This window comes from Gossypium raimondii, chromosome 7 (genome assembly GCF_025698545.1).
Source record: "Gossypium raimondii isolate GPD5lz chromosome 7, ASM2569854v1, whole genome shotgun sequence".
Taxonomy (NCBI): Eukaryota; Viridiplantae; Streptophyta; class Magnoliopsida; order Malvales; family Malvaceae; genus Gossypium; species Gossypium raimondii.
This window is the reverse complement of record NC_068571.1, coordinates 12,164,718-12,236,806: the sequence shown is the minus strand read 5'-3', so window position 1 is coordinate 12,236,806 and position 72,089 is coordinate 12,164,718. Positions and strand designations below refer to the sequence as shown.

The 72,089-nt window shown below is 32.7% G+C and overlaps 4 protein-coding genes and 2 pseudogenes across 4 annotated transcripts; 4 read left to right on the top strand and 2 right to left on the bottom strand.

The window, feature by feature from the left end:
• Window positions 1-11,784: 11,784 nt before the first annotated feature.
• Window positions 11,785-14,575, bottom strand: LOC105801200 (probable inactive receptor kinase At1g48480). Its single transcript, XM_012632534.2, has 2 exons — window positions 13,032-14,575; window positions 11,785-12,747 (listed from the first exon to the last, which is right to left on the bottom strand). Exons 1-2 carry the CDS (start codon window positions 14,272-14,274, stop codon window positions 12,170-12,172), a joined length of 1,821 nt encoding a protein of 606 aa, XP_012487988.1. The 5' UTR covers window positions 14,275-14,575; the 3' UTR covers window positions 11,785-12,169.
• An 11,779-nt stretch (window positions 14,576-26,354) lies between these two features.
• On the top strand, window positions 26,355-27,340 carry LOC105771408 (probable glutathione S-transferase). The gene is made up of 2 exons (XM_012592870.2): window positions 26,355-26,722; window positions 26,815-27,340. Exons 1-2 carry the CDS (start codon window positions 26,405-26,407, stop codon window positions 27,157-27,159), a joined length of 663 nt encoding a protein of 220 aa, XP_012448324.2. The 5' UTR covers window positions 26,355-26,404; the 3' UTR covers window positions 27,160-27,340.
• A 14,876-nt stretch (window positions 27,341-42,216) lies between these two features.
• Window positions 42,217-43,094, bottom strand: LOC105763903 (pentatricopeptide repeat-containing protein At4g01400, mitochondrial-like; annotated as a pseudogene).
• Window positions 43,095-43,860: 766 nt separating this feature from the next.
• LOC105763911 (protein CANDIDATE G-PROTEIN COUPLED RECEPTOR 2-like) lies at window positions 43,861-46,717 on the top strand (annotated as a pseudogene).
• A 998-nt stretch (window positions 46,718-47,715) lies between these two features.
• Window positions 47,716-53,207, top strand: LOC105801204 (NADH dehydrogenase [ubiquinone] iron-sulfur protein 1, mitochondrial). Its single transcript, XM_012632539.2, has 5 exons — window positions 47,716-48,267; window positions 48,835-49,081; window positions 49,691-49,985; window positions 50,889-51,263; window positions 52,157-53,207. The coding sequence occupies exons 1-5, from the start codon at window positions 47,853-47,855 to the stop codon at window positions 53,054-53,056; spliced, it is 2,232 nt and encodes a 743-aa protein (XP_012487993.1). The 5' UTR covers window positions 47,716-47,852; the 3' UTR covers window positions 53,057-53,207.
• A 723-nt stretch (window positions 53,208-53,930) lies between these two features.
• Window positions 53,931-56,377, top strand: LOC105801212 (uncharacterized). The gene is made up of 3 exons (XM_012632547.2): window positions 53,931-54,360; window positions 54,442-54,614; window positions 56,061-56,377. Exons 1-3 carry the CDS (start codon window positions 54,178-54,180, stop codon window positions 56,134-56,136), a joined length of 432 nt encoding a protein of 143 aa, XP_012488001.1. The 5' UTR covers window positions 53,931-54,177; the 3' UTR covers window positions 56,137-56,377.
• Window positions 56,378-72,089: the final 15,712 nt, after the last annotated feature.

Here is a 72,089-nt window from a genome sequence, read left to right as displayed (position 1 = left end):
AATTAGTGGCCAATACCCTGCATAGGTATGGGGTGAATCATAAGATTGCTATGGCGTATTATCCCCAGAAAAATGGACAAGCTGAGATTTCTAATAGAGAAATTAAACAAATTTTGGAAGAAGTGATGAATCCATCTCGTAAGGATTGGTCTACCAGATTGGATAAAGCTTTGTGGGTCTATCGGGTTGCGTTTAAAACACCATTAGGGATGTCACCTCTTAAACTCATTTATGGGAAGCCATGTCACTTACTTGTTGAGCTTGAGTACAAAGCATTTCGGGCTATCAAGAAGCTGAACATGGACCGAGGTACTACTAGCAATAAAAGGTTGCTAGAGTTGAATGAAATGGAAGAGTTGAATGAAATGGAAGAGTTTCGGGCACAAGCATATGAGAATGCTAAACTATACAAGGAAAAGACCAAGCGATGGCATGATAACAGAATCATGCCAAGACAATTTGAACCAAGACAGTAGGTATATTTATTTAATTTCAGGCTCAAATTGTTCCCTAGTAAATTGAAATCTCGCTGGTCGGGTCTTTTTAAAGTAGTTCAAATATTCTCACACGGAGCTGTTGTTATCAAAGACATGAAAATAGGTGTTACATTCAAAGTTAATGGACAATGCTTGAAGCACTACTGGGGTGCTCATGTGGAGAGCAAAGCATCGACCTTTGAAATGCTTGAGTTAGTCATTTTTTATTTTATTTTATTTTATTTATTTGCTTTACTTTAGATTCATTTTTTTAGTTATTTATGTTCGTTGGTTATGTGATAAATTTTTATTTCATGTTGTTTCATTTTTCATTTTTATACATTAGTGCAGCTTTTCAAAGGTAGGATAAAAGAATCAAACTTATTCGTGTGTACTGGCAGGACGATTACCATAGCATTACAAAGGAGCATTATGTCGTGACAAATTAGGTGATGATATGTTAAATTATCATGGGTTGACCGGGTAGAAAAGTCCAAAAGAGAGATTCCTTGAGCAGATTAACCTAATAATTTTTTGGGAAGCCTTAGGAAGACAACCTATATTGTACGGCTATGTCATTTTATATTTTCTTCCTCAAAAAAATTTCTTTCTTTTCTTTTTGCCACATCACAAACTTCCGTAGCACATTTCACCTTCTCTAAAACTATCATCATTAACCATCTTTTTCCCCCTCCCCAATTGTTCATGTTTTACGGTTTCCTTATTTTCAACATCTACTCCATTTTCTTTTCACTACATCTCTCAAAAATTTATCTTTATTCTTTTTTAATGGATCGCGTTAAGAGTGCTTCTAAAACCATTGAATCATTACGCACTGACGCTTCCCAACCAAAGACATTCTTCAACTCTGCTACGGCCACAAGGTACGCAAATAATATTCTAAAGCATCCCTTTTGTTTTGAGTAGTGATTCTTGTTTAAAGATGAACCTTATATAGGATATGATGAGTCTGTATCATCGATAGTAGAGCAGCATGGGTGGGGCATTTTTTGTTTGCACCCAGAGGATGCAGAGTAGTTAGGGAGTTCTATGCCCATGTGAACTCTCCTGATTCTTCTTTCATCTATGTGTGGGGCACTTCTATATTGTTTAATGAAGACCATATAAATGCTCATTTGGCCTTAGAGAGGTACAAGATGAACATACTGAGTTTGCGGATAATGTCACAATCGAGGGTTTGACACAAGTTTTGAAGGATTTATGTGTCGAGGGCACACAATGGGTTGTCTCTACTTAGGAATGTTACACTGTTGAAAGGGCTTCATTGAAACCGATTGGAAAAGTGTGGTATCATTTCCTGAAAAGTTGACTTATGTCATCCACGCACAATATCACTATTTCTAAGGAAATGATGCTTTTATTGCACTCTATTATAAAAAGAAGAACAACTAATGTGGGAAAGATCATCTTTCAAGAAGTCTATCGTTGTGCTGAGAAGAATGCTGAAAGTTTAAATTTTCCTTCTCTCATTATTGCATTATGCAAGACTGCTAATGTTCCTCTTACTGACGCTGAGGATATTACCCCTAATAAGGGTGGACTCAGAAGGGTAATTTTTTCCAAGCTCTAAGGCAATGTCCTTGAGGCATTAACACTGTCTCGGTAACTCAAGAGAGCCAGGCTTCTACTTCCAGTTGCATTCTTACAACAGCACCTTCAATCACTCAGGGCTCAATCGACCAGTAATTATGGAATTCTCTGAAGCAGCTAGAGCAAAGGATGCCCCTGTTTGAAAGCCAATAATACCAACTAGCTGAAGAGTTTGTCCATGCTAAAGAGCAGTAGGCTCAGTATTGGTCATATGTGAGGGATAAGGATTTGGCAGTTAAGCGATCTCTGCAAAAGAATTTTTTGAAGCCAATGCCATAGTTTCCTATCTTCCCCATGACTTTGCTCCCATATGCTGAGGCTAAAGTAGAATCAGCTCCAACTACTGCCGGAGCTGACTTACTAAATAAAAAGACCAATGTTGACGTTGGACAAGCTATTGAAGAAATTGAGAAGTCAACATCCATTAAGCCTGGGAAGGATAAAGAAGAAGGAAAGGAAGGACAGAATGACCCTACTACTACTACAATTCCTGCCACCACAAAAGGCAAACCTCTTGTACCACCATCTCCACCAACCTCTATAACTGCACAAGATCGTGCAATTGATCAGTTGATCTATGACCTCACGGAGACCGATAAGGAAGGCGAAGATGTAAATCCCATGAAAAGGAAGATGAGGTGCAAGGTCAGTATCCGCAAGTCCACACGAAGAACTAAATAAAGTACCTACAATACAGTCCAAGCCAGATAAGTTTTTTTTTCTTTCTTTTGATGATCATGCATTTCATTTCATTTTTCCATACATTTGTCTATCCATAGCTATATTTTTATTACATGCACATGCATTGAGGACAATACATCCCTTAGGTTTGGGGGTGAATTGTGCATTTAGGTTGCATTTTATATAATATAGATGTTTTGCCATTGCATTGTAACCATCAAAGTACTATTTTGTCTATAAGAAGTACAGTTTATACTTATGACGTTCGATGACAAGTTTATATTTTTTGATATACCTAGAACATGTGACAGTGGATTGGGTGAATTTAGCTTAGGTTAAGATGCTTGAAAATTAATTCCTAAAAATAAGATGTCTCATACTCAATGTTTTTTTTTTATTTTTGGATATAGTAAATATCTTTTAATGAACTTAGGGAATTTTAAAGCCAATCATTAGTTATATTGCCACAACATTATGTAAATAAAGGACAGTAGACACTCTAATGTTTAGAATTGCCAAGTAGGTCGGTCAGCATCACTTTGTTTGCTCCATCGTGTTGTTGATTAGAAAGGTGAGTCTAAGCAAGAGTGTGTTTCATGGAAATAAAATTAGGGGCACTCCGCTGTAGCAAAAATGACTGAGTAGCTAAGGAGGTAGTTGTATGCTCCATCCATCTTTTTAGTAAAAAGTTTGAACTTCATATGTGACTTTTAGTTTAAATTGTGACATGATTGAGTACTCGGCAATTCGGTGTATGCTCCACTGTGATTGTTAAGTCAAAGAATTTTGTGACATGCTAAATCCCCTAATAATAATATCATTAAAAAAAGCATAAATATGATTTATATATTCTGAGTAGACTTAAAGCAAGTAACTTATGTTTAGGTAATAAATGAACTAAGTAAATTAAAAGATGGTTGCTATAGTCCAAAAAAGAGAATACATGAGTACTTAGGAGATTTTGTGTTTAGGGAGAAATTTTTGCACTACCTTTGTTAAGTAACCCTTTGACACTCGAGCAAGTTTTAGGAAAGAAAGGAGATTTCTGAGAGTTGATGTACTTATTTTTCTTCGAATAGCCTGACAGTATGAGTTGGTCCGGTGTGCTAGCAAAATGTTGGCATTTATGCATACATGCATATTTTTCTTGAGGAAAAGCAATAACTTAGGTTTGGGGGTGTGATAACTCTTGAAAAGAGTTATATTTCATGCCTGCGGACCTAGTACATCTAGTTGCATTTTAGAACATTTCATTAGTATTTTTAGAATTGCATTAGAACTTGGGTTGCGTTTAAATATTAGGTACTTTTAATTGCTCATGGAAGGGTTGTGTTTTGTGGTATTGGCAGGTACAGGATGAGGAAAAAAAATAAAGGAGTGAAGTTTTTTCAGGGCAAAAGGATGGTCAGATTGCCAACTAGTATGCCATGGCAATGCCAAGAAGGTGCCCAGACAGCATTTAGCGCATATCAGTTTCAGCCTAACTCTATTTGCACCAAATAAATCTACCTAGAAAAGAGGAGAAGATAAATATTGGGCTGTTAGAATTAACCTGAATAAGAAAAAAATAATTTAAAAAAGCCAAAGGAGGAAACCCTAGGGAGCAGACGAAGGGGGAAAAGATCCTTAGGCAAAATAGAAGGTAGTGACTGAATAGAGACAGGGAGAGGAAAAACAAAGGCAGTCCCTCTCAGCCACCTCAGGACATTGCGCAACTGGAGTGTGGATTGGACAAGCTAATGTTGTCTTCCCGATGTTCTTCCATTATTTCTAATTTGTTCATTCGTGAATTATAGTGATGAAAATGATGTTTGAGTTGAATTTTATTTACCACCCTATGAGCTAAATCTCATCTAAATCTCATAGGGTTGGGGTTACTTTGATGAAACTTTAATAGTCTTTAATGGTTGTAGTATAAATCTAAATTATATTACTACTTCATTCAATTGCTTTATTCTTTAAAATGTATGTAAGCAATCCCTAGACATAATTGATTGTGCTGCATACCCTTAAATTAATCTAAAGTCTGAAAAGGTTAGATAAGTTAGACCATGGTTGAATGATATGAGCAAGTACGCAACAGATACTTGTAGTAAACTCTAGACATAGAACAACGTTCATACATAAAGAAATAGTGCAAGGTACCAGATTAAAGGCCTATAGACACAGGAAAGGTAACTTGAGGTATCTGCTCTTGAAAGAGGCAGGCCACTTTAGAACTCTTCTGAGTAGTAGGTTAAGTATGATTTTGCTGAGGCATTGCTGACAGAAAAAGTAGATTCCTAGTAATCCCGACCTTCCCACTCAACATCCCGTAACTATTATCTTTTGCCATAGAATCTTTGCAATTGCATTCTTAGTTATTTATTTGTTCATTTACATAATATTCCCGTAGTAATTCTCATAATTTCCATTACATTTCTATTCTTATTGCCATAGCATTTCCAAGTATTAACTAATTCTACATATTGCATACATCACTATTCCTTTAATTGCCACTGCATACTTACCATAGCTTTACCACAACATTAATTGGATTTTATATTATAATAACTTGACCAGTTTTGTGCCTCAAATCGATCATCGTGGGAACGATACTCACTCATCACTTTGTTACTTGATTCGATATGTACACTTGCACATTCGCATATTATATTCACACGCGACACTTATTTTATCGATGTGGTGTGAAAGGCCATAGTTGTATACCTGTCGTATGCTTAAACATTAAGTTTGAATTGTACCCTTTTTGTGGATTGTGACACTAATTACTTAATTATTGGATTTCTTACTAGTAATAATTCTTCTCACCACTAGAACTGAAGATATAGAAATAAATAAGAGAACAAAAGAGTTCTTAATATAACCCTTTAAAGAAGAGAGACAATTTATAAAATGCCTTTGGTTATGTTCTATTGTACACCTAAAAGTTTTATTATTCAATTTATATTTCCTAAAGCAAAGGAAACATATTTCCATAGACAATACAATAGTATATACTATCTCTAGGGATAAGAAGCATTTTTCTTATTTGGTAATGAATGAACTAACCTTTGGTGATAAAAATAATTTAAGGCTCTAGAAGAGCTAATATATTGTTACCCAATGTTAAATGTGGTAATGAAACATGTTAATCTTTCATAGTATAAAATTAATTCAAGGCTTGAAGAGTTAATACATTATTATCTAAAGAAACAAAACGATAATTAATACACTATGTTTTAGTTAGTCTCAAAGAAATTATTTTTTTAAAAGGATATATGTTGTAACAAATATCATATTGAGATTATGGATGAAGAGCCGATAGATTTCTACATATTACATCTATTATAATAGGTAAGAATTTTGTATTGGAAAATTTATTGTCTTTCCTCTTGTTTGTACTATACATATATTAGTATGGTTAAATCATAGTAAACTACAAATTTAGTAGTTCAAATATACTAATTAGTTGGCATGATCAGTTAGACCATCCCAATCAATAATGATGTGGCAAGATAAGAATTTACATGAATATTTATTAAAGAACCTGTATATTCTCCATTTACCAGTTATTGCTTGTTCTTAAAGAATATTTATTAAACCTCACTAGCAAAAGTTGAAATTGAATCTCTTGCATTTTTTTAAAGAAATATGAGTCCATTTTATCCAGCAATTGGATGGTTTGATATGATTTTAGTAAATGCACCTACAAAGATAATCATTTATGAGTTATCAACGTGCAACCTGTAGTTTGTGGGATTACTTTTAGATTATGCAATTGAGACAATTCTTGTTATTGTTTGGAAGTTCATTTCTTAGGCTTTCACTGATCATTGTAGGTTAAATTGTCGATGCGAGTAAATATCATAAAGTTGATGCGATTTTCCGAACCTGAGTCGAACCTAAAAAATATGCCAACGAGACCTGAACTTAAAAGTTAGGAGAATTGCTCGAATAGGAAGGACCATCTTGAAAATTATCTAAATGGATGGAACCTCGACCTCGTAGTAGTTGCAGTATAAGGAACCATAGCTAGATTAAAACTCCAACCCGCTTAACTCACAAGCTTACTAAAACCTCAGTATAAGGAAGTTGCCACACTTCGTGATGGGAAACAAAACGATAAGACAAATGAACACTACAAACTTTAAAAAGTTTGATAAGTTCGGTTTAGTTCAATAAAGAACCAGAGAGAAATAATCTCACAAATAATTTTTATATTCAAAAGATGGTCTCCTTACAATTGAAAAGTTTCAAACTATTTATAGACTCTTAGAAAGCTAATAGCCATATTTGGCCATAATGTTGTTCACACATAGAATTAAAATTCATTCATGCATAATGTTGATTTAGTGGATACGTGAAGGGTTACATTCTTCCCCCTTTGGATGTTCATGGATGTTCATCCTCTTGTGATTACATGTATTTGGACATTTATACATGTCTTTAGATGTGAATAGGCAATTTGTCCCCCCTTTGAAGTGCATGAATGGGCAGATTCATTCTTTTGAGAAGATTCATGTATGAGCACAATGAATGCTACCATTTTAATGCGAAACTTCTCTCATTTCCATGCATGCATGTATAGATGAAATGTATGCTTCATTAATCTTGCAATTAAGGCATTTACATGTGAATGTTGAGTGAAGAGTCAAGTTCATTCCTCAAATTGGTGCATGCATAGTTGAGGTTTATTGTGTACATTTATGGAGCTTCACCTCCCTTGGACGCCAATGCATATGAGCCATGCATGAATGCACTCAAATAGTCATATTAAGCTCCCCTCCTTGCCACCATCCATGTATGTGAAGGATTCCTTGAATTTGGCCATTCATAAAATGCATGTATCCATGTATCTAGTCCACCCATACAAACAATCACATGAACCAAAAATAATGGCATGTATTTTGAAGTTCTGTGAACATAATTGTGCATGCATTTGGCTTTAATGAATATGCATAAAGAGTCTTTAAATGGCTAGTCGAACAATCCCTATGACACACATATAAATAGATGTTAGATCATTTCAAACAATCACACATGAATCAACACAAAGACTCTATTTAACATGACTCTTTAACAACATGACCAACTAGATTAAAACTGGACTTTCAACATGACTAAACGACATACTCAACTAATACAATAGTTAAACAAACCCAATTGTAAGCAACTTAAACACTCGAATAAAAGCATGGCATAACTTATCACATGATGAAAACATAAGATAAAACAAAATCTGTGAATTAAAATGCAATGCAAAACTAAGACACATTAAAGATGCCAAAATCTAAGACATGTTATAAAACACAATTAAAACGATGAAATAACAAGGACACAAATTAATTATCATGACAAGAATTGAACAAACTTAACTTTAAACAAGCTGTGGAAATAAAACAAGTTAAAAAGCATAAATGGGCTTTAAACGTCCATATGCAAGGTATTGCATGGACTTGAATGTTTTCATCTTGCATTTGGGCCCTTTGAACTTGGCGCAGTTTCGAGGCCTTCAAGACGAATCACATGATTTGACTGGAATCGCATTAAAAGTCTGATGTTTATGTGTATAAAATGGTTTAGCTGAATTAATAATTAAATGCCTCCAATAAGTAGCTAAACAGTATTTTTTTTAGAATAAAAGTTTTTCTATATATATAAGGATATGATATTTTATATGAATTAACACTTATACGCATCATGCCAATAAGTTTTGATAAACACTCTCTATTACAATTGTCTTTTGGTCCTGAGTCAAATACAATCCATTTTATAATTTTTGAATGTGTAGTAGATATTCAAGTTACTCCACCACAATGCACGAAATGGGTGTTCAAATAAAGTTGTGAATATATATTAATTACAAGTCTCCTTGTATTATTAGATGTTTTGATCCAATTGAAGATTCAACTATGATTGATTTCATTATTATTTTGATTTGACAATTTTCCTCCAACATTAAGGGAGAGAAATAATGGTTGGATATAAAGTACTTAGAATGAATTGTCATTATTTAGATCCTTATAGAAAGTAATTTGAAGCGAAGTTCAAGAAAATAATTTACTTTATTACAACTTAACTATCGATGCATTTCTTGACTTTATGAGAATAACCTAGTGTTATATACCAACTAATATTTTGATTTGAAACGAAGTCTTAGTAGGACAATATGTTAGAATAAATGAAAGTCATGCATGCTTGAAACATGGTAGATCAGTTGGTTTCAAAGGTAAAAATTAGCGTAAAAGAAAATAATAAATCAATATGGTCATATAGTGGCGATGAGTGCTCCTGAAGAGACCCAAGACATAACAAGTCATTAAAACTCGAGAAGAGATTCAGGTACTTGAAATTGAATGTGAAAATAATGAAAATAAAGATATATCGATAAGTTATGTCAATACGAGAAAATATAGAACCATGGAAATAAAAGTTGTCGACAAAAATTTTGCATACAATATTATTATTGAAATCATGAAAAGAATGAGGATTTTGAATAAATATGTTGAGAAATATAGACATGGAATAGATTGGACAAAAACAAAAAGACACAATTCAAGTAGAATTAAATTATGAAGTTTCTGAACCAGCAGACTAAACATTTAAAGGTATAAAGTCGGTGAGGTACAAATGAGTAGTTTTGCGAAAACAAAAAAGAAAAATGAAGTTTATATTAAAATCCTTAAAGTATTTAGAATGCTGGAAGCATATAGAAATTTTCAAGAAATTGTTCAAATATTTGAGTAAATATATATTAAATTGATTGAACATATGTATATTATAGAAGGATCATGATTAAAGTTTGTTATGGTTATTATTGGAAATCTTATAGAGATCAAAAAATATTTCTCCCAAAATTTTTCTTCACTTATGACTTAAATGCTTAGCAAATCCATTCAAGTAATCATTTGAAAAGCTAACATTCAAGATTGAATACGTAGAATTTGAGATATCATGTGATGTTGTCATGAAGGCAAGTAAATACGCTCTGTACTTATTTTCCCTTAACTGAGATTTTATCCCATTAGATTTTATTGTTAAGGTTTTTAATGGGGTAGCATGTTATGTGTATTATAGATATGTATACTATTTTTCCTTCAGTAGGATTTGTTTCCACAAGGTTTTATCTTAGTAAAGTTTTAACATGGCACATTATCTACCAATGAATATCTAAGCGAGAGTGTTATAAATATATTATTATTAAGTGGATGTCTATCAACTTCAAGATAAGATTGATGTACTTTAGGACTCTAATATTCAGTAGAAGTAGAGTTTTATTTCATTTATATTTCTTATATCTATAAATATAAATATAAATTTTGGAGAAGCATTATAATCATCCCTATTGATGAATTCTTTATTATTTATTTCATAATATATATAATTGTAATTCAAAAAATATATAAGGTATCAAATCAATCCTCGTATATTTTACTGCATATTAAATTAAAATTTTATATATGTCCAAAATAAAATAAAAGTATATTGACTTATTTGACCTTCCAACTTTAAAATATATATTTTAGTCCTTCATTTAATTTTTCTTTTCTTTTACCCTTAAATTAATGTTTTTTGTCAAAACATCTTGAAATAAATGAAAAATTAACATTTATTAACTTTATTTACATTATGAGTAATTAATTAAAATTTAAAAAATTCTATAATTTTTCCTCTCAACTACTTTAGAGTGCCACCCTTCCTGGAAAGCATGGGTATCTTCAATATTCTTTTGAAATTGAAAATGAGATATCATATGAAACAAATATTTTTATGATACCATTACCAGCTGTATCCCAAATTATTTATTTGTCTTCTTCAACATCATTATTCTAATCTTTCATAATATTAGATTATAGTAAAAGATTATGGCAAAAAAATCATGACACACATAGGTGAAAAAATTTATGTTATATATATATTTATAAAAGATATTTAAAGATGAAATAAAGTTTTAGTCAAAACTAGATTATGGCGCACTTACAATGTTTAGTATAACAACTAAATATGACTTTAATTGAAATGGTAAAGTTGAGTTATTAAAATCATTATGTTCGGGTTTGAATCATCATTTGCAAATTTTTTTAGATTTTATCTAAAAGATAAAATTGACCTCAAAATAATAGCTAAAGCTTTTGATAGATTCTACACTAAATTAAAATCCGGTTGAGCGGTGATACTAACTCAGTAAAAATCTTAAATATTAGTATTGATGGTAAAACTATTAAAAATTATGGTGTATTAAGTTGAATCCCATCAAACACATTTAAGTGTAAAATTAACATGGTTTTACACACTTTTATAATTTTCTTTACTATTAATATTTTAACTATTAATCTTGAATTCATCAATATAATTGTACTTGTGATACATGTGAAATTTTGAATCAATCCTATATGTTTGTCATATCGACTTAAAACTCTATCTGTATTAGTATATATATTTAACCTTTATCAAATCAGTGTAAAATTGTTTGTATTATTATATATTTAACGGTTGAAAATTTTTTAGTTAAAATGAGTAGTTAGAAATTTTTATTTATTACAAACTTGGCATATATGACCTATATGAATGAAAATCAAATATGACGGTTGGATTCTTAATATATCAATCATAAAAAGTTATGAAGTATGCAAAATCATGTTAGTTTTATATCGGTGTAAGTTAATCCTTTTTTAACAGAGGAAGAATAGAATTCACATGACAAAAATATCCCCACGATAATGTTTATTATTTTATAAAAAGAAAGATTTTTAATGATTGCCCAACTGCGCTGGGACACGATTAAAGGTGACACAAACTCAATAAATCCCTTGAATATGGTATAGATTATTTGTCGAATATTTGAACTCTAAAAATTTTAAAAATAAAATGGATTTAGGAAAATAAATTTTGATGGTGGACTCAAATATTCAAATATATGATTAACAAAAGTAATGAAATTTTGTATATGGTCCAGCCTAAAATCTGTGGTGAAATAAAAAACAGAAAAATGAAAGTGATATCTTAATGCGAAATGCAGGGAAGGGTGAGCGAGTAGTAAGAAAGCAAAAAGTAAAGGACCAGTTATTCACACTTCACACAACCAAGTACAATTAACAATATATGAATTCCCCCTACCAAATGCAAAATTACAGGGAAATAAGAGAGAAAAGAACAATGTTTCTATGAATGTGGGGGAAAATGTTGAAGCAAAAATAAAAATGGAAATGCAAAATGCAACAGTTTCTTCAATAGAATGAACTCAATAATAAACATACAATACAATGAGAACTCTATCAAACCAAAATGAAAAAAATAAAAATAAAAAAAAATGAAAGATTGCTGCTGACATTTTAGTCTTGTACTGAAGATGGTGGAGAGCCTACGAAAGCAACTGAGTAAACCAGCTGCGATGACCCATCGTCTAGGATTTCATGTGTCTATGTTCTCTGATCGCTAGAGCGGCAGAGCTCCTCGATTTGGCTCGTCACCTCATCCATTGCAGGACGTTTGTCGGGATATTGAGCAGTACAGTTAATGGCAAGCTGTAAGAGCTGGACCATGTCCTCCTCCACATTCTGGTATCTGAGAAGTTCGAGGTCGAACACCTCGGCAGTCCACTCCTCTCGAACTACGGATTGGACCCATCTTGGGAGGTCTACTCCTTCCTCATTTGTTAATGCATGTGTGGGTGCCTTCCCTGTAAGCAGTTCTAGAAGCAATACACCGAAGCTGTAGACATCGGCTTTTTGAGAAACTTTACGAGCATCTGTTACCTCTGGAGCACGGTAGCCATCTACACGGTTGGGGGTCGATGTTGGGCCAGAAAGCTGAGCAAGACCAAAATCAGACACACGAGCTTCATAGGATGTAGTGAGAAGGATGTTGGAGGATTTGATGTTTCCATGGGAGATTCCTGGTCCCTTGGAATGGAGGTATGCAATGCCTTTGGCAGCTCCAAGGGCTATGCTGGACCTTGTATCCCAATTCAATGGAGTCCTGCCAGCTCCTTTGTTACCTGTTTGAAAATGGCAATTATAAAATTTCAGAGGTAGAAATTTAAGGGTTCTTTAACAAAGTTGCTAAAATGCAACAGCAAACGAAATTGTAAATGCTAGATCAGTCAATAACATATAACCAAGAAATTGATCTACAAGATTTAGCTGATAGAAATTCAAAAAGTTGGTCCATTCCAGCAATCAAAATTGTCAAGAAAAAGGAAGAACATCGATAATAACAGTGCCGCAAAAGCAAGAGTACAATGCCCGCAAAAGAAAGCCTAGTAAAGAAAGTGATACTCACCATGCAAAAGTGCAGACAAGCTTCCTGTGGACATGTAATCATAAACAAGAAGTTTCTCATCTGCACTGAAGTAATAGGCCCTTAATGGGACCAAGTTCTGGTGATCCATGGCTCCCACTACCTCCATTTTCTCCTTGAATTCCTTTTCTGACACCACCACATCCTTCAACCTCTTCACTGCAACAACCACCCCCATATCTAAGGTGGCCTTATAAGCCGTCCCAAATGTTCCCTTCCCCAACACCTCAGCAGATGCCCTCAATAGATCCTCCAGATCGAATACCCTCGGCGCGTTCCCGAAAAACACCAACTTCTTATTCCCACTGCTCTTAGCATCGTTTTTGACTACCCCAGACAAGGCACCACCATTTTTATTATCACTCTCCCCTGCTGCCTTGTCTGCTGGAATTTCAATCTCAGCCAGTTTTGCAGGGGCTATATCTTTTGTCTTGGTTTTTTTACCACCCTCCCTTCTACATAGACATATCAAGAGAATCAAAACCAATAAAACACCAAGCACACACCCAATGACAATACCAGCAATTGCTCCACCAGACAACTTGCTCCCACTACTCTCAGTTCCGTCACAAGAAACCAAAGGCTTCCCGCATAAAGAATTCCCTTGAAAAGCACTCTTTGGTTTCCCTGATAACCCTTTCGGGATTGATCCGTTTAACTGATTAAAAGAAACATTCAATTGCACAAGCGAAGGCAACTCGATATCTGGTATTGACCCAGATAAGTGATTGTTCTCTAAAAACAATGTGCCCAACCTAGTCGAATTATTGACACTTTCAGGGATGGTACCACTGAAATTATTGTTTGCAAGATTTAACCGGATGAGGTTTTGCAAAGTGAACAAGAATCCCGGGATCTGACCCGAAAACCCATTCCCTTGTAAGTAGAGGTTTCGAAGGGTGGTAAGCTTGGCAAAGTCGGATGGGATTGACCCAGACAGAGCATTGAAACGAAGAGAAAGAGTTTGGAGCTGAGTTAAGTTACCAATGGCAATGGGAAGCTGACCTGACAGTCCCATTCCGGGGAGCCTTAACTCGACGACTCTGTTTTGGACACAATTTACACCAGTCCAACTACATGGGCTGCTTGAAAGATTCCACAAACGGATGCGTCCACCAACAGCTGCTCGAAGAGCCAACAAGGCTGCCCTGTCGGAAGCTAGATCTGAGCTCACACTCACCACCAATGTTGCCCATAAAAACAATGAAAAAACGATTAGCTTCATTGTTTTCGTTGCATGGAAAGAAAAAAAGAAGTGAGACAGAGCAAAACAAACGCAGTGTTGGGGAGTTGTTTTCAGATGGATTTAATGGGTGGTTTGTTTGACAAACATGGAGGTGGGAAATGGTTTTGTAGTTTTATGAATGAATGTGAATAGTTGAAACTTGGAGAATTATTAAAATGTTCTAGTTTTCTGGGACAGGGAAGTTATGGAAAAAGATCGGGATCTAATAAAAATTACGCAAAAAGTTGGTGATGTTGATGAGCACTATTAACAACTAAGAAGCAAAAGTAAGTACCGAGTTTGAGTTGGCTTGGCCGCCTACCTGCTTCCCTGTTTTTCTTTTTTCTTTATTAATCTCATTATTTTATGTATCCATATGTAATCCTAATATCATTCCCAATTTCCCTCTTCTTTCCTTTTTTGAGTAAAACCATGTATTTTCCTTCTTACATACATCTAAATTGTGGTATAAAACTGTAATTCCACGTCATTCTTATTCCTTTTTAATAGGGACATGACAAATCAAATTTTCCATCCTAATTTTTAGCATTTTTAGTTAAATTTGAATTTTTTCAGGAAAAAAAAAGCTGAAAATCAAGTGTAAAAATTTGATTTGTCATGCTCTTATTGGAAAGGATTAAGGATGATGTGGAATCACAATTCATATAATTCTTTCTCCATATAAATGTTATGCAGCAATTAGTTAATTTTTTAATTTAAAATTCAAAATATTATAAAATTATTTTCAAACTATTAAAATTACTAAAATTATTTAAAAGTATAAAAAACTATAAAAATATTTTTAAATTATTTTAATTTTAAAATTAATTAATTGTTAACTGGCATACATATAGTTTAAAATTTTAAAATATATTAAAATTTAATATCTTAAATAAATAAATTTAGAGTTAAATTTGAATTGTATGACAAATAATGCAAAATATATATGATGAAGTAAGATATGATACCAAAAAAAAAGTTATATCCAAATGTATCATAAAATAAAAAATATCATGAATATGATACAAATACATAAATATTATAATATATAAAACTATTATAAACTATTAATAATAAATTCTTTTATGGATATAATAATGAATTTTAATACTTTTAACAGTAAAAATACGATGAAGAGCAAAATATTTTGTTTTCTCAATTTCTCTCTTTACTCCTTTTTCCTCCCACTCTTATTTACCCTTTCCTATCTCATCCAAAACTAAAAAAAAAAGAATAAACAGCAAAAGTAAAAATAAAAGAATGAATCAAACAGGACATGTATTCTCTTTTATATTATTTTTATAGATTTATGTTATATAATTTTTATATTGATATACTTTTATCAAATTTTATATAATAAATAAAATATAAATGGTTTTATATTTAGTGCTTTTAGTGACAAAGTTAGGAATTTGGTTTAGACGGATCGAGATAAGATTATAATTTTTTTAATTTTTTAAAAAATTTAAAATTATAATTTTTTATTTAATGAAAATTTTTTAAAAAAATTAAATTAATATTTTTATTTTAATTTTGGAGAAGAGGTATAAAGCAATTTTTCCATTTAGCCAGCCTTCCCTGTCCCTTTTGGCTGCACCCGTACTGTTAATGAATTATGTAGGTTAAAATTTTTACTCAACTATTAAAATGTTTAATAATCTGTAATTGTTTTTAAATGTCATTAATGACATCTCAACATATGATTTATTATTCAGTATAAATTTATTTATTAAGGCATAATGATTTTTTGACCCTTCAATTTTACATTAAAAAAAAGAAAGAAAGAAAGTCATTTTGTCATCCATTTAATTTCTCACCTTTTTTTAGCCTTTAAACTTGTATTTTTTATTAAATCACCTAAAATAGATGAAAAGGTTAATGTCATTAATTTTGTTGATATGACATACAGATTACCACATGGATAACACATTAGCATTTAATTAATTTTTATATTTTTTATAATTTTTAAATGATTTTCATGATTTTAATCTTTAAATTCTAAAAATTAATTAAATCTTGATTTGTCATCCACATGTATGCTACATCAGCAAAATTAAAAATTTAATGTTTTCATCTATTTTAGAATGATTTGACAAAAAACGTAAATTTAAAGTCTAAAAATGACAAATTAATTTTTTTATAAAATTAGAGAGTCAAATAAACCTGATTTTAAAAACTTCAAGGGCTCTAGAGTTAAGCAAGCTAATTTATTTTATTTTATCCAATTTTAATATTATTATGGCTAAGTTTTGGATTTAATATTTGTTTTTAATTTTTATATTTTTTTAATTTTAGTTTTTATATTTTTAAAATTTAAAATTTCAATTTTAAACCAAATTGTAATAGTTAAATTTGTCAAATCAAATTCGATTATTAGTCATGTATTATGTATAAATTGTAAATTTAATTCATGGTCTCCAATTTGATAATTTTTAATCCATGCATTTTAAAATTCTCAATCTTGACTCAAATAATAGCCAATAAATCTATTAACTAAAATGACGATTTTTTGTGAGTATTATGTGAAAAGATCGAGTTGACATGACATTACACATGTGATAATATGAACTTATTAATTCACATTTAAATAGGGTCGAAATTTTAAAGTTTTAAAAATATAGAGATTAAAAATATTAAAATAAATTCGAAATTTATGCATAATACAAAAATTAAAAGAATTTAACTATTTGACTAATTGACTTTAATTGAAAGAGACAAAGACAATTTGAAGAAGGTTTAAAGATGTCTAAAATGAGTTTAGTATTAAAATGGATTGAATTGATTCCAGCCAGATTTCTTCTAATTCTCACATGAACCGACCGACAACATGTTTTAAATGATCAAGTTGCTAAATTAAATAGAAGACAAATCCTTAACCAGCGTACTGCACCCACATGGTCACCACATGCTTTCAATTCATTCCAATCTTCTTTTATATTTTAATTTTAATATATATATGTCTTTAAAAATTACAAGATAAATAATATATATTCGAATAATCAGAGTTAAAATAAATCTCGAAATAAAATTCATATGAAAATCCAACAAATTCCAATTCTTCAAAATTTGGTTGCAAACAATAAACAAATCCTAAATTACACTAGAAATGCATTTTAATGTATTTGGAAAAAATAAAAGCATTTTGATCTTTGTATGTATAATTGAGTAAAGCACATTATAAAACCTCATTTATTTTTATTTTTCAATTTGGTCCTTATTATTTTTGAATTAAAAAATAAAAATGTAAACTAAAACATTATTTTTTAACAAAGTTGACATGACAATTCACAAAGTAATCTACATGTACTTCATGCTAATATGACACTATTTGTCTTATATGTACATTAATAAATAATTTAAAAATTATTAAAATATTCAAAAATTAAAAATTTTATAATAATTCAAAAAGTTAGCATGAAGTACATATGGATTACCATACAAGTTACCATGTTTAAAAATTAACATTTTAGTCAATATTTCCATTAAAAATAGTAATTCACTCTTTTTTGAAAGGTCGATAGTCAAATTCAACTTTTTCTTTTAAGGTTAACGGTTTAATCGATTCTTTTTAAAAGGTTGAGGCCAAATTTAACTAAAAAAAAGAATAAAGGCCTAATTGATAAAAGGTGTAAGCTTTAATGGTTGAATTTAGCATTATGCCTTTAATTTATTATAATTTAATTTCATACTTTATAAAAAGGGTAAACTAAACCATTAGTAACTAAATTATGGGTAATTTTTCATTTTGGTTAATTAACTAAAAAAAGTTACCATTTGGTCACTGAACTATCCAAAAGTTTTCATTTAAGTTACTAGGCTGTTAAAATCAATGATATATGGCTTTCTCTATTCGCATTACTTGCACAAATCGAAAGCCCTCTTTTCCCTTCTTTTCTATAATTCAGTTTTTTTTTCATGAAACAGCTTTGGACATCATGAATTTGTGAACCAAAATTCAAACAACTTTTTTTCTAATCTCTGATACTGACCGTCAGATCGACTTAGATCTAAGGTATATTCTTCTACTCGTTGATGGGTACCGATCCACTGTATCGATCGTCAAATTGTCGCTTAGAGCTCGCTGATAGAATTTAAATAAAAAAAAAACTTAACAGCACAGTGACTTAAATAATTTTTTTTGAATAGTTTAGTGACTTAAATAATTTTTTTTGAATAGCTCAGTGACTTAAATGAAAACTTTCGAATAGTTTAGTGATCAAATTGTAACTTTTTGTAGTTAAGTGACCAAAACGAAAACTTACTCATGGTTTAGTGACTAATGGTGTAGTTAGCCCTTATAAAAATATAAACTTAATTGTTGATAAAGAGATAAATCTCAAAACTATACATGAACTATGGTTTAATGTGCAATTTTATACATGAACTTTGATTTTGTGTAATTTTATACATGAAATTTTATTTGATCAAATTATTAACACAATTATTGATACAACATCATTGTATATTTATATATTGCATACATAAATAATTATATTTATCTAATAAAAATAAATTTATGTATTTATTTAAATGTGTATGGTTAAATCAAAATTAAATTTCTAAGTATATATTTGAATCACAATTAGAGTTTAGCATATATGATTGTACCAAATTAAAGTTTATATATACAATTGGACATTGAGTCACTAATTTCTTGCATATAAATTACTAAACTATTATTTTTAGGTTAATGATTTATTAGGAAGATTTAATAATATTCTCTAATTAGAGGTTATATTTTAATAAATTAAAGTAAATAAAATTAACTTCTCGAGTCGAGAAGTTTTGCAAAAAACAAATATGATTTTTTTATTAGTTAAAAGTTTTTATCTCAAGGCACCCAATGATTGGACACATTTTTTTAAGCTGGGATTGGAAGCTTCTCAATACAATTTTTTTAAAAGAAAATTACGCCCTATTATTGGATTTTTTTATTTAATATATACAAAAATTATTTATTTGCTCCATTACATAAATATATAAGACATACTCAATGATTAAAATGCATGAACTTTTAGTACACACCATTTGTTTTTTATGGGCTTTCTTTGGGCCCTTTATTTTTTACGTGGCTCAATGGGCTGCTACATCCAATCCAGATTTTTGTACGTCAACCAACGAAGCAAGTTTGACTCTTTATGAATGAAGACAGTCCACAATATTATTAATCTGAATTTGATAGGTTAATTAAGGGTATTATTTTAATATAAAATAGCTCACGAAAAATGTTTTATTTCTTTTATTTTTGGAAAAAAGTTTGACCAATGAAAATTGATAATTGGAAATATTTCTTTTTCCTACAAATTGACTTTCCTTATTTAAAACGCAAAAAAAAGAATTGTTTATAAGTAATTTGATTTTTATATAAAAACTAGCTTTTATCCTAGTCTGATGTACGGGCTAATACAATGTAAAAGAGGTATGTTATTTTAAATTAATTATGTTAAGTTGTAATTATAGAATAAAGGTAAGTGATAATTGTGGAGGCAAGACATGCTGGTTAAGCTAAGTGGCACTTGGAAGTGCCTACTGTGAGCTGTCGCTGAGGCAATTAAATTATTTGTCTTATTTGAGTTGACAATTTAATGAAGAAAATCTTTAGACTTGTTAATGTGTTGTTATATTAAAGATACTATGGTCTATCTATGGAAACCAATCCTTGGTTATAGAAGATTATATTGGATCTGAATGAATCAATTCAACCATTGGAATGTGAAGATTTGATCGAGATCCTGTTGTTGATTTTGGAAAGCATGTCTTTGACTGATTGTGTTTTGAAAATTTATGTTGTAATTGCTATTTTTCAAAGAGTTACTTCTATTAACTTAGATTCTATGTTAGCAACCCAAAAATAGATATATACTTTGAGGAGAAAATCAGATAAGTCTCTATGTTGACTCTTGTTTATATGATACTAGTACTTGTAGATCTGTAAGAGAGTGGTTGAAAGATGATGTTGTGATCTTTGAGGTTACAATATGTTATGTATGTGACCTTGTGTGTGATTATTGAAGTATGTTTATGTCCGTGATAATGTTTGATAAGAATGATATGCATACTTGGTATAGACCTATTGAGTTCAACTAGTTTGATGTGAAGTATGGTTGCATCTGGATGCAAGGATTGTGTATATGTGTCTTAGTAATATGCAATACAATATGTTCCGATAAGAGTGGATCTGAGCATGATGAGTCTGTGTCTATCTCCGCAGAGTCGTTAAAGGGGTCCATCGAAACTATAAACATTAGCATGCTACTAACTATAAACATTGGTATAGACCTCTTTAGACGATATTAAACATATCGTATTGCATGCTACTAAGACGCATATACACAATCCATACATCCAGATGCAACCATACTTCACATCGACCTACTTGAACTCAACAGGTCTATACCAAGTATGCATATCATTCTTATTAAACATTAGCATGGTTATAAACATACTTTAATAATCACACACAAGGTCACATACATAACATATTGTAACCTCAAGGATCACAACATCATCTTTCAGCCACTCTTGCAAATCTACAAGTACTAGCATCAAATAAACAAGAGTCAACATAGAAACTTACCTGATTCTCTTCTACTGCAGTGTAGTATTTTTGTCTAAGTACACTTGTAATTTTTTGAATAGATTAGTTAATAAAACTATTCATGAATTACATTAATACTTTTTATATTGTCCTTACATGGCTTTTTCATACAAAACAAAATGGAAGCAAATGTTGCTCATTGGTAGTTTAATGTTTAACTAATATTAAACGGTATTACGTGGTCGGGTCGTAATACAGAAAGACAACATGTATTAGTAGACGAACCTAAACATGTCTTTAGTCTAATCGAAAATGAGCAAATTGGTTGAAAGTTTAATATTCCGTCTATCAAGTCCAATTAGGGAGATGCCTTGTCTTGGGCATCAGAGCGGACGACTTCTAGAAGATAGAGACATTGATGTGACTAACTGGACTGATAGTACATCGGACTAGATCCAAGCAGAATAGATCTTGAATCTGTTTATGGATTTATTCACTTGTAACATTCATAGCATGGCATACCTAAATCCAAAATGGATGACGGACTATGTATGTGCGACTCGTCCTTTGATGTAAGTAAAAGCCTGAGTTTGAATAGATAAGAAACCGAAAGTTGATACGCGTTGGGTGTACGACTTCTATAGTACGTAACGTCATTCACAATAGTGGAATTCATACCCTGAGACATGGGTGATATGAACTCGCTTACGGGATGTAATTGAGTCTTTTGAATGCCCGATCGAAAATTAAGTAGTTCTCGTTTTAGTTTAGCAAAAGTATAATTTTAAGAAGATAGTCCAAAATAGGCAGCGGATAAATTAAAAATAGTTGATGGGAAAGATGGATTAAGAACTCAAAACAAGAAAGAACCCTTAATAGAAATTAATGACCCGAATCTTATAAGTTTCAAGGTGAAAGGATGGATAGTTGGATAGCATCGTGACCCACTATCTAGCAAGATAGGAACCAACAATATAAGTTTAAATGCCACACTCGGTTGAGTGATAAGTTCAGAAAAGAAACAAGGATGACGCCACTAGTTTAACTAGATAAGTCAAGTTGAATCTTAAAGAAAAACGAGAGTGAAAACTCACAAGTTTATAAATGTCCAAAGTTCAAAAGTTGTTTCTAATGTTTACAAGATAAACTATTTATAGGCTGAAATATTACCAGATGAATAGACAAAAATCATTAAAAGTAAATAATTAAGCTAAATTAATGTTCAGTTGAAAATAATGAACTTGGTGAAGGGCCAATGCTTGTTCGGTCTTGATTTATGTTGATAGAAGATCTAAATGTAGCTTGATTTGGTGTATGGATTTGAGAAGTGTAGGTGCATTGAATGGAAGGTCAGCTGATGAATGAACTTGTGGGCAACTGATCGGTCTTGAAGTGTGAACATGCGGTTTTGTAGATGTGAACAACAACAAACGAATGACCACTTAAAAAGATAGTTGTTCAGCTCATATTCTTTAGCAAAAATTCATGCATCATTTGGCGAGAGAAATGCACCAAACAGCCCAAGGTACATGCACAATCGGGTGCATGCATACTTCATTAATAAGCTACAATGTATCGGCTAGATACATGTATATTCGGCTGAATAATAGCTCCCTTTGTTCATGTATACTCCAGGTACATTGCTCCTCATTAGATGGCTTCAATGAATCGGCTAAGTACATGAATGTTCAGCTAAGAATCAGCTCTCAACATTTATGCATTTTCAAGTACATGCGCCATATTGAATGAGCTTCATGGAATCGGTTCTGTGCATGTATTTGTTCCAGCCAATTATTTTAATTCCTGTTAAGACAATTTAAAACAACTTAAAAACAAATCACACAAATAAATATTTAATAGGCTAAGACATATTTAATAAATGTAATTCAAGCTGTTGTAAACTCAACCATAATTAAATAAGCTAAAATAAAGATGTCCTAAGCCTAGCTAGCTAAGTGAGCTAGCTGATTTGAATTCAGCTTCCAGCAAGTTGAAAATGCTTCTTGTTGGTTCGTCCAGCTCCTTTGGAGCTTTCTCCCAAGCTTGTTCAACTAGAGTCGATAAAGACTCTTTAAATTGCTTAGCTCGAGCTCGAGTAATTGGTCCGATAGGGAGCTCGAGGGCATCACGTTTGATGTTAGCTAGGCCCGTTGGCTGGTTCGTATCAATGGGTAAATGATATCCTCACATTGACTTTACATGGTTGATGAAAAGTAAATGTGGCCAAGAGTTGTTCATCCTTGCGATGAATGACTTGAATACTATTTAATAGTAATTGACTTTTCATGAAGGAAGATGTAATGGTTACCATGAGATAAAATATGATCATATTAGGAGAATGAATATTATCCCAAAGAGATCAAGGATAGGGTAACACACCTATGACAAGGTCATTGGATGAGCACTGAGTAGTTGCTTTCGTAATGGCATGTCGTTAGGGAGAGCTCAGTCACGATACTATAGTGGAATGACTTCGTGACTAAATGAGTTTATAATTAATAGGCGAAAAGCCGAAACTTAATTATTAATCATTTGAGCCTTAATTACATATGTCTAATCGGTTCTTCCGCTAACTCATTGAAACCAGAAATGAATTATGTGTTTGAATCGAAATGAACATAATGAATAGAAATAGAGAAATGAGAAACATTCAGGAATGATTATGGTTTTCTCCGAAAAGGAGAAATTAAATCATTTGGAAATGAATGTAGGTTTCTCAAAATGGAAATGGAAATGAAAATGAGAAATAATATATTTGCAAATGTACATGATTACTTAGAAATGATCGGAAGAATGTGTTTTTGTTTTTGAGTTATTTTAAAGCCTGAAAATAAAAACAAACCATTCAGTCATAGTGAACATGATGAGTGGTGAAATTTTAAATATTTTCTCAAAAATTTTACTAGGGGTAAAATCATTATAATTTTATCAGGGGTAAATTTGGAATGAGAAATTTTTTTAATATAAAATATTGAATTTTATTTTGGGAAATAGAAAAACAGAATCGGGTTGGATCAAATTACAAAGTACTGGGTTAAAAAGTTCGGGAAGTACTCGTAATTGGACCTGATGTGAGAGAGGCCCAAAATCCCCTCATGGAATATGAAGGGGCGATAACCGTAGTAGGAATACTAGGGGATGTCGTCCACCCTACTCCTACTCTAAGTAGGAAGTTGCTTTTCTAGTTGAAATAAACTTCTACGATTCAACAAGGGTTATACTTTCTCTTCCTATAAATAGATGGCACTCGTAGAGCTATGAATACAATTTTGAGAGATTGTTACTCTGCCGAAAAATATAGAGACTTTATTCTCAACTATTAAATATACTTTTCCAGAATAAAAATTCTACCGGTTTCTATTAAAGAAGAGAATTTACATTTTCATCCCAAAAGGAAAAGAAAACTTTTTCTAGTTCTATATTTTGATTCAATTGGTTTGAACCCACACTCGAAGCAGTTTGTGGTACGAGAATAGCGGAGAAGATCATTTGGTTGAAAGTCGAAAAACATCAAGGATCCGTTTATCCGAAAACATAGGTAATATTTCGGTCTAAGGCTTATTGTTATAAATATCACAAACCGGGTAGGTTTTCAAAATTTTAATTTTCTGTTGTGCAAGAAAACTGTTTTCAAATTGGATTTTTTTCCAACATATAACTTTTTGTATGCCATAGAGGCTTGTCACCTTGTGTATGTGTTAATGGATGTGGTGGTGAACTAATATAACCTTTTGTATGCAATTGTAGGTTGTCACTTTTGTATGTTTAAACGAGTGTGGTGGTGGAGTAATATAACTTTTTGTATGTAATTGCAGGATGATATAATGACATGGAAGTATGTCATACTAATATTATCACTTTTGTATATGTGTAAATGAGTTTTCTATTGTAATTGGACTCTTGAAAGCTGGCCATGGTTTGTTTGTTATGTTACTTAGATGCTGAGATGATGGTTGGATTATGTTGGTGCTACTTCTTTAACAATTTTTTTACAGTAGCACTCTTTAACAATACTATTAAACAAAATAAACAAAAAAAAAAGAGAAATTTTGATACAGAAGCTTTGTAGATCTAGGTTATTGTTGTACTAAGCTTTATTTGATAAATTATTTTGATATAACAAATAAAATGTTTTTGAATAAAGATGGTTTTAAACAAAGAATTAATGAAGTTCAAAGTAAAACCTATTTTAAAGTCTCCAAATAATTTAGAGAATACTTTGAACACTTAGAAATATTTTGGGACAAGTTTAAAATTCTTCAACAATTTTGAATCAAGTGAAATTTTTTAAATCGAGTAAAACCGTTTTAAATTGAGTGAATTTTTTGACTCAAGTGAAAAACAATTTAAATCAAGTGAAACGATTTTAAATCAAGTGAAAATTTTTTAAATCGAATGAAACAATTTTAAATCAGGTGAATTTTTTTTTACCCAAGTGAAAAATATTTTAAATCGAGTGAAATAGTTTTAAATCCAATGAATTTTTTTTTGACTCAAGTGAAAAACTGCTCCCTAACAAAACGAATCGATACTTATAAAAGCATCGATACCAAAATGTGATTCTGACTTCAAAGGAATTTGATCAAACACATTTTTATTGATAGTTTGCAAAAAGTATCGATACTTCAAGAAAAATCATCGATACCTTTTTCAGTATCGATACCAAAATAACTTGTGACTTCGAAGGAATTTGAGCAAGCATGTTTTTATCGATACTTTGCAAAAAGTATCAATACTTACAAAATATTATCGATATATTTTTCGGTATCGATACGAAAATGACATTCAACGTAAAATTTGGATAAATTCATATTGGTGGCTGATGGTGGCGGAAGATAGCAGCAATGATAGTGGTCTATTGGATTCTGGAAAAAAGTTGGAGAGGAAGATGAAGATGAAGATGAATTTGGGGAGACAGCGAACCAACGAAGATGAAGATGGAGAAACTAAAAAAAAAAATTAATTTAATATAAAATATTATTTCCACGTTTCAAAAAATATAAAAATAAAATATTTTAATATAATTTAATATAAAATATTGTTTAAATATTTTATGTTAAATTATTATTCTTTGATAGAATATATTATTCTTTAACATTAAATTGGTGTAAGAAATATATTAAAATATTAAAAGATATATTTACATTCGAGTATCTTTTTTGTTATTACATATCTATTCATCTCAACTAAATGTATGAATATTACTACAATACTCATTCCATTTCATTCCGTCTAACCAAATCAGTGTTATATATTTAATTTTATTATAGTACTATTTCATTCCCATCAAAACTCTATTTCATTGATCCAAAAATGTGCATTAATTAGCGTTTTAGTTGTGGACAACGGGTATCTATTATTGCTACCTTCCAATTAATGTAGTGTGTCAAGGACAAACCTTGTGAGCACGTAATAATATACACAAGCTGATGATCACTATGTATATAAACCAACTGCTTGCAAGATCCAAACTTCGATAACCTCGTCACACTACAAAACATGGTCTATAAATTTCCAACATTCCCACTGATTTCTCCACTTCAAATCAAATAGAAAATATTGAGAGAAGATCACCTAGCTTCCTAAATTAAGATGTCAAAGGCAAAGCTTGTTATTCTTGACTGCTGGGTTAGTCCCTTTTGCATGAGGGTTAAGATTGCTTTGAATGAGAAAGGCCTTGAATATGAAGCTCAAGCCGAGGACTTATTTGGCGGCAAAAGCGAGTTGTTGCTCAGCTCAAACCCCATTTACAAGAAAGTCCCGGTGTTCCTCCACGGCGGAAAACCCTTGTGCGAGTCCATTATCATCGTTAACTACATCGATGAAACCTGGTCTTCCCCTCCACTGCTCCCGCCATGTTCATATGGCCGAGCTCAGGCACGCTTTTGGGCTGATTTCATTGACAAAAAGGTGCTTATATATATATGACTAATTCTTTTAACTTGTTGGGTTAACTAATTTATGGTCCATCCTTGATAACAACATATTGCGAGTTGGGTCAGGTATTTGACGCATGCGGTAATATATGGAGAAGCAAAGGAGAGGTACCAGTGGAAGCTAAAAAGGAGTTCATAGAGATATTGAAGCAGTTAGAAGAAGCCTTAGGGGACAAAGATTACTTCATTGGCACCACATTTGGGTTCGTTGACATCATATTAATCCCTCTAACGAGCTGGTTCTTTGCCGTTGAGAAGATCGGCGGGTTTACGGTGGAGGCCGAGTGCCCCAAGTTTTCGAATTGGATGAAGAGGTGTTTGCAAAGAGAGAGCGTCGCCAAAGTAGTTCCACCCCCTGAGAAAGTGTATGAGTTCGTCTTGATGTTTAGGAAAATGCAAGGCATCGACTAAGAGACCCCGTAGGATGCAGTAATAACTGACGGGAGAAACAGAGCAATGATAAACTGATGTATTTTCTTTTTTCTTTTTTTAATAATTGGCAATGCCTGATGGTTTTATCCTGGTTTTACACTTCTCTTCAATAATTAAAGCAAATAAAACGGAATATATACGACCAATTCATGTTGGTCAAATTCCACTCTAAGTTATTTGTACTCTTATAAATTTAGTCTTTTATATTTTAATTTGATCAATTTTTAATGTTTATATTTTTTAAAATTTGAAATTTCGATCCTCACTAGACCTGTCCATGGGCCGGGCCGGGCCGGGCTGGGCCTGAAAAAAATTCGGCCCGCTTCCTAGGCCCAGCCCAAAGAAAAAATATGGGGCCCGAGCCCGGCCCGGCCCATTTTTAATTAAAATTAATTTTTTTGACTCAAATTAAAACTAATTGTTATTAAAATTAATTGTTAGTAAAATTATCAAATTATTAATTGTTAATTGTATTAATTGTTGTAACAAAATCTAACATTTGATTAGTAAAATTATCAAATTATTAATTGTATTAATTGTATTAATTGTTGTAACAAAATCTAACATTTGATTAGTTTACATTTTGTATTATCAAATATTTTGTAAACAAATAAGTTTACATTTTTTATCTTAAAACCAACCAATATTACACCAATGTTATCACTTTCAATTGCTATCCTGTCAATTGCTATGTGCAGGATTTACCAAATACCAATGTTATCACTTTCAATTGCTATCATTTAATAATATTACCTGCACATGTTTTACCAATCTTAAAACCAACCCATAGGTAGTTCATTGCTATAAGTCCAATGTTATCACTTTCAATTCTATCTTGTCACCTAAATTTTATAACAAAATATTTAAACATACTTAATTTTATAGCAATAAACAACAAAGGATAAAACAATTTAGGTCCAATTTAGTTACAGCCAACTCTATAGCAGCTTGAAGTCTCTTTCCAAAATACTGCTAGATGTATTCCCTATTCAATTACTTGCTGACCTTAGAGTAAAATAATAAACATGAAACTAAATACAAAGTTACAAACCAATACATGCAAATTAGCTCATAGGACCGAAACCTCATATACCATATCAGACCATAGCAAATTACTTTGAGGACCAAAACAACAAGGTTAATGAGGACAATATAGTTCCATAACTGGAGACTGGAGAGGAAAAAAAACTTAAAAAATATATTTTAGAATCATTATATTCGGATCATCAACCAAAACAACTATTACGCATGGCATCAATGAACCCTGAAACGTCATTTTAGAATCTCAAAACACAAAAGGCGTCTATTATATTTCAGGCTTGCATTTTTTATGTAACACAGAAAAATGAAGAAACAAGAAAAGAAATGACAAACAAAGAAGATCAGTAGGCAAACAAAGAAAAGAGTAACCTGAAGAAGAAGAATCAGAAGAAATGAAGTATCTTAAAGAGAATGAAAACGAGGAAATCGAAGAAGATGAGCAAACCCGTACCTGTACCAAACTCCTCGTTCTTGTATGCTTGCTTCTACTTGGCGATTCTGGAAGAAACAAACCCTTAAACGCTTGATTCTGGAAGTGGGTGGAGGACCGGAGGTGGATCGATGGAGGTCTTGACGATGGAGGTGGATCGGCAGTCAAGGAAGTCAAGGCACGATAGGGTTAGGGATTTGGAATTGGAAGACAGACTGTAGATTATAGTGTCGGGGAAATGAAATTGAAAACTAAAACTAAAAACTTAAACATAAAAATAAATAAATATATTTTTTAAACATAAAAAACTTAAAACATAAAAAACTTAATATATATATTTAATATATTTTCGGGCCGGGCCAAAAAATTACTTGAGGCTGCCCATTTTTAAACAGACCTCTTTTTTCCCAAGCCCATATTTCGGGCCTATATTTTTACCCGAACCCTCCCATATTTCGGGCGGCCCATGGACAGGTCTAATCCTCACTAAATAGTAGCAGTTAAATTTATTTGGTTAAATTTTACTATTAATTTTGTTTTGTGCCTAAAGTTGTGAAGCATTATTAAATATAAAGCTTATTTCAAACTTTGGTTAACAAATAAGATAATTTAATTCAAGTATATAAACTAATCAATCAAACGAAAATAATAAAAAAATAATACAAGCACATAATAGCCAATTTGATATCTACCTATAAGGCCGATTATAGGTACATATAATTTGAATTTAAATCTAGCGAATGAAGTTTGGTTATTGAGTACATAAATATTATATACCAACTATTGTGTACCAAATAATTTAGCTAATGACATAGCATTTTAAATTTTCATGTAATTCTTATATTTAGCATACTGTACTTAATTATTCACTTACTATCAAAACATGTTAAATAAGTTAAACATATACTTATCTTAACCAAGATTATTCACCAAACACAAACAAAATAATTATGTTACATATAAAACAAGCTAAAGTCAATTTATTAAACCGACTTCAATATGCACATATACAAGAAGAAGCTTATACTATAGCCGAGCCTATAATTTACCAAAACCAATTTACACAATATAAGTACATTATATTTACTAATTCCGATTCACATATACATTTCATTTAGCACCAACCAAAATATATAAATATGTTTTCGTAATTAGTTCATCTTGTAACCAAATCAATCCATCACCCAAATGCATAACAAATATACATATACTAATCATTCAACGAATTTCATATGTCCAACTATATGTATATAAGTTATAATTATCACATGAACTTACCTATCTTAAATTTATACCAAATCCAATTTGCATACATATAATTGCTCATACTTAAATCACTTCCAAAGGTCTATATTTCATTACCTTATAAACTAAGCATTTCATTTCCAATTTTATACATATATACTATCATTTAAAATCAAATCCATTTGCATATTCATGTCCAAACACAAATCCAAAACAATACACACTTGAACATTTGAACATTCATTTATTCTATCTATAATCTGAAAGTAAATCATCTCCAACGTCCACAAGTACACTTCCATTTATAAAGCATGTTATATATTTATCTTATAACTAATTCAAATAAGCCGCACATAACATTCATTTATATAATATCATTCATAAAATGCTAAACCATAATCAAAATATGCATAACCTATGATTCAAACCAAAACCAAACAAAACAAGCTAATTAAGCCATATTCGCATGGCTTTAATACATATACACTTTCAAATTAAGTAACTTCAAAGTTAGTCTATACATGCCATAATCCCAAAATAAATTTCAGCTTATAAGATACCATAGTTATTTGATAGTGTGATGAGCTTTACTAACGAATCCCCGAGCTCGTAACAACTTCAAAAAATCTATAAAACAGAAGTGAACAAATAATAACACACGGTAATCTATTCGTAGCTTAGTAAGTCAACAGCATAGAAATAATTTAACTAGTAAAATTAAAAGGCAATTAACTTATTTTATAAATGTAATAGACATTACATGATTACACTTTGATCACATATATCTTTTATTAACCCGAACATACCTTAACACACACACACACACACACACACACACACACACATATATATATATATAACCTTCACCTTGGCAACCTAGTTATCAACTAAAGCTGAATTGCATCTATAAATAAACATGATAATTTTCAAACTTATAATCACTTATAATATATAATCTCAAATAACCAACTTACCTTATTTCCATATATTCATTTAACAATTACGTACCTGCAGATAAAACTCATTTCCATATCCGTCTGCGTTTAACATTGCCCATTGAACCGTTCGGAATTAAATAAGATACGCGAATAATCGGAAAGCTCGTACAACGCCAACGTCCCAAACGTGGTCTTACATGTAATCACAAATCGATACCACTGTCCCAAACAGGGTCTTACACGAAAATACAAATCGATAACAACGTCCCAGACGTGGTCTTACACGAAAACACTTATCAAAAAATCCTATGAAATTCCTAGGGTTCGTACAGGCTTACAGACATTATTTATAAATTGAATCGAACTCAAATACCTCCCTATTTCAATATTCAAATTCGACTAAGGACATTAATAATTTCAATAACACAATTTATCATCTATCTATTATATATTCATGACTTAAACAAAATTCAAATGCTTATCGACTTACCTCAGATTTCAACAGACACAGTCAACTACTCGACTTCTTTCGACTTTCTCCGTAGTTCCGTTTTCTTCAATTCTTGATCTTAAATTGAGCTCATCAATGGCCAAACCTAGCTAGGTTTTATCCTTTTTCTTTTGTTTCAAATTCGGCAATAGGAAGATGATGATGAATTTATTTTCTTTTTGTTTTATTTAACATACATTAACATGTATTTTTAGTTTATTATTTTAACCTTATTTGAATAAATTATAAAATATATAATATAAGGGCAATGTTGACCATTGCCACCCACTATCATTTAAATGGCCTAATTGCCATTTAAAACCCCCATTTTTAAAAGATAACAACAATTAGGTGCTTTTAAATTTAACCCCTAAATTTTCATTTTACGCGATTAAGTTATTTCCTTTAATCGGTCATTCAAACGATAAAATTTAAACACGAAAATTTCACACAATCAAATTCACACATAATAAACACACAAAATAATATTAAAATTTTTTTTGACTCAAATTTGTAGTCTGAAACCACTATGTCCGATTAGGGTCAAAATCGGGCTGTTACACCATGTTATCCAATCAGATTATTTAGTAGTCCTTATATTTTTTGAATTTCAAAATTTTAGTATTGACATAAATGACCGTCTTTAAATCCTTGACCTTTTTTTTAATAATATGTAGAAATAGCAGTTGATATGTCATTATATATGTGATAATATGTTTATTACATCAAAATTTGAAAATAATAGAATTTAACTTAATGACTTTAATAATTACTATCTGGTAAGAACTAAAATTTTAAAATCTATAAAGTACAGGGATTAAAAATGACCAGATTAAAATGCATAGACTAGTGGGAAAAGATTTTAATCCACGGATCGAACATCTATAACAAGCAGTGGAAAATTTTTTTCCCCGATTTTAGTTGGTCGTCTGAGCTATAAGATGTTTTAAAAAGTCTAGTTCGAAAATGGTTTTCTTGTTTCTTTTATTTTTCGAGGGATCTGGGTCGACGTTAGTCATGGGTTAAAAAAAACAAAACATTTCATCAATTCACAAACAATTTCACATTATGTTGCTAATTTAATCGACTTTTGCATTTTATTCAATTTAGTCCTTAAAACCGTGGCTAACATAACTTTCAAACTTAACTTCCAATTTTTATACCAAGTTCACTCTAAGCCTAGCTTAACTTTCTACTTCACATTTTCACCACTAAATTTGAAATTTTGTGTATTTTAGTCCCTATTGCACAAAATCATCAATTGACTTTGCAATTTAATCCTTTATCAATTCTAAACTTAAAATCTATCAAAATAACACCTCAAGCTCCAAATATTCAAAACTGGTAACATCCTAAATATTTAATAGTAATGAAAAATACAACATAGGTCGGCTAGGTTAAGCTACCGAAATTCCGAAAACATAAAAATTACAAGAAAATGACTATATTTCACTAACCAAATAAAGCTCCAACAATTGAACTCAATAGCGGAAAGCTTCTTTTCTTCTTCTCCATTTCGGCATGCAAAAGATGGTGAAGGGAAATGTTTTTGTTTTTCTCCACTATCTTTCTTTTCTTTATATTTTATTATCAACTTAAATTATGTTTTTTTTTAACTAACAAATTTTATAACCTATATATATATATTCTTACCGTCCACTAAATATTAGGAATACATAATTTCCTTTTTAACCCTTACTTAATTTCTAATTAGAAAACCTTTAATAATTTGCACTTTCACCACTTTTATGATTTAGTCATTGGATGCTAATTAAGCACTAATTCAACAAAATTACCTAACTAAAGTTCTATTCGCTTCTAATATAATTTCGTAAATATTTAATAAAAATATATACGAGTTCAGTTTACGGGTTGTTACACAACTACAACTACACTTTTCGACACCACTGACTTTCGGGTTGTTACACCACCATAACAAAAATTCTCGCAAACCCATCAGTTTTAGGAAGATACACAATAAAGTCCATTGATACACTTTCCCATGGGTGTTCAGGATTGGGCTAAGGTTGTAACAATCCATTTGGACACACAATTGTCTAAGATTGCTTTTGAAATCAAAGTTGCGTAGCGGTAACGTGACGATCAGTTTGGAATGAAAAATTTTAAATTTTGTGGCTAAGTGAATGATGTGACAATGGGAATTTCAAGGATGAAATTCTTTTAAGGAGGAAAGAGTTGTCACATCCCAAAAATCGGGTTAGAAGGAATTGGGTTAATGTAACCAAGAGTGATCTCATCTGAATATTTAGTTTGATTGTGAAAATTATGATAAGTGAATTGATTTGATTTTGTGGTTAAATGTTGTGTTTGTGTGTGTGTGATCCTATGTTCAAATCCCTTCCCTTGAGATATTGTTAATTTTTAGTTCAATTCATATCCCTAGTCTTTTGGCTTAAATCTTATTTCTGTGCAAGTTATTACAAAATGAGCTTGTTGGTTCAGTGGTAAGGTGTAAGCTTACCCTATGATCTTGTTTTTAAATCTTTGTGCGTGCAAATGAAAATTTTCTTTTGTAACTAATCAGATTTATTGGGGGTAATGGGTAGTTTTTTTTTTAAAAAGGTTTTAATTAATTAAGGATTTATTTCCTAAAAGTTCTCCCACTCTCCATATTACTTCCCACTTCCCCATCTTTTCTATTTTTTTGTTTTCTTTCTTTTTTTTCTTTTTCTTTTTCTTTTTGTTAATTCTTCTATTTCAAATTTTCTCCTACAATTTCTGGAATTAATTTTGCCATTACGGTGTTCCATTTTCGGGTGTTTTCAATTGTCGTGTATTCATCTTCTGAAATTCGAGTCACATGACATTTTTCAGTAGAATAGGTACTTTGGGGATGTTGTTTTTGTCAAGAGATTTGGAGTGCGTTGTTGTTTGGTTTATCATAAATAACATCAGGTGTTTGAAACTAACTCGATTTATCGCTTGAAACTCGAGAAAAATACGAAATAGTAGTTGTTTTCAAAACTGCCCAGCACCACACGACCGTGTGCCAGGCCGTGTGTGCCACATGGTCGTGTGTGATTTTGTAGACCACGTGGGTAGGTCGTGTGGGGCACACAACTGTGTGTAATTTTGTAGCCTGTATGAGACACAAGGCCGTGTGATATCATGTTGGTCGTGTGGGACACACAGCCGTGTGAAATCATGCAGACCGTGTGGGTAGACTATGTTGACCACACGGGCTAGCTTTTTGAGCTGTGTGGGCCTTTTGGGCTAATTTTGAGGCCCAATTAGGGGTCGACTAAGGGACTCAAAATTTAGGTCCAGGGGTATTATGTAGGCCCAAAAAAGCGTAAATGTCAGTAAATCAAACATAGGTAAGTGTAGGAAGAAAGTTAAATAAATTCCGATAAGTATAATAATGCAACATGATATGCTATAAGTAGGTACGTGAGTTAAGCATGACTATTTTGTAAACCATGTGTGTTATTAATATTATGTTATCTATTCTGATAAATTATCCGATCCAACCATAAAATATGATATGCTATGATTTGTATAAATTATGTGTATGTTACGTTTTGTATAAAATCTATTTATGTATGAGTGCATACAACCTATGTGATACATATGTAAGTCAACAGATTCTGCATATGCATTGGGGTGTGTTCTGATTTGTTGGAGGAAGTGTTTTCCAGCAGTATTACTGCATTTTTGGCGGTTAAATCGAAATATATGTTTGGCAACTTAACTGTACTATTATGAGTGGCATACCACCACGACCTAGTGTGATTGGATGGATGGACTCTTGAAGTCCTAATTGATGTGATTGCCTAGACAGAGTTGATGTGTAGCGGATGGGGGTAGAATCTGTGTCTGCTTTTGTTCTGGTCTGATATGACATTCTGTTCTAATATATGTTTCTGAAAATATGATATTTCGATCCAAAATATGTTCTGAAAATATGACATTATGATCTGATGTATGTTTCTGGTAATACAATATTTTGATATGCTATTTGTACATTAAAAGAAAATTTTGTTATGACATTTACATATGTGCTTGTTAAATCAAAATTATGCTTATGAGCTGAGTCACACATTAGGCTTCTAGCTTATTCATTTTTTTAATACGTGTCAGGTTAACTTCCGACTTAGGACTAGACGGCGTGCGGGAGCTCGGATTGGTTATCGGTTAAAATATATGTTGGTTTATGTTTTAGTTATTTATGGTTGTAATCTGGTTTTGGGTTTGGTTTTGGTTTTTGTTTTATCCATCGGCATTTGATGTTTTCAAGCATAAAACTGCAAATCACACGAGCTAACAAATTAGATTTCGATTTTCAAATAACTAAAAATCTAGTAATTTTCCACTGCAAGATTAGGTAACCACTTAAGTATTTCCCGTAAGTAAAATATATGGTTTTTAACGAATGACTGTTTTAATACTGGAAATGATCTGCCAACGTTAGTACTTTCAAAACGCACGACTTTGAATGTGAATTCTGGTTTTAAATAAGCGTTTTCGAACTTCGGTTTTTCTAATCATTTATAGGAGTTTTTGCCAAAATTTTATATTTTCTAAACATGCATTGAGTTTGATTTAAAACAAAGCTTTGAACGAGTTGATGTAATTCCTCAGTATCCAGTCACAACTTCTAGGCCGAGTTTGGGGGTGTTATAGGGACAATCCTTTTCAAATACCCTCCGAAAGGGAACTATCAAGTTGGCTAATGGCTACAAACTCCACTTTTTGGCTAAGTACATCAGCCACTGTTTTGGCTCTCCCTAGCTTATACTCTATGTTGAAATCAAATTCTGCTAGGAAAATGTAACACCCCCTAACCCCAAACCGTCGTCGGAACAGGGTTACGAGGCATTACCAGACATATCAAACAATTTACAAATAATTCTTAAATAAATAACAAACATATATAAAAGAATCATAAATTCATATAAATTTATGCTAATTGGCTTTTTTTTATTTTAAAAATTTCGATGATATTTTGCTTATTTTACTTAAAACCCCCGCAAACTTAAAACCAAAAACAACCCAATACCAATATTTCAATCAATAATTTTATACTTTAAAACGCTACTAATCATACTTAATAAATTGATTCACTATTTTATTTATCATTCAAAAGTTTATAACCATTTACTCACAACCAAGATCATTTAGCATATATATATTTATATATATACAACTCGTGTTCAATCACCTAGTACATGTCACTTAAACAAAAGGAAGAAATACATCACCAAAATTTTCTTAATGGAGTCGGGATCTTTCTAGATGCTGAACTGGACCTTGAACCCTAATGACCTGCGCACAGAAACAACCGTACGCTGAGTATTTCATACTCGGTGGTATTACTATAATTTAAATTATTTAAGTAAAATAATAAATAAACATGTCAAATTATATAACTATTAATTCATAAATAAACTAATTTATTCTTAACTTTCATTTCTCAACAATAACAACTCAATTTGGCTATTCATCAATTTAATATCATATAACATTTCATTTGAACATAAATCTCTTCATAAATCTTTGATTCATTCTTTTCATTCTCATTTCTCAATTTCATTTCATGAATAAAGTCGATCATTTTCATTCGATTTTTTTGCTATTCCATTTATTTGCCCCTATTAACAAGACTCGGACTTTGGCGGATACACGGATCCAACCAAACACAACAGAATGGCACCCAGTGCCTCATCGGATAGTTCGAAGCAAAATTGACACCCAGTGTCTCATCGGCCAAGCCGAAGTAAGTTGGTACCCAGTACCTTATCGAATCTATCCGAAGAAATATAGTGACACCCAGTGTCTCATCGACTCGAGGTCGAAGTATCCCTGAACTCTTCCAATCCTATGGCATGCCAACTATATCCGACTCAGCCCGACTAGTTAATAGGGTATTCAAATCATTTTTCTATTTCAAATTCACTTTCGATTCAATCACAATTCAATTCAAGTTCACCTTCCACTTTTTAATCAATACACAGTTCAGATAATTTCACTTCGATTCAATTCATTTCATTCACTTTTATTCAATGCAATATTTTAATACTCACCTCAATTTCACTTACCAAGTACTTTAATTGAAATTTAACAATTGAAAATAAATAAATTCAAATTATAGTAATACAAACTGTAAATCTCCCGTTTTAGTCCTCGATAGCTTTCTCCTTTCCTTTTGATGCCGATGCCTCGGGTTCTTTGTTAGCTACAAAAATAATAATAATTTTCACTATTAATTACAGCATTAAATTTAAATAAATAATTGAATTTCTAATCAATTCTTACCTTATTCCCAATTTAATATTAACTAAGTTTACTTACTTTCCTAATTCAATTCACACTCTATTTCTATTCAAATTTCATCCAAACTCAAATTTAACTATTAAAATTTCAGCATATTTTCCTAATTTCGAATTTCCCTCAATTTAGTTCCTAAAACATAAAACTTATAAGTTACTTCACAATTTAATCCTTTTATCAATTCTAACTTAAAATTTATTCAATTAAATCCCTAATTTAACGATTTGTCCAACATGAACCATGCTTAAAAACCTATAAACTTCCAAAACCTCAATTTATTTTCAACAAAACTTTGTTTTAAAACTTCTAAAACATCAAAATTAAGTAAAAAAGGCTTAATTGACTTACCAATCAAAGCTTTAAGCTTCAAAATCCTAGTTTTGCCTTTTCTTTTTCTTTTTCTTTTCTTCTTTCCTTTCCCTTGTTTCGAATTGCTCTCTGTTTCTTTTCTTTTGTTTTATTTTTATTTCTTTACTTTATATTATAATAATATAATTTATTAATAATCATTTAATTAATAAATATCTTTTAATTATAACACAAGTGTATATACATACTTTACTACATTTGTACAACTTTATCACCCTACATTAGGCACCATTTCATTTATTTATTTTATATTTAATTAATTAATATTTATAAATATCTTTATACTTAAATTTTAAGTAATCATACATTTATTTTACAAGTGTAAAATATATGCATGTCACATGTATAATTTTACACCTACATTTATCTTTTCTTAATTTATTACATAATATGATAATAATAAAATAATTACAATAATAATTTAATAAAATATCTATTGAATAATTAATTATAAGTATTACAAATGTATGTATTTTATTAACACACTTGTATTAAATCATCACCATACATTTGTCTTTATTTAATTTATTTTTAATATAATATCTTAACTTTAATTAATATAATTTATAATTTTTTAATTAAATAATATTTTATAATATTAATCAAGAAAAAAATCTAAGATTTTTCCATGTATTGCAGCCTATTCTTAAGCCATTGGCTTATTTACCTATCTAGTCCCTCTTATTTTCTTTTGATCTATAATTAGACTTTTACCCTTTATTCAATTTAATCCTTTTTCCTAATTTCTCTTAATTAAGCTAAATTCACCTATCTAAAACCTAATTAATCACACAACTAGTCTCATAAATATTTCTAATAATTATTTTCAAACTCAATTTACTAAGACGGAGACCCGATAATATACTTTTCCGATGTTTGTGAATTTTGGGTCATTACAGAAAACCTACCAACGAACCTACTTGGGAGACAACTTTTTCTGGGTTAGAAATAATTATTTGCAACATCATCCATAAATACCACGAAACTGGAACCAGTAAATTGTTTCTCCATGTGCGCAAGCAATGCACCACAGTGGTCATTTATTTCTCTTGGACTGTATATCGATGCTCCGTCTCATTAAGCTTTCAACTCTCGAAAGCAACCGAGTGCCTATCCTGCATCAATGTAGTGCAAAGCCCAAAAGAAAATAAATTGTATTTTGCACCCATGCTACAATCCATTATAAAAAAAACTATACAGAACCAAAACAAATTTTATAAAACAAAGTTTAAAATACATTTATTCAAAACCAATGATAGTGTTCCGAGTGCCGAGTCCGAGCCTAACCTTACGAGTTATTTGGAAAAGAGGGAAACTAAAGGGGTGAGCTATGAAGCTCAGTGTGGTCTTAACACATGAGTAGTAAGTATATAAAGCAGTAAATAATAACATACAGGCATGCCGTACAAAGTACAAATCAGAATCATAATATTCATAGAATTCACAGTATATATTTGCTCGTGGATAATAGTGCAGTCAACTACCTAATCCAGCCCTACACACCACAATAAGAGTTCCCATGAATTTGTCTAGCCCTGCACACCAAATCAGTATTTGTGGACGAACTGTCAGTATATCAGTAAGAGCCTGAGCTCATGTGGATAAGCCATCTGTAGATATGTGGGTGAACCACTAGTAAATAATGATCAATGAACTAATCCAACATTTAATGCCTGAACTTTCTCTTTCAACAACCCAAACCCTAATACAACAGTATGGTAGGTTATTGAAGATAGTAATAGCAACTGTAGCAGTACCAATCGATTATTAACATACGAACAGTAACAGTTTAATATTTAAGCAATGACAATAGACATGTGTCAACAATATTTCATGCATGCATCAATAATAACTTAACCAACAAGTAGAGCCTAACATGGAATCACAAGTTATACACGTTGTAACGCATATTTATATAGACCACATATTTCAAAACAACAATAGTAACATAACACAACCTACATTACCGTACACAGTTGTGGTTCCAACAGTGGCAAACCTTCAGACTTTCAGAACCTCAACAAAGATTGTAACCTTAATAGATCTGGTGTTACTAGACCAAAAGCATTATGTCCATATAATCAGTATATAAAAAAATCAGCAGCCTACACACACAACTTAGGACCTACACATTCAGCCAAAGCAGAAACATACACGTTTGTGAGACCAAATAACATGGTAAAGACACACAACTTTACTCCATACGCCTATGCGACACTTTTGCTACTCCGGCACACTCTTTCGGTTCAATTCTGATATGATTCACCTAGACCTAGTCTTTCAAACGTCATACATACAAATATACATAACATCATAATCGACAACACAGGTTTCAGAAAGATCCAAAAGAAATCAATTAAGCGAAGCGGAAGAGAGTAAACCGCAACTTAGTTGTGCATCTGAAAATAGAGTCTAACCAATATAAGGGATCTCGCTTACCAACCTACAGGAATTGGAAATAGACACAATCGTTGACAGACCTAAGCACCAATGGGATTTGAACGAACAAGATGTGATTCGATAAGGAGAAAGAAATCGACAGCTCAAGAGTGGTGAAAGATGCGTCCGTAACAAAGGTGTAATATGAATGTTGTAGATACGGTGGCTAAAAAAGAAAGAAAAGAGAGAAAAAAGAGAGAAGAGAAGAAACAACTCAAGGGATCCTGATTAACCTTAAGATAAATGTTCGGGCGTATTGTTCTCTTTCAACGGCACTCGCAGAGTTGTCGATATAATTGAATTTTTTCCAACCATTTCATCTCTACCTGACTACCAAAAAACTTATCCCGCACCTTGCTTAATAGTTGCTCGTAAATTGCTCTCCAATCGCCAACGCCCACTACCCACGTAACGATTGACCCATCCACCGGTAAATTGAGTTGTAAAGTTATATCCTCAAATGTAATTGTACACTCACCACATGGAATATGAAATGTGTGTGTCTCGAGTCTTCATTTTCCATCAAAACGTTGATAAGTGCGGGACTCAATTCAGTCCCCCAAACATATGAGAAATATGCAAGAATCTCGCCTCTTGCAAGTGTTGTTCAATAACACTCGGTGCCCTCGTAATTAAATTGTGTATGTAAGTCTCTAAAATCTGATCTTTGGCTTGATTATGTAAATATAAAAAATTATAAAATTAATAATGAACTTAATTAAAATTATAATAATATTTTCTTACCATTTACAATTGGACGCTGAAAATGTGTTTGTCTTCCAAATGAATAAGTGGAATTGCCATTATAAAAATAAATTAAAAACAAAATATAAAATATAAAATTAAAACAACAAGATTTTAAGAGAAATTGAATGAAAAATTGAGAGCTACAAAGTTAAAAGAATACATGAATTAAAAGAATTGAGAGAATTAGGAGAATGAGATTGAGATACCAAAGGAATAACATGGCTTGGGTTTATATAGCAAATAAATTAAGGGTAAATTACACCAATAGTCACTCAACTTTGGGGTAGCTAATAAAACAGTCACCTAGGTTTCATTTCAGTCTCTCAAATTTTGAAAAATAACAAAACAGTCACTAACGTTATAAAAAAGTGACAAAACAGTCACCGATTAACAGTTTCCGTTAGTGTCTTAACGGGACCGCTGATGTGGCAAGTTAACTAGCTGATGTGGCCAATTAACTTGCCACGTTGGATGTCCACAATGGAAACCCACCCAATTTAAGAAATTGAAAAAAAGAAACCTTAATAACAAAGAAGAAGAAGAAGAAGACTGTAAAAAAAAGTCTTCTTTGCCTAATTTGGCGGGGTCTGATTATTTGCCATTGAAACATCATGTCTTTACTCTTCTTCTTCTTCTTCTTGGCTCTCTTCTTCTGTAACCTTCCGCCACTATTGTCCCAGCAAGATCAATCCTTCAATTTCTCGGATTTCCCATGGACTCCATCTCAAAACAAATTTCTTATTTCTTCAAATAAAGTCTTCGCTGTTGGGTTTAAGTCAATGAGTTCTTCTGTAAAACTCTACACTTTCTCTGTTTGGTATTACAACACATCTAGAAATAACATCCTTGTTTGGTCGACTAATGATGATTCTCCGGTGACCGAAAATTTGTCTCTTGTCATCTGCCACTGATGGTGTAATTTACTCGAGTAACACAGCAAAAAAAAAGTGATGACAAGCAAGCAATTTGTTGTAGCAGCAGCTAAAGTTGCAGTGGTATAAACAAGGGCGATACCATTGATATCCAAGCTTAAAGTTATCCTGAAATCAAAAATTTCTCAATAGTTGATATGGTTTCTTCCACTGTAATGGCTACGCAAAAACCTTAACAGCATTCATAGCTCTTCTTTCTCTACAAAAACCCAATATAAAAGTATTATAATGCACAATATCAGGGTTACACCCTTTAACTTTCATTCTACAAAGAAGCTTATAAGCTTCTCTAAGCTTCTTCTTCCTACACAAACTATTCAACAAAGTAGTATAACTCAATGAATCCAGTACGATCCTTTATTTAACATATCTTCTAACAAATCTACAGTTTTATTCACTTGACTCTTCCTGCATATCCCTTGCATTAATATCCTATAAAACTCGACATTAGGCATAACGTCTCTCTTAAACATTTTGTTGAATAGTTTGTACGCAATACTCAAATCCCCGTTCAAATAAAACGCATGCATCAAAATGTTGTAAGATTTAGTATTGGGGAAAACACCTTATTTATGGGCAGTCTTGAAAAGGTTGAAAGCAGGCATGATGAAATTACGATGAGAAACAAGCAACTCGAGGATACGATTTAAGTTTCTGGGTAAAGGCTTAACGTTGAATTCAAGCATTTTGTAGAACACATTGAGAGCTTTCTCGGGTAAATCAGCTTCGGCGTAGATTTTGATAAGGTAAAAAGAGAGAGTCGGGGTTACCTGATATTAATCGAATTTGAGACGAACGAGAAAGTCATCGATAAGAGAGAAGTGCTTGGAATGGTCAAGTTTGAGAATGAGGATGAGGAAGGAAGAGTAAGAGTGACGAAAATCGGGTTAAGTGGTGGCTACATTGAAGATTTCTTTAGCAAGGAGAGGGTTGGACTAGGCAGATATCAGTTTCAGGACTCGCGTAGGGGAAGCTATTGGCAATGGCGACGATTACCGTTGATTTGAAAACTAGAGGCATCTCCATTTTTTCTCTTCTCCTCCTTTTTCTTCTTCTCCTCTTCTTCTTCTTCTTCTTCTTTTCTTTTTCTCTTCTTAAACCTTAAATTGGTGCTGATAAGTCTGTTAAATTGGTGGTAACGGCCAGTTGGAGGGTTTTCTGAGGCCAAGCATGCCGTCATCTACCATGTCACTTTACTGTGACGTTTGTGACGAAAAACGGCAGAAAGGACTGTTTTGTCACTTTTTCAAAATTGAGTGACTAAAATGAAACCAATGTGACTATTTTGTCAGCTAGTCCAAAGTTGAGTAGCTGTTGGTGTAATTTACCCATAAATTAATCGGTTTTAGCCGTTGGAAAAAAATTGCTATTGAACTATTTTTTATTGCCGGGGAGAAGTTACATTTGCCAAAAAATATTTTCTCTCTCCAAAATCGACTTATTTTTTTATCTGAATATAATAAAAATCAACCTAACACGTTAAATATTTTCTAAAAACGTACAGCATGTTTAGTTGGGTGTAATGGTTATGCCATTACAGCCCTATTCCGTGAGCCCCAGCTAATCATCTGTTTGGTTGGGTGTAATGCGCTCGGGCTTATTACATTATGTGTGTATTCCCAAAATTGGCTGCTTAATGGCCGATTTCTATTCCCTTCCAAAAACAGTGTTTAGCTATTCCTTCCCTCTGTTCTGACTTTCTTTTTCTCATTTTTCAATTTTTGCCCTCAGTAATTTTTATTTTTTCCTTCTTTATGATTTTCCTTCTTTAACGTTTGGGTTATAATTTTCCCTTCTCTCCTCTTTGTTCTGTTTCTGGGTTTTCAAGCTAAAAAAAATTTCAAAAGCTCTCTCATGGAAGGTCTTATATCATGATTTCTTATTACGGTTGCCTTTGGCTCGTTAGCTTGCTCAACCTTGTTTGGTGTTTCGTTCAGGTTTGTGGGTTTTTTCCCCTCTAATTAATTTTAATGAGTTGTTGTTTTTCTTGAATTTGATTATTGGATCTTTTAGACTATGGTTGTTTCCTTGACATGGTTGCTTTTTATTTTTATTGTAAAGCAAATTGCAATGGAAATTACTGTAACAGACTAGCTGATATTGAAAAGTAAAATTAATAATTGATTAAATGAAGGAATTGCTAAAATCTGACATTAGTTATAGACAAAATCTAATTAGTCAACTTATAAGTCAGGCATTTTGCATCCAAATAACAATGTACTTTCTTGTTTTAATTCTTCACAAATTTTTTTAGTTGATATCCAAAATACTCTTTTTTGTTCTTGCTTCTGTGAGTCTGGGACAACGCAATAAGTAATGCTACTTAAATTAGTGGAATGTAACTTGGGTGTCTTGGTCTCATTAGACAAGGTGCAAAAGTTGTTCGACAATTTTTTCGCATTGTAAACTTAAGAACAAGATTATTGGACAGGAAAGCTATCTAGTATGAGTTTTTTAGGTGATGCTCCTTTGATGTTGTATCTAAGAACAATGCAGAGAAGCCAATAATGAATAATATAGATCAATAGAATGGAAATATGTATAGTAAAAGCCTTCTTTCTTGAGCTTGCGTTCGATAGCTGTGTCTCTTTTAGTGTGGCATGAGCTAACATCTAACTCATTTACCATTTTGAATGGTCAATTTTCCCTTTTTCTTAAGTGAGAGAAAATCTGTTTACTTTATCCTTTCACATATGAATTCTATCTTAGTGATCATTACCGAATAGTGTTTTCTGCTTAACATGGCTTATTTGAAAATGATTTATGTTAAGCAGCTGGGCATCTTATCCTTTGATAGTATGAATGAGTTAGGTTAGTAAACTATATGTTTTTAGGAAAATCATAGCCATCAAGATTAATGAAATATGATTGAACCCTGAAGATCATAATTCTAGTTGACAGTAACTTTATTTCTCCATGCAGGCCTGGGAATGCACTCCTGGAAAGGAAATGGCATGGAATATCTTATCATTGTTCACAACTTCTGGGATGCTATTCCTGGAAATTAGCTTGTTGGCATTTCTACTGCAAGGAAATCATGCTAGTGGGTTGCAAGCTTTGACACGGACATTTGTTATTTCAGGGCTTATTGTTGCTTTGGACTTACTTCTCAAGGTATTTATTTTATTCTTAAATATTTCACCTTTCTTGGAAGTTGCATATCTATTGTTGGTGAATCAGATGGTGGTGGAATAACATTACAGGTTCTTCCTTCCTGCAAACTTTACTATTAATAGCAGAGTCACCATTCTTGTGGCCTATAGTTAGATCATTGATCTACTTTAACTTCTTAAGCAATCTCAAATTTGAAATATGATCGTGCATACTTGTTTTTTAATTGTTTTCATTTTCTAATATGGAAAACACACGATGTTGTTCCATTTAGTATTTTTCTTGTAGTGAATTCTTTTAACATTTCTCTGTTGATGCTTTATATATTATGATATTAATATTTCAATGTATGTTTTCCCTCCTTTAGGCTATTTACCTATTTGGATTCGGTGTGCCCTTGTTCATTGACAACTCCGAACATCCACGTCAGATAAAATGGGGTCTGTGGGTTGTTCACAGGCTAGTGCTGACTGCTATTTATGGCTCCATACTGTTTATGTACCATTTCAAGTGGAGAGAAAGGTAACCTGGTATGTTCATCTAAGTTACTTACACTTTTTGTAAGTTGCTTAATCATATACAAATATGTTGCTTCTTTGCCCTTCTGCAGCAAGACCTGCATTCTACAAATATGTTGCCTTCATGTTCATCTTGAATGCACTAGAACTGTTTGGTGCACTAACTGGAAATGGAGCTAGCTTTGGGTTTTGGTAAATACAAGCTTGTTGCCAATTTGTAATCCAAATATTATTTATATTAGTATATTATGTTCCTTTTCAAACGGTTTTCTGAAGAGGTGTACAAAACACATTTACAGGTTGTACAGCGCCACAATCGTTTGCTACCATACCTTTTACGTTCCTCTTCTGTATATTACTTTTCTAGCAAATTTTTTTGAGGTAATAATTTATTTTCATATTCATGGTAAAAAATGCATCTGTTTAATTGATTTTTAGCACAGATTTATAACATGTAAGCATGGCCAAAATATCTTTTAATGAATGCAGGAGGAAGACATGCATTTAGAGAATGTGTACTACTCAGAGATGAAAGATGCTGGTTTCTTTGATGCTGACTGTGAGTAAGCATTGAATGAACTTTGAATTAGTAGCTTCTCTATACATAAAGCTTGGTAAATATAAAGTGCAGTTCAAATTGTAAAATATCTGCTCAAACGGATGATGGATCTATGTCTCAATATACCGATATTGCTGCGGGAACAAATCCAATAATGTAGAATGTGCTTTACCTAAAGCTTCTTCCTAAAGATCAGTTAGTCCCTGATTTTTTTTTTCAGTATGTACTATGTGTTATCAAGTAGATTTGGAGTTTGGATATCTACATCTAAATTATTTTCATTTCCAAGAGAGATCTTTTCTGTTCAATTTTCTTGTAACAAAATAAATAGTATCATTGTGTTTGTTATTGTAGAATTCCAAGAGTATTGTACTGATAGAATTTGATGGAGTTTGAATGGCTCACAGGTTTGATGGAGTTTATTTTTAATTCTTTTTAATTTTTAATTTGTTCAATTATAATTAACACTATAAAATTATCTCAACAAACGAAACAAAAAAAAGATGTAAAATGCTACAAACAAATCATGTTTTTTTTAAAGGAAGATATTTAACTATATTAATCAAATGAGTTTTTTAATAATAATTATTAAGTCATCAATTAATCAAATCCACAAAAACACATTCTTTTCTTTTCTTTTTGGGTGATTGATAAAGAAATGAATTTCAACTTTTTATAGTATTATACATTATAAAGTAGATTATATATTATTTTATAGTATTATATATTATGATTTTAGTAAATTCATATAAGAATAATTATATTAAGAATTTTATTAAATTATATATTTTTATTAAATTATATTTAATAATAATTATTTTAGATTATATTTTATAGTATTATATATTATGATTTTAGTAAATTCATTTAAGAATATTTAATATTAAGAATTTTATTAAATTATATTTAATAATTATGATTTTAGATTATATTTTATAGTATTATATATTATGATTTTATTAAATTCATATAAGAATATTTAATATTAAGAATTTTATTAAATTATATATTTTATTAAATTATATTTAATAATAATTATGTTAAAATATGATTAAATTATTTATTATTTATATTAATAATCTTATTAAAATTTAATAACAATAACAATAATCATCTACCTAAAAAAAATTCTACTAAGGGGTATCCTAGTCATTTTAATTTTTTTCCTTATGCTATTACAACATCATTTCATCCAACCAAACAGAAGAATACTATTACGCATCTATTCAATTCTATTCAACCAAATAATTGAATTACTATTACGCCTCTATTCTATTACAACTCTATTCTATTATAACGAACCAAACGTACCCGTAATATATTGCTAATTTACCCTTAATAGACACAATTTTCGGAAAGAAAAGCATTACTTTACAAGCTTAATTTAAAACGATAACGTATGGAAACCCAAAGGCAGACCATGTGGAGAAAAACGGGTCAACCTGAAACCCGAATTGTGGGAATCACACGCCTTTCATTTCATTTCAGTGCAAACTCGAAATCTGTCGCCACTCTTTCTCAGCTCCAACAAAGAAGCTAAGAGATCTCACCGTACTGGAAAAATGGGATTAGGGTTGTTAGCTTCAAGAACCCTTAAGACCTCCAGGGTTCTCTCTTCTCAGTACTCTCGATTCCGACCCATCGTCACCAAACCTGGCCTCCAATCCCCCGATGCATCAGCTGCCGCACCAGCAACGCAGCCGGAGCCCACTCCGCCTCCGCCTAAGAAACCTGTGGGCGGTGCCCGGGTCCACTTCACCAACCCAGATGATGCTCTCGAGGTGTTCGTTGATGGATACCCTGTGAAAATCCCTAAGGGCATGACTGTTCTTCAGGCCTGCGAGATCGCTGGAGTTGACATTCCTAGGTTTTGTTATCATAGCCGACTTTCGATCGCGGGAAACTGCCGTATGTGCCTTGTTGAGGTTGAAAAATCCCCCAAGCCCGTCGCCTCTTGCGCCATGCCTGCCCTTCCTGGTGAGCCTTTCCGTTTCATTGCCCTTTCTTTTTTCTTTTATTTTGGATAGATAAATTCATTCATTTGTTTGGATTTAACCTTCACGGAGGAACGATTTTGATTTCCTATATACAGATTCGTGACTTAATTAGGTGGATTTAGTGATTTAGATTTGGGTATCAAATTAATTGAATACTATTTAGTTTGCTTCAACTTTTCCTTGCTATTTTTATGCTGCTATTTGTTCTGTCTAATGTTAAGAAATATACAACGCTACGATTCATTACACTATGATCCAATTCTCTCTCTTTTAAAGTATTTATATTCGCATAAATTTCTTTTTTATTTTACCTTTTTAGCAATATGGGTTTGGAAATGCTAAGCTCTTGTGTGAAACTGCTCTTGCAAGTCGAAAGTGCTTTTCATTTAAACAATTTAACCTTCACGGAATTAGGCTGCTCTTTATCTAAATCTGTCCTTTTGTTTTATATTTTGGTTTGGTTCTGGTATTTCCCAGTACATTCTTTATTTATCTTCTTCTTCTTATTATTATTATGTTCTCTAATTCTCCTGGGACTCTAATATAGGAATGAAGATTAAGACAGATACGCCATTGGCAAAGAAGGCACGGGAAGGAGTGATGGAGTTTTTGCTGATGAACCATCCACTGGATTGTCCAATTTGTGATCAGGGTGGAGAATGTGATCTCCAGGATCAGTCTATGGCATTTGGATCTGATCGTGGCCGTTTTACTGAAATGAAGAGATCTGTTGTTGACAAGAATCTTGGTCCTTTGGTGAAGACTGTCATGACTCGGTGCATTCAGTGTACTAGGTCTGAAATTAACCTAATAATATTCCCAACGGCTTTATTTATTTATATTTTCAAAGATTTTAAGATTTGAATCCAAAGGATAACTGCTTCCACTGATGATTTTCTTTTAAATAAACAAATGCATTGGAGAATTTTTAGCTTTAGATATTTATGGCTACATATAGGTGCCGAGAATTTATATTCCAATAAATCCCACTTAAGAATGACTGATATTGCTTGTTTATGTGTTCACTACCTTTTTAATCATGTGTTGCCCTACACTTAGAATTGTTTATATCAGATTGTGATTAAGTTGGCCTATACAATTTGCTTTGCGAATTTTGCTTTACTTCATTATGTTAGACTGATGCACTTTTTCTATTACACAAATCAGTCTGAGTTCTAAAGCTTTGTGATTCATAAATAGGTCTTTCAAGGCCTCTCTAGTGTTTTTTCCTTTTTGAGTATTAAGCTAAAAGTTGCAGCTTCTTCTTTAAGGCATTTTTGGGCCAAATTGTTGTGATCTTTTGAGGATTTGTTTGTTTGAGAAATATCTATAAGCAATTTTCTTTCTGTTCTATGTTCGATAGGTCAGAGCTTGAGGCAACTAACTTTTTGTGGTCTCATCAGGTGTGTCAGGTTTGCAACAGAAGTTGCTGGGGTTCAGGATCTTGGCATGTTGGGTCGTGGTAGTGGAGAAGAAATTGGGACTTACGTTGAAAAGCTTATGACAAGTGAGCTTTCTGGAAATGTAATTGATATTTGCCCTGTTGGAGCTCTTACCTCTAAACCCTTTGCATTTAAGGCCCGAAACTGGGAGTTGAAAGGAACAGAGACCATTGATGTGACCGATGCAGTTGGATCCAACATTCGAATTGATAGCAGAGGTCCGGAGGTTATGCGTATCCTTCCGCGTTTAAATGAGGTAAGTGTAAATTGTCATATGATGCTTATGGTACACTCATTTCTAGGAATCTTTTGTCTGATGCCCGTGAAGCAATGAACTATCTGTTGAGTGTTGACTGCTTTTGTGCTAGTACTTTTAAGTGTTCTGGTCTTATCACTTCAGTAACTCTACGACCTGTATTATTTCTGTTTATGAGATAAGCAGCCTCTATATTTAGTTCTTAAGGAGATGTGATAATATAAGATTGACTTATACCAGCTTTAAATTGTCATTGTGATTACTGTGGCATATGTAACAACACATTAATGATATTGCTTTGTACATTTTCCGCTGTAGTTTTAGCTAGACACATCTTATTTTCCAGTTGTGACTGTAAATGTGTGGCATGGGCTGCATGGGATAGAGTTATTATGGTCTTGTTAACATCTGAGAAGGGCTTGGTTAGCAAATTTATCCCACAATTTGCTGCTACCCCTAAAGAATGTGGAAATTGGGAATTGTGGACTTTTCTAATAGAGTTTGTTTCATTTAGGTAATATGGTTAAATGTTCTCTTCCAGTTTGTGCAAGGTTCGAAGTAACTAAGGTTTCTTGTCATGAACTTCTGAAGTTTCAATGATTAAAATTTTAAGAAGGGAATTTGCACTTTCAAAGCTGATTATTTTTTCCAACTGGTGCAGTCCTTTTTATCTGAGTAACATGCATTAATCATTGAAATGTTTATAATTATCAATAAAAAGAAAAAAAAGAAGGAACTGTTCTTTTTTTTATTAAGAAAAAGGTTTCTCAATGTTCTGTTTGCCTGCCTAAATCAGATTTTGTCCGTTAGAAGAACACTGAACTTAATTGTTCTGCTAATAGCCAGAGTGTTGATCTGTTTGACAAGATAAGTAACTTTTGCCTGTTTTATTGACCTTTGTAGGATATAAATGAAGAATGGATATCAGATAAGACTCGTTTCTGTTATGATGGGTTGAAGAGACAGAGGCTAAATGACCCCATGATTCGTGATGCTAATGGACGCTTTAAGGCTGTGAGCTGGCGTGATGCATTGGCTGTTGTTGCTGAGGTTGCCCTTCAGGTTAAACCAGAGGAAATTGTTGGGATTGCCGGTAAGCTTTCCGATGCTGAATCCATGATGGCACTGAAAGATTTGTTAAACAACATGGGATCAAACAATGTTTGGTGCGAAGGAACTGGCATAAGCCCTAATGCTGATCTAAGATATAGATATCTCATGAATAGCAGTATTGCTGGGCTTGAGAAGGCTGACATATTCCTTTTGGTTGGTACCCAGGTAATGCTCTAGCAACCCCAATTCTTATATTGCATGCTTCTTGCCTGTGCTCATTCTGAATGTCACAATGTCTTTTATCCAATTTCACTGCGCATGGTTAGCAATTACTTATCTGTATGGGTTACATTTTCCTTCTAAATCAAATTAATATTTTTGGATGCATGCTGTCGGTTCATTCTCTGAATTATTTCTGTAGGTTTGAATCATTTCTTCTGTGTGGCTTGTGTAGGTTTATAGAAAAATTTAGCTCTATACTTCTATTTATATAATATTGAGTTTTAAATAGTATTTCTTTCTGCTATGAAAGTAAAAGGGAGTTAGATATATATGTTTTTAAGTATATGGTGTCTTTAGTCGCCTATACTATATTAGTGCTATATTTGCCATCCTAGTCTTACAGTTCTAGTTCTTTGGATGTCTCTTAAATTTTATTAAAGCCTCATAAAGTATTGTTAAATCAATAAAAAACTAAAATAGTAAAGGTCCAGTAAGTTCTTTATTGGCATAAACTAAAATGATTAAAATCAAATGTATAGTGATTCTGGGGAAAAGAAAACACAATGAATGACACGAACCGTTGAATTGAGGTTTAAAGTCATACGGGTTTACCAAATAGAAGCCAAAAGGAATGTTGAGAGAAATCTGAGTAGCTCCAAAGGTGTAAGGGAATGGAAATTTTGATACCAATATAGCCCGACATTCTAAGCCATAAACAGGGTGCTAGATCACTAATCAAGTAAAGAAAAAAAGATACTGTTGCCCGAACAATAAAATGTGTGTGAATAGTGCGGATAGATTGGAGTTTAGAATATAGCAAGTATAAGGTATGATGATCATATAATTTCTTGTTAATTTTCAGCTTAATAATCTTATAATTTCGTGTTAAATTTCAGCCAAGGGTTGAAGCTGCTATGGTAAATGCTAGAATTCGTAAAACAGTTCGAGCATCAAATGCTAAAGTTGCCTATATTGGTCCGCCAACCGAATTCAACTATGATTGCCAGCATCTTGGTACTGGCCCACAAACACTTATAGAAATTGCTGAGGGTCGTCATTCTTTTTGCTCGGCCATCTCAAATGCCAAAAACCCAGCCATCATTGTTGGTGCTGGCCTGTTTGAGAGGGACGACAAAGATGCAATTTTTGCTGCTGTTGAAGCCATTGCGAAGAATGGAAATGTCATCAGACCTGACTGGAATGGATTCAATGTTTTACTTCTCAATGCGGCCCAGGCTGCAGCCCTCGACCTTGGACTTGTACCAGAATCCAGCAACAGCATTGAGTCCGCGAAATTCTTGTATTTAATGGGTGCTGATGATGTGAACTTGGACAAAGTTCCAGCGGATGCTTTTGTAGTGTATCAGGGGCACCATGGGGACCAAAGCGTCTATCGTGCCAATGTAATTCTTCCTTCAGCAGCATTCAGTGAGAAGGAGGGTACATATGAAAATACAGAAGGGTGCTCTCAGCAAACATTGCCTGCAGTCCCTACAGTGGGTGATGCTAGGGATGATTGGAAGATTATTCGAGCACTCTCTGAGGTTGCAGGAATTCGTTTACATTATGATACGTTAGGAGCCATACGATCCAGGATGAGGACTGTGGCACCAAACCTACTCAACACAGATGAGATAGAGCCAGCTGCTTTTGGACCTTCATTGAGTCCGGACTGTAGTCAGAAGATAAGCTCGACACCGTTCAAGGCTGCTGTTGAGAATTTCTACATGACTGATTCGATTACCAGGGCATCAAAGATAATGGCACAATGCAGCGCTATGCTACTAAAGAAGTGAGTGATAGGATTCAGGTATTAATAAACATTTGAGGTTCACTTGTTTTTTTGGTTCATTTCTGTCATGCCTTAAGCAGTGTACTGGCTTAACTTCTTGAACAGTGACAGTATGTGAATAAAGGAAACTAAGGTCCTTGGCGTTTTGCTTTAAATGTAGTATTTAAAAGCATTTGCTTGTGTTGTGTGAGACTCGTTGTTTCCAAAGTCATACTCCCTTGTGTTCAGCTTGGTTCTTTCGACGGGAAGCCTGGAACCAGAAAACTCGATAAAATTGGAGTGTTTTTAACCTCCCCCACAAAAAAAAAAAAAATTATGGTCAATTTATATTTTTATTTTCATTCTTATCCAAGTCGATTTATTTATGCATCAACCTTGATAGTAATGATGATGAAATAGTGTTTTTTTTTATTTTTTTATTTAAAAGAAAGAAAGAACTACTGTATATTTTTTATTTTATGAATTATATTCAGCTGGTTTTTTAATATTTTATGAATTATGATGATTAAGCTTCACTAATACTTTAAGCTATACTTATATAATGTGTGCTACAAATTAATTTAACATCAACTTAATTTAAAAATTACATGAAATCAATTTTACAAAACAATGAATGTTAATATAATAATGTTTTTGCATTTTATTATTTTTATATAAAATATTTAAATTAAACAACTAAAAAAAGAATAAATGTTTTGAGGATTAAACCCATATTCGAGATGAGGTAATACAGTTTGACCTCATATTTAAAAATTTTAAGTAAGACTTCATGCTATTAAATAATTTTTTATGCAAATAATTTTAATGACGAAATAAAAAAGGGAAATTGGGGTGGGAGGATCCAGTCCAGCAAGGAATCAATTTGACAAATTCCGTGGTTTCCATTCCCTCTCAATTTTCCCACGTCTGGATAGTTGGTTTTGAATTATTTATTTATATTACAGTGAAACAAAGAATAAAAAAAAATTCAAGTGGCCGGTTCTGACAATTTTTGTAGTTTTGTATACGGATAAACTGGGCGTGCAAGTCAAGAATGGAAATTAAATTCAAACCCAGTGGGCGACTGGAGTGAAAAATCGTTATAAGAATTCAAAAAAGAGAAGAAAAGAAAAAAGCAGAGAAAAGATGGAGATGATAATGGGAAAGGAATACGGTTATGTAGCGATAGTGGTGGTTGTTTACTGCTGCCTCAACATGTGGATGGGGTTCCAAGTTGTGAAAGCTCGCAAGAAGTATAAGGTCAATTTCCCAAACCTCTACGCTCTCGAATCCGAAAACAAAAATGCCAAAATCTTCAACTGTGTTCAGGTTTGCTTATTTCGCCTTCGCCTTTGATCTTGATTTGTTTGTCAATACGTTGAATTGAATGCGTATAAAATGTAAATACAGAGAGGGCACCAGAACTCGCTGGAGATGATGCCCGTGTTCTTCATTTTGATAGTATTGGGAGGGATGGGGCATCCTTGCGTCTCCGCTGCACTGGGTCTTTTCTACACCGTCACCCGTTATTTTTACTTCACCGGCTATTCCACCGGCGATCCTCAGAACCGTCTCACTATCGGGTATTTCATTTTCTCGATCTCTTTTCTCGGTATTTGTTTGTAATTGATTCACTAAAAGAAAAAGAAGAAAAACCCAGAAAACCGACTTAACTGAACTAATTAGACCCTTCCCTGTGAAAACTGAGATGTTGAAGTTGAACTTTATATTTTATTTATATAATTTCTTATGTTTCATATATGTGCTTACATTTTAATTAGAACCCATCTTTAAGCACTTAATTACTTTTTACAATAATTAGATTTTCTTTTTTGTTGCCATAAATTTAGAAGTTAGTATAATAATAAAATTATAAATTTACTTTTCAGAACTCTATAATTTAATCCAGAATTTTTAAAAATCTTTTTCACGAGAATTAATTTAGATACCAATTAAAGTTTTAAGGGTTTATTTGGATGTAGTTTATAAAAATTTTAAAGAATATATTTTATTTTTATTATATTACTAAATTTACATTTAAAAATAATTATAATATTTAATTTAGAATTATTAGTTAAAAATTTGAAATAAAATTAAAGTTGTAATAATTATATAGTTAATTTTAGAATAAATTTATTACTTGAATACAACTCTAAAATTTGTTTCACTGCATTTATTGGTTAATTCTCACAAATTTTACGGTAAACGCTTTACTTGTGAACAATTCATATTTTTAATCCACCATGCCACATTGATTGCACCAATAATTTTTGTGAAAAATACTAAATTAAATTGAAGTTTCCGAAAATATATATTAGGTAATAAATTAATATATTTACTTAATTGATTTCTTGTCATAGAAACATAAACGTATTAATATGTTAAATTCATTGGTGACATATGACTTACCCCAAATTGAAAGTATTAGATTTGAATAGAATTTTAAATTTTTAAATAATATTAGAGTTAATTATGTTAATTACTTATTATTTTGAATAATATTATGTTATACTAATTACATAAAATAAAATTATATTGAATATTGAATGTGTTAAAAATCTTTTAATTATTATTTAAAAGTTTCTATTATAATATTTAAATTAATAAATTAATATATTTTAATTACATTCAATAATTCAAGTAAGAAATATTGTTTTATGTTAATTGTTATAATTAGAAATACAACTAAATTAAATATTAGATACATAAAATTATAGATGACATTAAAAGTTAGTTTAAATAAAGTAACAAAGTTTAATATAATTTAATCAAATCAACTTAAGGTGGCGGATTGAATCGTATTTCTTTTCTAATTCATGTATTCTATTAAAAATATTAATTAATTTTATAATTTTATTTAATATTTAATATATTTAAATTATGTGGGTCGAGCTATCAATTACATCAACTGAATTAACATATTTAAGTTAGAATTCTTTAATTGACATCAATGGGATCTGCATTAATCAAATTGAATAATGTGAATTAATTCGATAGAAAAATAAAAATGACAATATTATGATGTGCAGGAAATATGGGTTTTTGGCATTGTTTGGGCTGATGATTTGCACCATTTCATTCGGAATCAAGCTGCTTCGATCATGATTAACTGCCTTTGCAGACACTTTTCCCTTTTTTGCTTTACCAATTAAATAATTTAGTGTCTGGTCTTTAGTGTTTTCAAACAGACTTCCTTCTTGTATTCCGTTTGTAGGTTTTTGTGTGTTTTGGAGGTTGAATTTACTCTTTATTCCACATTTTAACCTTTGATTGGATATTGTAATTTTGGTGGGTTATGTCAATCTGTTTTTTTTTTCAAGTTAATGAAAATAATACAATTATGCAACTATGAGTTTAGCAATGTGATTACTGTTGCGTATAGGTTTACTCTATTAGAAGTTTGTGAAGTATCGTTTGTTGAGAATTAGTGTGGTTCCAATGAACCTCTCAACCGGTTGCTATTGTCTTTAGTGGGAGATTTTGTCTCCCAATTTTGTTTAGAGCTTAAGTGCCTAAATAGGTGGTCTAAAGAGGCAGTGGGTGAGTTCACAAAGCGGGAGCTTCCTGAGAAGGCAAACCTGGCGTGTTGCATAAGGTTGTTGAGGGGAGGTTGACTTTATTCTACGAAGTGTGGTTCCTTAGGAGCCGACGAACCCCTCAACAAGTCATTACTGTCCTTAGTGGAGGGTTTTGTCTCTCAACTCTTCCAAGAGCCCGAGTACCTAGAGAGGTAACAAGTTTACAAAGTCGAAACACCTTTTCAGGTGGCTAAGAAGGTGAACGTGCATGGTTGTTGAGGGGAGGTTAACTTCGTCAAGAGAAGTTTGCTAGTGTCATTTTTCGGGAGTCGATGGACCCTTTAATAAGTCAATTTTATCCTTAATAGAATTTTATCTCTTGACCCTCTCGAAAGTTCAAGTGCGATTCATAAAGCAAAACTGCCAAAGAAGGCGAGCCATGTGTGACGCACATGGTTGGACTTGAACCCATTCCCTATAGCATATAGTACACTTATGGTTGAGTTGTCACCACTTAGTCTACTACAAAGTATCATCTGCAAAGAGCGATGGGACTCCTCAATGGATTGATAGTTTTCACAGTAAGGGTTTCGTCTCCTAACTCGACGAATGTTTAAAGAAGTGGCGGGTTCATAGAGTAAGATTGCCTAGTTAAGTGCTTGATCAAGCAAACCATACACCACCAAGGACAATATCAACTTTTTGAGGAGATTATTGGCTTTCGATGGATGATGCTTCACTGACTTCTCCTGACAAAGTCGATCTCTCTTCAACAATTAGCAAAGCATGTCAAGTTTCAGTCCTTAAATTTAATATACAAAAAATTTAAATGATTTCTAGTTACATTTTCTAATATACTATTCTCCTTAAATCCCTAACTAATTATACTCACACAAGAAAAACAATGTGCTTAAATCCAGTCAAATTTGCAACATTAACGAGTTTATAACATCAGCCATACCAACTACTATGCTTAAAACCTTAAATATATATATTTCATTTTGTAGATATTTAGCTATCAATGAAAAGTATTCAAATGTCTTAATACAAATCACTGACCTTATTATCCATGCTAATATTAGTGTTATTTAAACCATGTCAAACTGGCTGATTAGACTAGAAACCGGTCGATATATTAACCTGAACATAGGGTTGAACCAATTTCTAAGCAAATTACTTGGAATCGATAAAAAATTGAAAATCGAGACAAACTAATGATTGAATTGATTTTATAATTTTTTAAATATATTTTATTTTAAATATTTATTTAATTATTGTTGAACTAAAAGCCAATGGTCTCACTAGTTTGACCTTCAATCCAATTATTAAAACATTGGCTAGTATGATATATAAGTGGTCCTCACAAAATAAGGTGAAGATGAGCTAGCTGGCTAAAATCAGAATACCATGTTAAAGTTGTTCTAATCATGGTAGCCAATGTCCTTATGATATTAGTGTTGGTCTGGTGGCCTAAGTGTAGTATTTTTGTCTAATTACACTTGTAATTTTTTTGAACAGATTGGTTAATAAAATTATTCATGAATTACATTAATACTTTGTATATTGTCCTCACATGGCTTTTGCACACAAAGCAAAATGGAAGCAAATGTTTCTCACTGGTTGTTTAATGTTTAACTAATACTAAGCAGTATTGTCTGGTCAGATCGTAATACAAAAAGACAACTTATATTAGTAGATGAACTTAAACATGTCATTAGTCCAATTGAAAATGAGCAAACCAATTTAAAGACTAATATGTTGTCTATCAAGTCCAATTGGGGAGATGTCCTGTCTTGGGCATCGGAGCAAATGACTCCTAGAAGATATAAACATAGATGTGAATGACTGGACTGACAGTACATCAGACATGACCTAAGCATAATAGATCCTGATCTTTTTTATGGATTTATTCACTTGTGACGTTCATAGTGTGGCATACCTAAATCCTGAGTGGATGGCGGACTATGTACGCGTGACTTGTACACTTTGATGTAAGTAAAAACCTAAGTTCAAATAGATAAGGAACCGAAAGCTGGTGCGTTAGGTGTACGACTTCTGTAGTATGTAGAATCATTCACAGCAGTGAAATTCATAGCCCAAAACATGGGTAATGATATCCTCTCATTGGCATTACATGGTTGATAAAAAGTAAACGTGGCCACAGGTTGTCCGTCTTTGTGATAGATGACTTTATCACTATTTGATAATGATTGACTTTTCATGAAGAAAGATGTAATGACTACCATGAGATAAAATATGATCATATTAGGAGAATGAATATTATCCCCAAGAGATCAAGGATATCCTATGAGGGTAATACACTTATGACAAGGTCATTGGACGAGCATTGAGTAGTTGCTTTTGTTGGTAATGTAGTTAGGGAGAGCTCAGTCACAATACTATAGTGGAATGACTTTGTGACTAAATGGGTTTATAATTAATAGGTGAAAAGTCGAAACTTAATTATAAATCATTTGAGCCTCAACTACATATGTCTGATCAGTCCCTCTGCTAGCTCATTGAAACTAGGAATGAATTGCGTGTTTTAATAAAAATGAATGGAATGAATAGGAAAAAAGAAATGGGAAACATTAATGAATGATTATGATTTTCTCCGAAATGGAGAAATTGAATCATTTGGAAATGAATGTAGGTTTCCAAAAATGGAAATGAAAATGAAAATGATCCATTTGCAATCCTATATGGATTATTTAAAAAATTATCAGAAGAATGAGTTTATGTTTTTAAACTATTTTGAAGCCCAAAAATGCAAATAAACCATTCAATCATAGTGAACATGTTGAGTTGTGAAATTTTGAACATATTTTCTGAAAATTTTACCAGAGGCAAAATAGTCAAAATTTTACCAGGGATAAAATTATCAAAATTTTATTGGGGATAAAATAGGGATGAGAAAAATATTTTATTTATAAATATTAATGTTTATTTTGGGAAATAGAAAAACTGAATCGGGTTGGATCACATTACAAAGTACTGGGTTAAAAATGCCTAGAAAGTACTCGTAATTGGACCCGATGTGAGAGAAGCCTAAAAATCCCTCATGGACATAAAGAGGGTGACAACCCTAGTAGGAATACTAGGGTGTGTCATCCACCTTAGTTCTATTCTAAGTAGGATGTTATTTTTCTATTTAAAATAAATCACTACAACTCAATAAGGATTCTACCTTCTCTTTCTATAAATAGATGACACCAGTATAGTTATTAACATAATTTTTAAGAAGTTTTTATTCTACCGAAACATAGAGAGAATTTATTCTCAATTATTACATATATTTTTTCAAAATAACAATTCTACCAATTTTTATTAAGAAGAGAGAATTTTCATTTTCACCCCAAAAGAAGAGAAAACTTTTTCTAATTTTGTGTTTCGATTCAATTAGTTTGAGCCCACACTCGAAGCAGTTCGTGATACGAAAATAGCGAAGAAGATTGTTTGGTTGAAAGTCGAGAACAACAAATGTCCTCTAAGTCAAAAACACATGTACAAATTCAGTTAAGGTTTATTACTATAAATATCACAAACCGGGTCGATTTTCAAAATTTTAATTTTTTGTTATGCAAGAAAATCATTTTCAGACCAAATTTTTTCGAACAATTAGCCAATGTAATTTTGGTCTTAAAATTAGTATCAAGTAGTTTAAGTATTGTTTGGATTAAAATTTCTGTTTATTGAGACCACGTCGATGTGTTTCAATTTTTTTCAGTTAATATCAATCCATATTGACCCATATTGATTGGTATAAAATTTTAATATTTAAAACTAATTTTTTATTTTTTAGCTTAATTATATTTAATTATTATTACATTTAAAAATTAAATATAATGATTTAATTAAGTTACTATTAAAGGTGATCATAGGTCGGGATGGGTTCGAGTTGGGCTATAACAAAATTTTAGGCCTTTTTTATAGGCCCAGACCTGACCTAACAAAAAAATGGGTCTAAAATTTTGACCAAGCCCGACCCAGATAAAAAAGCTAAAACTTGAGTCCAGCCTGACCTGACCCACTTGTATTAGTTTTTTATATTATTTTTATATAAAAATAAATTTAAAGATATAATAAATCAAATACACTAAAAACATTAACATAAATGTTTCCCAACAAATTGAAAATAAATTTAAAAAAAGTCTTTATACATAAATAACACTAAGATAGGTGCAACTTAACAAGCAAATGCCTCTAAAATAGTAGTCAAATTAACAATAAAACAAGAGTTGTATAATATCTAAACAATAACAACAAAATAGTAGCAATATAGTAGTGAAATGGCAGCAAAACAGTGGAAAAAGAGAAGCAATTTTTTTTTGTAAATTCGAGTTGGGCCAGGCTTGGGCCGAAAAAAGTTTACCAGAGTCCCGACCTGTTTTCTAACCAGGCCTTTTTTTACCCAAGCCCATTTTTCGGGCTATATTTTTGTCCAAACCCTTCCACCCGGATCGGCCTATGATCAAGTCTAATTACTATTCTTAATTAATCATTTTAAAAATTATATTTACATATAAATATATTTATATTATATTTATGTAATTAAGGCATATTTGTCACACCCTGGTATGGCAAGCTAGACTGGTTTGGAGACTACGCTGGCGAAGACTGCCTTAGTTGCGAAACTTAGACCGGATAAGGTTAGTAACTTTATGGTGAAGTACCTCGAAGAACTTTGCCAAAACTACGGAGTTCTACTTCACGGTGAAGAGCTCGTGCCCTGTCGAAGAAAATAAATAGTATATCCATGAATGCAAACAATATATATGTTAAATAATGATAAAAATAATAATATTTACTACACACTCATGTTAATAACATGTCACTGCTCAGCATCCTTATGAAATTAACCCATGTAATTTGACCCAAAATGACATATACAGTACCTATGGTGTGTATGATCTCATAGGCTTCCACGTCGACCAATTGCAGGTTGTATTCCAAGTGCCCTATCAGAAATAATGCATACATTGGGTTGTGGCACAATATGCTTTCTCAAGTTAGTTAAGAAGAAATCACAAACATCAACGGTTTCTTGTTTAAAAATTGCAAAAGCTATTGGTAGGATTTTTCTATTACCATCTTGTGCAATAGGCAACAGCAAGTGATGCTCATATCTCACGTACATGAATATGCCATCAATTTGGACTAATGGCTTAAAGTACCAGAATGTTTCAATGCATGGCTTGAACGTCCAAAAAAGATGATGGAAAATTCTTTTCCCTTAGTCTATTCGATTGCTATTATATACAAGTTCCATTTGCAGATTGATGATGGTACCTGGTATGTACTAATTCAGTACCTTATACCATTGCCACAAATCATTATGTGATTTATCCCACCCATTATACATCTATCCCATAGCCTTCTATTTTGCAACCAATGTCTTGTAGTATGACATGGTATAATCTTACTGACTACAGATATTAGCAATCAAAACTAGCATCAATCTTAGGACTCACTTTCACCATAGGTAAGATAATGTCAGAGATCATAGTAGTATCCAAATTTGAATGATCCTATACATACACTTGTAACAACACAAGTATTTCACCATACGTAAGACAATGTCAAAGATCAGGTCAAAATCCAATTTCGGATGATCTTGTAGCATACCTACAATACACAAGTTGTGGAGCATTATATTTTTTTATTATCCAAAACATTGTCTTCTTCCGCACAAGTGTCATGATTTTTCATGGACATCTATGAGAGATAGTGATTTTGGTTTGTAAATTCAGCTCAATTGTATTCGACTATTGATAGCAAATATATACAAGATTACATCAGAGTGTTATCTACAGCTATTCACAATTTGAATTTGAATTTTAAGTAGAATAATATCCTAAAGAATAGGAGTGATAACAAGTCTATTTTGACTTGGTTAACTCTCAATGACCGCATAAGCGGATGGGGAAGTCACCATCGTTTGTCTCAAGCGTAAGAAATCGAGTTGTCGATAAAGGTTTCGTCAAGACATCGGCTATTTGATCAATGGTCAGAACATAAGAGACGAGAAGATTCTTCTGGTGTACTTGGTCTCGGACAAAATGAAAGTCCAACTCAAGGTGCTTGCTACGAGCATGAAAAACGGGATTCGCAGCTAGATAGGTAGCGGAAACGTTATCGCACCATACTTTCGGTGTTGTTGGAAGCTTGTAATTGAGTTCCCGAAGAAGGCACTGAAGCCAATAAACCTCCGAAGCAGCTGATGTTAAAGCTCGATATTCCGAATTCGTGCTTGAACGAGCGACAGTCTTTTGCTTACGAGAAATCCAAGAGATCGGATTGGAGCCAAGAAAGACAACATATGCAGAAGTGCTCTTTCGATCAAGCTTGTCGCCACCCCAATCAGCATCCGAAAAAGCAACAAGTGAAGCTTGGCGAGAAGAGCGAAGCACGAGACCATGATCTATTGTGCCGCGGAGGTAACCTAGGATCCGTTTCACGGCTTGCCAATGATGGAGGCAAGGAGAATGCATAAATTGTGCAGCTTTGTTCACTGCCATGGTTATGTCGGGGCGAGTGAGTGCCAAATATTGAAGAGACCCAACAACCTGTCGATAAAGCTTAGGATCATCAAAGGTAGAAGAAGTAGTGCCGGTGAGGTCGCTTGCGGCGTTGAAGGAGTCGAAACCGACGAGGCATCTTGCATATTCGCACGATGGAGCAAATCTTTGATATATTTGGATTGCGTGAGCTGCAAGCCACTCGAGAACTACGCAACTTCAACACCCAAGAAATAGGATAGTGGTTCTAAATCCTTGAGCACAACAACCTTCCCAAGTTGAGCAATAAACCGTTGTAACAGCGAAGAGGATGATCCTGTCAACACCAAATCATCAACATGGACCAAGCAATATGCATACTCGTCATTACCAGAATATATAAACAGCGAACTGTCAGCCTTGAAACCGTGAAAACCAAGCTGTTGTAGTGCAATCGAAAGGCAAAAATACCAAGCTCGTGGCGCCTGCTTTAAACCATATAGCGATTTCTTTAGAGCACATACAAAATCGGGTTTAGAATGATCAACAAATCCCTGTGGTTATTCCATAAAAACAGTTTCATCAAGAGTCCCGTGAAGAAAGGCATTCGAAACATCAAGTTGCCGAATAGGCCAATGACGATTGACGGCAATGGAAAGAACTAACCTTATGGTGGTCGGCTTTATAACAGGGCTGAAAGTCTCAACGTAATCAAGGCCTGGTCGTTGATGAAACTCTTTTGCAACCAACCGCGCACGATATCTATCGAAGGAACCATCCGCTTTTGTTTTTACACGGTATACCCACTTGCAACCAATGATATTCGAAGCTCGAAAACGAGGAACAAGATCCCATGTACCGTTGGACAGAAGAGCATCAATTTCTTCTCCCATTGCAGCACGTCATACTTGCTGTGTTGCTGCTTTAGTGTATGACGAAGAAATGACAGCAGTAGTGGACGCAAGACATGAAAAACCTTTGGTTTAAGTGAGCCAGTATGGGAGCGTAAAGTCATTGAATGACGCATGGTAGGTGCCTGAGCAGTGGTAGGAGAAGCATTGGGACTACTAGAACCTATCGGGAATGTGATAGGGTCATTGGGAACAATGGGAGCAGGTTGGGAGGACACGGTGGTGATGGCAAGAGATTGATCGGTAGTCGGTGGGGGGTACTTGGGACAGTAGAGAGCTGCTGGTTGGGGCATGGGGCTGTAGGCAGTGGGACGGCAGGTAATGGATTAGAATCGGAGCGATGGCCAAGAGAAAAAATAGTTGTCGGGGAAGATGGAGGACCGAGAACCGATACGTGCCCATCACTTGACTTGAATAGAAAAGCATGTTCATCAAAAATAACATGGCGTGAGTAAAATACTTTATTGGTGGACAAAGATAAACATTTATAACCTTTGTGAAGAACACTGTAACCAAGAAAAACACATTTGGCAGACCTAGGCTCAAGCTTATTTTTGGTGTATGGACGCAACCAGGGATAGCAGCAACAACCGAAAATTCTTAATGACTTGTAATAAGGGCCACGATGAAAAAGGACTTGGTAGGGTGATTTATGGTGTAATTTTGGAGTTGGGAGACGGTTGATAGTGTATACAGCAGCAACAAAGGCATGATCCCAAAATTTGGGAGGGACAGAGGCATGATGTAACAAGGCGCGACCAGTTTCGGTTATATGACTGTGTTTTCTTTCGGCGCAACTATTTTGTTCAGGGGTATGGGGACAAGAGCTGCGTTGGATTATAGCTTCAGAGGCCAAATATTTTTCAAGGGCTTGGAATTCCCCACCCTAATCGGATTGGAACTGCTTAATAGGTAAACCAAAGTATTTCTCAACAATAGCACGAAATTGAATGAAGCAATTATAAATATCCAATTTACGACGAAGAAAATAGATCCAAGTATATTTGCTATAATGATAAAAAAACACCACATAATATAGAAAACCATCACTAGAAGCAATTGGAGAAGGACCCCACAAATCCGAACAAACTAACTCTAATGGTTGTTTTGCTTCATAAGTAGAATCCGAAAAAGACAATTTGTGTGATTTACTAACACAGCAAGTTTCACAAAGAGATGAATCATACTTATTAGAAGCAGACAATTTATTAAAACTAAGAACTTTATTGACAATGTTTGAGCAAGCATGGCCTAGTCTAGCATGCCATGTAGACAACGAAACTGAATAACAAGCAGGAGATACTGGATCAGTAGCTAGGCGATATAAACCATTCTCGATGTACCCTCTATGCAGAGTTTGCTTCATCTGTCGATCCTTAACCAGAAAATAATCATAGAAAAATTCAACAGAGACATCATTAGTGAGTGTAAACTGAGGAACAGACAATAAATTTAGGTTAGCCTCAAGAACATGAAGAATATTAGACAATTTGAAAGGATGAGAATTAAGAGTTAAGACAGACGAGCCAACACGAGAGATAGGTAAGGTTTTACCATTGGTGAGAGTGACTTCATAGAAACCAGTGTACTCAAAATGAATGCCCAGGTTTCCCAATTCAGATGTCAAATGATGAGTGGCACCGGTATCAACGATCTATGGCTTGGGATTTGTTTGAGGAGACGAGCTATAGTTTGCTGAGGGTTTGGGGTAGGACTCGGCATATATTGGGCTGGGACACTGACGACTTGTGTGGCCACGTCCCTTGCAGTTGTAACACATTGGATCCTTGGACGGGGAGGCAGCTCGGCCATGACTGGAATAATTGCCATTGTGCTTACTGTTACAACCCCGTCCACGATTAGCGGAAGCAGAAGGCTACCGACCGGCAAAGTGGGCAACGGCAGTAGGATGAAGAAGCTCTTGAACAGCTTTCAATTGTAATTCCTCAGAAAGTAATAAGCCAAACAAATCATCAAAGGATGTTGACTGTAGTTTTGCCTCTAGATTGCGAACGAATGGTCGATAATCGGCACCAAGTCCTTGTAAAATATGATCGACACGATCGTCTTCAGAAATAGCCGCATTTTGAGCCCCGAGTTGATCAAAAATCCGTTTCGCACGATCCATGTATATGACGATTGAATCATCGCCACGAGACAAGGCATGAAGAGAGCCTTTAAGGGTCCGGATTTGAGCCCGAGATTCGGAAGCAAAAGTTTGATGCAGCTTTGTCCAACCTGTGAATGCGGTAGTGGCTCCGACTGCCTGAGATAGCACGGACTCAGACAACGAGCCAAGGATCCAGCTAAGAACCATTTGGTCCTTAAGAAACCACTACTCATAGGCCGGGTTAGGAGCATTGTCAACGGTCTTGGGAGGAGCTGCTGTGCCGTCGACATGATGCATGAGTTTTTGGCTATATAAGAGAGGGGTCATTTGTGTTTTCCACAGGAGGTAATTAGAGGGAGTAAGCTTGATGGTGATTTGATTTGGCATGTAAGGTGGAGAGGAGGCGGTGATTGAAACCTTTTTACTGGCAGTCTGATACCATGAGAGATAGTGATTTTGGTTTGTAAATTCAGCTCAATTGTATTCGACTATTGATAGCAAATATATACAAGATTACATCAGAGTGTTATCTACAGCTATTCACAATTTGAATTTGAATTTTAAGTAGAATAAGATCCTAAAGAATAGGAGTGATAACAAGTCTAGTTTGACTTGGTTAACTCTCAACAATCTATTGTCACAAACTATGCACTTGGCCTCATATTTTTCTACTCGGGATTTTATAACATATAAGTTGATCCCATGCTTTATGTTATATATCACTTCACTTCAGCAAAAAAAATACATATTTGGAGGAAAAATCTATTCCAACTTGTAAACTACCAAAATTTGGAAAATGAATCGCATGACCGGGTCTTTTATGAGGAAGTTCTGGAAATTCTAACTCACATTTAGCATCAAGGTCGACATTAAGCATGCAGGGTAGAGGTGCATATGTTGTAAAATCTGGATGGGTTCCTCCAACATTGCTTGGTCCTCTACCAGTTATAGGATTTATCTTTAAGCAAATATATGACACATCTTAAGTAATCATCAGGTGAACATGCCATTTCATCGAAAACCCTCTGAACATTATCAAGCCAATACTCAGCCCTAGTTGGATCACTCTGAACTCCTCAGCACCAGATATTTTGATTTTATCAATCAGGGATCATTGTATAACTTTAGTAGTTTGAGGACACGAGGTGCCATAAAAGGCACAAAAAGGGTAGAGGTTGCTGAGCTGCAAGATTGGCTCACATAAACTTCAAGAAACATTGACCCATCATGTCGAAAAAGGCATTTTTAACTTCATTTTTTGACATTTGCAAAACCAGAGGACTATGACTCATTTCCTGCTCAAAAGCCAGAACATTATTGTCTACTTCATAGTGACAACATGATTGGACTCTGCCAACATCTATGAACCTATAAGAAAAACAAGATTAGATCGGATCAAATATCATCACACAATCACGTGTTTATGTAGCATATAACTTCTAGACTCGAAACATGCTATATTCAGTTCCAGAATTGACTAAATCATAACTCTGATACCACTAAATGTAACCCCCCTTCACTTGTCTCCGTCGCTGGAATCGGATTACGGGATGCTATAGTAAATAATAGAACATGAACATGTTATTTCAATTCAGAACTTCTTTAAAACAATCATTAATTATCAATAATTCAATTAAACATGTTATTCATGCAAGAACAGGCTTAAATCGAGCTTACGAAAGCTCTAAAGAGTCATACAGATGTGCCGCTAGGCTATGTAACAAATTGTGGTCATGTGGGCCTAATTGTATAACTTTTGTAAACATTCATACGGTCGTGTAGCTAGGCCATGTGAGAGACTGTAACCATGTGAACTCAAAATCACCCTGATCAAATAGAGCACACGGCTGTGTCACTTTCCCATGTGTGCCAAAATGTACCTTCTTTTACAAGTCACATACACCAACTATTTACTTAAGCCACAAACATACCATTAATCATTCAATAGACCTGTACAAAATACACCAAAAATATAATAAAACATGCCATTTGCCTAGTTCTAACCAATATGCCATAAGGCACCATCATAAACAATAATTAATACTAAGATTCAACTTCATTTCGTACCAAACTAGAACCGAGCAATACATATGCCTAACATGCAATACAAATATCAACTTCCCACGACATTTAGTTGGTATAATGTCAACCTATTAGCCTACTATTTGATAACAAGTACAAACTTACCTTTTTCTACTAAAACATCCAAAATCATCCATCAAAATGTTATGTCATAACCATAAACTAAAACACATATTTCCAACCATTTCCATATAAACATAACTTACATACCAATTATCTATATGATTCTACCACATGCCAAATTCAATACCATATTCAAGTTTACTATACCAAGCCATGAGCAACCATATCATTTAGCCAACAAGCACACATCTTATGTGCAAGCACAAAATATACTTACTTTTATAAATTACTTATATATATACAAATCATACCTATTACATGCCACATAACCGAAATAAAATATTTTCAAAGTCTACCAAAAGATGGTTGGATAATGTGATCTTCAAGTTGATCCGATCGTCGAGTTCCACAAAATAAAAACAACAGGAAAACAGAAAAACAAAATAGAGTAAGCTTCAGTTAAGCTTAGTAAGTTCATAGGTTGAAAACGATATTACATACCTTAATATTAAAGTTTAATTAACAAACAATTAACTAACATTAAACCCTTTCACCATATCCATATCTAAAGGTGACTTCATCATATACAAGCCATATAACCTTCCAATTACACAAGTTGATTGAATACCAAGTCATGATATAATATCCATAAGCATAAACACATTTTCAAGTCATTCATCAAGACTTTATCATGCTGCATCATTACTAGTCATTATATCATTTAACAATCATAATTCAACCCAATGAACTAATATGAATAGATACAAATGCGAGGTTATCCACCCAAAACACACCAGAATGCTTAACGAAGCTAATCCAACCAAGATCACACCTAGGCACTGAGTGTCAAGCCTAAAGGCAAACATCCTTCCAGAAAATACGCCTGGGTACTAAGTGCCAAGCCCGTAGGCTTTACATCCTCCCCCAGAAACACGCCTGAATCACTATAAATATAACTTTAAAATCCGCAATAAATGTTAGATTTTGGTACATACAGTGTATAATAATATGTCATCTGTCATCATCTCATCTCATATCAAACCCATACAGCGCACAAAATGACCTATTGGCATGCCAACTGTATCCTATCCTATGTTTATTCGGGCTCGTTACATATAGCAGTATAACACTTTTCAATTAAATCTTTTTTCTCACCTTATACCATTGTAACAATTTAAACATATATATATATATTCAAACATACCCAAAATTCACGAATCAACATAAAAATTACAAATTACACAAGACTAGGTCGTATGAACTTACCAGGGGAAAACAACAAAGATAATAGTGTTAGGGACTAATATGCAATTTTCTCTTTTCCTCGATTATCTACTAGGTCTTGATCTATACAGTAATTTATTTCAATTTATCAGTCCCAATTACCTTGTAAATTTTAATTTAAAGCATATGACCTCCTATTAACATTTTTCATAATTTTTCTAAAATTTTACATTTTATTCAATTTAGTTCCTAAAATCGAAACAAGGTTATTTTTCACAATTGAGCCTAAATCCATGATGTCGAATTCATTCTAATCTTACATCTCATAAGTACTAAAATTTACATAAAATTCATGCCAAAATTAATATATTATTATTTTAGTCCCTAAACTCAAAACTACCCAAATTCACTTTACAAAATTGTCCTATTTCAACATCAAGCTTCAAGATCAACCATTAACATCCAAAAAGATTTAAGAACAACAATGGTAACTTTTCAAAACTTTAACAGTATTACAAAATAGTCCTTGAGTAAAGATTTTAAAACATAAAATTTACGAAAAACGGACTAAGGAAATGCTTACATGCAAGGGTCGAATATCTTTAAAGGTTTGAAGATTTTATTTCCTTTAGCAATGGTGAAAAAAATTGGTGGAAGAAGAAGAATTAAAAGGTGATGGCTTTTCTTTTGTTTTATTTAATTTTAACTAGTATTTTAACATTAAAAATTAACTTATAAATGACTAATCTTAAGCATTAACTGTCCAGGCAAATTTACTATGGCCTAATTACCTTTTAAAACCATTCATTTTTGCTTTCAGACTCATTTAGCCTATAAAAACTAATAGCAATTAACTTTTGTAGTTTATACGCTTTAGTCATTTTTCCTTAATTAACTATTCAAACATAAAAACTACTGGACCAAACTTTAATACGACACTCCAATGACCTCATAAATATTATTTATTTAATATTTACAGACTCACACATTGGAATTGTGGTCCCGAAACCATTGTTTCCGACATCACTAAAAACGGATTGTTATAACTCTTCCCCCTTAAGAAATTTCGTCCCCGAAATTTGTACCTAAGAATAGGTTCGGGTATTGTGGCTTCATCAATTCTTTAGTTTCCCACATAACTTCCTCAACATTGTGTCGGTGCCACAGAACTTTCACTAACAGTACATGTTTATTACACCGTTCCTTTACCTCTCGAGCTAAAATTGCTACTGACTCCTCTGAATTCAATAGATTAGGCTGTAATTCAATCACGCTGGGGAAAATCACATGTGAAGGATTTTACCTATAACGTCTCATCATCAAAACATGAAAAATGTTATGTATCTTTTTGAGTTTAGGAGGTAATGCCAATCTGTAAGCTACAAGACTGATTCTCTCAACAATCTCATATGACCCGATAAACTTCGGACTAAGTTTCCCTTTTCTACTAAACCGCAATAATTTTATCCACGAAAAGACTTTGAAAAACACTTTGTTACCGATTTGAAATCCAATATCTTTTATTTTCAAGTATGGTATAGATTAGGGGTGAGCAAAACTCGATTCGACTCGAAAAAATAAAAAAAAATTAAATTTCGAGTTAAACGAGTCGAGTTAATCGAGTTATTCGAATCAACTTGAATTTTTTTTTAAAATTTCAAGTTCGAATCGAGTTGAGTTTTCGAATTCGAATAACTCGAATAATTCGAATATCAAACTATAATATTTTATATTTTTACCCCAAACTCCCAAATATTTTTACTTTTCCCTCAAAACTTTTACTCCTTCCCACTTTCCCCCCAAAACTTTTACTCCCCTCCCCTCCCAACCCCCCAATCTACCCAAAATCCATTTCCCACCAAAATTTTACTCTCCCATTTACTTTTTCTCAAAATTTTACTCCCAAAAATCCTCAAAACATTTTATTTTTCTCCAAAATTTTTACTCCCTCCCACTTTTCCTCTAAAACTTTTATTCATTTCCCATCCCACCTCCTATCTACCCCAAACCCTCCCCCTTCCAATTTTTTTTAATATTTTCCCTCCAAAATTTTACTCCCCCTATTTACTTTCCCTCAAACTTTTATTCCACAAAACTTTTTATTTTCCCCCTAAACTTTTATTTCTCAGCCTTTACTCTCAAATAAAAAATCAAAATTATCCAAAAAAAATCACTAAACATAAATAGTAATACTTTTATTTATATCTACTATTTATATTATTAAATTAAATTTCAAATTTTATATTATTTATATTATTGAATTGTTTAGTCATATTGAATATTTATATTAAAATTGAATTATTAATTATGCCATAAAATATTTGTGTTAAAATTTTATATTGGTATCAATTTCACACTTTATTTTTAAAATAACTTTTATTAAAAAATCATATTTTTACATTTAATATATTTTTATTTCCAAAATACATAGTGACAAGAATCAAGATAATTGAAACAACTAAGCAAGTAAAGAAACTAACCAAATATATAAAAATTAATAAATAAATTATGAGGTGATGAAAGTTAATAAAAAATTTGATTAAGATGGACAAATTTTATTACAATGGGTGACAGTGGTTACAAGGACCCAAAATTATTTTTTAAAATTTAACTCGAACAAATATATTCGATTCGATTCGAATTCCATCTCACT

Excerpts from the sequence above, each read along its gene's own strand:
- LOC105801200 (XM_012632534.2), bottom strand. The coding sequence starts at position 14,274 with ATGAAGCTAATCGTTTTTTCATTGTTTTTATGGGCAACATTGGTGGTG. Across the intron at positions 12,748-13,031 it reads CTTGTCTGCACTTTTGCATG|GTAACAAAGGAGCTGGCAGG; the intron begins GTGAGTATCACT and ends ATTTTCAAACAG.
- LOC105771408 (XM_012592870.2), top strand. The coding sequence starts at position 26,405 with ATGTCAAAGGCAAAGCTTGTTATTCTTGACTGCTGGGTTAGTCCCTTT. Across the intron at positions 26,723-26,814 it reads CTGATTTCATTGACAAAAAG|GTATTTGACGCATGCGGTAA; the intron begins GTGCTTATATAT and ends GAGTTGGGTCAG.
- LOC105801204 (XM_012632539.2), top strand. The coding sequence starts at position 47,853 with ATGGGATTAGGGTTGTTAGCTTCAAGAACCCTTAAGACCTCCAGGGTT. Across the intron at positions 49,082-49,690 it reads CGGTGCATTCAGTGTACTAG|GTGTGTCAGGTTTGCAACAG; the intron begins GTCTGAAATTAA and ends TGGTCTCATCAG. Across the intron at positions 51,264-52,156 it reads TCCTTTTGGTTGGTACCCAG|CCAAGGGTTGAAGCTGCTAT; the intron begins GTAATGCTCTAG and ends GTTAAATTTCAG.
- LOC105801212 (XM_012632547.2), top strand. The coding sequence starts at position 54,178 with ATGGAGATGATAATGGGAAAGGAATACGGTTATGTAGCGATAGTGGTG. Across the intron at positions 54,361-54,441 it reads AAATCTTCAACTGTGTTCAG|AGAGGGCACCAGAACTCGCT; the intron begins GTTTGCTTATTT and ends ATGTAAATACAG. Across the intron at positions 54,615-56,060 it reads CAGAACCGTCTCACTATCGG|GAAATATGGGTTTTTGGCAT; the intron begins GTATTTCATTTT and ends TATGATGTGCAG.